This window comes from Aythya ferina, assembly GCF_964211825.1.
Source record: "Aythya ferina genome assembly, chromosome: 2".
NCBI classification, from domain to species: Eukaryota; Metazoa; Chordata; class Aves; order Anseriformes; family Anatidae; genus Aythya; species Aythya ferina.
Window position 1 is genome coordinate 9098040 of NC_140297.1, and position 72089 is coordinate 9170128.

The 72089-nt window shown below is 38.2% G+C and overlaps 1 long non-coding RNA gene across 1 annotated transcript; it reads right to left on the reverse strand.

Moving 5' to 3' along the window:
- Positions 1–37170: 37170 nt before the first annotated feature.
- On the reverse strand, positions 37171–52065 carry LOC311433080. Its single transcript, XR_014690553.1, has 3 exons — positions 51991–52065; positions 37618–38289; positions 37171–37340 (listed from the first exon to the last, which is right to left on the reverse strand). It is a non-coding gene; the product is annotated as an uncharacterized lncRNA (long non-coding RNA).
- Positions 52066–72089: the final 20024 nt, after the last annotated feature.

Sequence of the window (72089 nt, forward strand, 5' to 3'; positions counted from 1 at the left end):
CATCAAAACTGTATTTACCAAAGTTTTCTGTCATTTTGTGAATTGATCGCACATATAGTAAACAAACCTCTGTAAATATGAAACCAGATTAGCATTTTCAAGTTTTTCAAATACAGCATTCTCTTTAAAATGGTTGGGCATTTTTCTTAGACATTTAAATCCTATGCAAATAGTTACAGCAAATATATGAATCAGAAAAATGCACTTTCAACTGCAGTGACCACTCCTTTCTGTATCTCCTTTTATTTGAAAATAGGCAAACATAGTACTGAGTTATTTCTATTTGCTTTTTCTGTTGAATATTTTTAATGGTTTGTACTGATGGAGGGAAAAACTGATGTTTAGTTAAAGTTGATACAACCCACAAGTGGACAAGTCAAAACAAGCTATAGAAAGTTACTTTTGATGTGTTTTATTGAGATATCTATGGTACTTTCCAATTACTTTATGCCAAAAAAAGGTAGCTCTACTCAAAAATTATTTCTTCTGAAAACCACAAATAAAACTTGTCAGCCTTTTAAATATGCTTCAGTATATTTAAAGGGAACCTTCTTAAAGTAGAAATTGTCCACTGCTAGAAAAAATAAAAAAATAATAAAAGGCAGGTAATACAACAAAATCAGTTTAAAAATCTTTACATTAAGTACGCAATTTCATTAAGGTGGTGATATCAGGTCGCTGCTATTTTGTGTTTGTGTATACACGTGTCTTCAGTAGCTGCATTTGCAGGAGTTAAAAAGTAACAGTGTGCAGAGAGCCAAGTTATTAGCTCTGCGATTGCTAATGCTCTGAGCCAAAAGTACATCATATTTGATGATACTCGAGTGTCCTTTCTATTTTAGGAGTCTTCCTCCTAGCACAGATCCAACCTGAAATTTTTCAGGATTTTCTTTTTGCTCCCTTTTTAAATCAGACCTTAAAGCTGCTACCGAGAGGAGAAAAAAAAAAAAAAAAAAAAAAAAAAAAAAAAAAAAAAGAGAGAGAGAGAGAGAGAACCCATTCTTTTTCCGTACACAGAGATATGGTTTTCCCCACCTTAAACATACATGATTTGAGTTCAAAGGCTCAGCTTCCTGAATGATAGTAAAGGTCTGTTGTTTAGCCAAAGGATCAAGAGGATACTGGGCTCTGAGATGTCAGAAAGCGTGTCTAGACAGGGGTGGGAGGTTTCTTGGTGGAGGTGGGAGGAATGATAACCTTGATACTTAACTGTCCTGTTGTATCCCTGGCATGATAACCACAGGGGAAGAAAAATGAGATTGAAAAGCCTAATAAAAATGGCTTGTGAATTTTACAACTAGAAAGTATGCGAGCCTGGATGCCCATGCATTTCCCCTGCTGCAGCCATGCAAAGCTGCAGGCATTGCTTGCTGGAGCCTTGCCCTTTGTGGGCGCACAGCTGGGTGCACCAGGAGCCTTGACAAAGCCTTCCTCCTGGCATGCTGATGGGCAGAGTGAACATGCATGGCCCAGCTGGGCACAGCTGGGGAAGCCCATGGCAGGTGCCACCAGGGCTGAATGAGAAGCCAGAGGTGATTCCCAAGACAGAGCCAGACATTAGCAGCCCTCCAGGAATATCAGCCACAATACCGGGGGAATACACACAGATTAAAAGAAGAAATTTCTGCATGGATGGGAGCTTTCAGGGAAAGCTCTGCAATCCCTTAGTTTGCAGATTTCTCCAAATCAGAAGACCAACTCATTCTGAAAATCATGGGTCTCAAAAAGTCCTGGCCTGGGTGAACAGGAGACACCTGGCCCAGTCACCTACAAAAACTCATGATTAGGGCTGGACAAAACATTTCTGAGTATTCATAGAGGTAGCATGCAAGTATCAGTCTAAGAAAAGCTTCCCAAGTTTATTCAGGACTTGGAGTCCTGGACTGAAGGCCTAACTCTTCCTCACTGGCATTACATTCTTTGGGTAGCTTTGCTGGATCATACCTGCTCTCATTACCCATATCAGAGACTGGCTCAAGCTCCTGAGGCTAAATGGGCAGATGTTTGTACCCACGCCAAGCACCAGGAGCAGACCCTGTCTTGAATAATCTACCTGTGCTGCAGTTTTCCTGGCAAAGAAACTATCAGCTGGTGTAGAGCTGAGGTGCACACACCCATGGTCATGAGCACAGTGAAGGGTGATAAAGGTTCCCCAGATGAAGGCCAATGGATGTGGTGCCAAACAAAACTGTAATAGATGGTTTGTTTCCAAAAGAGCTTCCTGCCGAAAGAGATGTGAGACAAGGGGAAGGGAAGTGCTGGTTTGAAGGTAGAAATTAGCTTCTCTAAGCTTTGTATAATTTTGCTGTTTATGCCCAGCTATATTCTGTATTTATCTGACTCTTGGTCTCCATCAGATTGGTGCCTCCTAACAAGCCCTCTGTGTCCTTTCCCATCCACAAAATTACCCCTGTGTGCCCTCTGGAAATATGCACTTTTAAGGTTCTGTATCTATATATATGTGCAAGTGTCCTTGAGTGATGAGCCCTGCTTAAGAAAGAGCTGGAAATAGATAAGACATAAAATCCATCATAGTAGGGCACAGTGGAGAAAAAAAAGAGAAGTGTAAATTTTGCAGATTGCATTAGTTTGAACAAAACATTTACATGTTTTGATAAAACTATTGCCATAGATAATGCATCCTCTGGTAACTTATAGAGCGCAGTAAGATGTTGTCATTTTTACATTTTCATTGCTGTTTTTATTAGCTTCTTTGTGTTTTATCTTTTGATAAATATTGGTAGCTTTCCCCCCCCTTGTACAACTGAGCCTCTTGATATGTAAATCTGCTGGTTCAGAAGTTATAGAGATATTATGATAGGATTATGAGTGCTCTTTTCCCTGTAATACCATCTTTCATTAAAATATTTTTTCATTAAATTATAAAAAGCATGTTGCTGACTGTTATCATTTGTTACTTTTATTATCTGCATCTTAAGTCTTTTTTGACTCTGTTATTAAAATATGTTCACAAAGAAGGTTATGATGGGTTGTACTGTAAAAATGGCATTAGAAGGACTCAGACATCTCAGGAAAAATGAATTTATACCTCGATAAACAAACCAGTGTATGGCATTAATTCTGAAGGAGAGTGAAACACAACCTCAAAAATATTCTAATGCCTGAGACATTCTATCAATATCTGAGCAAAATGGATTTGCAAAACATTAATGGGTATAGTATTTCCTGCAATGAATTATGCCTGTTGACTTCTGTCAGTAAGAGGGACTTTGTCTAGGGTTACATGTTAGCAGGATTGGGCCTAGCCTGGCTGCTCACAGTAGAAAAGCATGCTTGCTGCAAGCCACTAGCTGTCAGAAATGAACAACCTGCCAGCATATGGGTGAGGTTTGGCTCTTCCATGGAACAAGGAATTCGGAGGACATTACTATTTTTTGACAGTGGAAGGAACCAGATCAGGTTTTAACTTGACTGCAAATTAAGAGCTCACTGGGCATAAGAAGAATACTCCTGCAAAGAGCAAATAGGCTGAGCAAGAAGAAGTGTGTGCCTGATCTTGTAGGGAGCCTATTAATGGAGTCATTAAAAAAAAAATCACATATTCTACTATTGGTGAAAATGTTGCCCATGACTCATGGGCTGTATCAGTATCAGTACAACATGTGGTTCTCTGCCCACGGCCAGCTTAGCTTGTGTGCTTGACTTGTATGCGAGTGTTGAGTTCCATTTAAAATTCTTGCTGGCTGCAACACTGGCTGTCTGTAGCTACCCTTGGGCCAGCCCTGTGGCTTCAGCAGAGCCAGGAGACAATTTTGCTCCCATCCCCGATACTGTGCAGTTGGCAAGGTAGGTAGATCCAGCTGCTAAAGCCAGCTGTTGAAAACCACCTCTGATGCCTCCAGATGCCTGCAATATTGACTCCTGTTCTGGGAGTCATGCCACACGGCTTGGCTCAGCCAGCATTTCCTCCTTGCCTGTTTTCTCCAGCCCAGAGCTGGAAATCCCCATGCGGTTCCCCTCTCCCCCAGCCGGTGCCCCCAGGGGCAGCATGTGCCCATCTACCCCAGATGATACCAGCCCCCCGGCGCCTGCTCCCAGCCTGGTCCCCGCTTTCCATGCAGCTGAGACTGCCAAACCGCGTGCGTTTGTTGTGTGTGTGGAGGGCTGATCCATCCTTCAAAAGGCAGCGTGGGTGAACCGGACTGGCCAGGAGCTGCGGCGACATGGATTTCATCAGATGCAAAGTCCTTACATCTGCTTATTTTCTATTGTCCTCTCCCATCTGCTTTGTTCACTGACTGGTCTTCTGGATGGCGAGAAGGTCAGAGGCCCTCCCTGAACGATACGTCTTTATGCAAACCCATCTGTTATTGTTAGAGCCTTGCAACCCACTTTCGATAAACCTTGCTCTTCATGCTTCAGTATGGCCACCATAAAATGTTGAGTGAGAATCTCTAAAGTTACCATTACATGTAAGATTTAATTATAAAAAGCATACATTCAGATTGTTTTATTTGCTGAATAGTTTCAAAGTGTTTGAGATGCATTCTGAGCATGATTCCTATCTTAACTCTTAAGCCTTAAGGGCTAGAGACTTTATAAATAGAGAAAACTGATATTTTGGAACAAACTCCTGATTCCAACAGGGGAAGTTTTAAGAAGCTCACCAGCAACTGTGACATGTATATCAAAACAGAAAATATTGGTGATTATGATATGTACTAGCAAAACTTCAAAGCAAATTCAATTAGAAAAAACATTCATTTTTGATGAACATTTTAAAGCCTAAAAAGAGAAGTGATAAAATAGAACATTTTTTATCCAGAAAAATATTTAAAAATATTTATTATCTTTCTAAAGCAATACTGCTTTCTTTTGATTATCAGATTTTTAAGCCCTAAGAGGAAGACAAATTAAAGCAAACATGAAATATAGGAAAGTTGAGTTAAACTTTTAAAATGCAGACAAAAAATTGTTTGATGGAAAGTTCCTTTGATGAAAAATGTTTAGGGAAGCTTTGTTCTACTTGGTAGCCAAGTAAAGCAGCCATGTATTTGTTATTCCTGTTACGCTTCACAAGTTAGACTGGGCCCTGTTGTTGTCCGTACACAGTATAAGCACACCTGTATATGCAAAATGCTATATAGGGCAGCAAAGTATTTGTGAAATGTTGCTGGTGATTGGGCATGAAATATGCAGAATGTGGATCATTATAATAATCTCCATATACTTGTGCCTGTACTCCTTTTATTAAACTTTCTTTCAAGTTTCGCTATTAATTTCCAAAGACACAGAGATAAGAACTGAGAAAATATGAGCTATCTGCCTACATTTATCTATGAAGCCACGTCTTATTTATTTTTAGTTATGGAGTTCAGGACCAGATGTGAAAGAAATATTGGCACCAAATGTATTATTTGTATGAGTTTTAAACCTTTCAAGCTGATTTCCGCCAAGTAGTCTTCCTCTGAGTCCCTTTCCTGACACAAAGCAGAGTAACATGGAAGAAGACAAAAAGCCCGTACATCTTCATCTTTGCTGAAGATTATTGTACCTACGTGCAACAAAAGCCTGTAGCATAGGCAAGAACCTCCATGCTCCCAAACTGGTTGCCTAATAGAGTTGGAGGTTATGGTAGGCCACAAACACACTTTGATGCAAGACTCACTTTCCTCCAAAGCCTCACTGTTTCTGTTGGAAAAGGAGGAGATTCAAAAATTATCTGCTTAAGAAAATATGGGTAAAAATTGTCAGCTTTTACTTATATTTACATAAAAAGAAAAGAACCAGAAAATTGAACAAAAGGGATTAAGCTGGTGATGGGAACGGGTAGAGAAGTGTAAAACTTTATCCCCCTCATCATTTGATGTACAATGGAGTGAGGAATGGGAGAGGACTGGGGACATACATGGTCCTCTGCTACATGTTCTCCAATGGGGTGGTTGCAAAGATGGGAGTAGAAATAGGGTCACTCTACAGGCTGCTGGCCACCTCTAGTGGTCGCTGGGAGTTGCAGGTAGTTCACACATTCTACAAGCAGGTTCTTGGCATGTCCAAAGGCCAAGGCCTAAGGCACCGATTGTTTTACTCTGTAAAAGCTGGGAAAGATCCAATCTGCCCTGCTCAGGGATGCTTTAGCAGTGCTTCTTCCAAGCTGCAGCAGCCACATGCTTCGGTGTCTGCCCTGAAAAGAAGAGAAACCAACATTTAAGTTACCGCACTCATAAGTTTTAATTCATTTAATTCATAAGAATGAATTCTTCAGCAAGCAGAACTGTGCCATTAACACCCTTCCCATTGCTCATAGTGGGAACACAGCAAACAGCCTACAGGATGGAAACACAGAGATGGATGGACATTGGGAGACATGTACAATAAAGAAGACCATAATTTAGGAGATTCTACCACAGTACATCAACAAGATTGACTGCATTTTAAAGCAGAAAGTGAGAAAGAAAGAGTGAGAAAAAAAAAAAAAAAAAAAAAAAAAAAAAAAAAAAAAAAAAAAAAAGAGTCCATTCCCAGTCTATGGGAAAGTAGAATGGTCTGAAAAGAATTGTCAACTTTGGTGAGAAAGAGCTGCACACAAGAAAAATGTAACTTTAAAATACACAACCACATGATGTCGGGTATGCTTAATGGATGGAAGGACTATATTAATCTGTTTGAATTGCTAATTGGGGATTTAGTTGGCTAGATTGGGGGTTAGAAGATTAAGGCTTTTATTCTGTGTTTTTGTTCTTTTCCAAAGGTAGGAATCCTCTATAGATCTCCGCTCTTGGGAATCTAATGCCCTCAAATGCACAACTCAGCAGCCAACAAGCAAGCTGATAAAGCATTCCTTGCAGATACTTAATGGGTACATTCTGTATCTCCGTCTGTATCTTTCTGTCTGCCTATCTTTTTTTTTTTCTCCACCTTAGCACGCTTGGAGGAAGGTAAGCAAACAAACAAAAACAAAACAAAACAACAACAACAACAAAATAAAAGAACTGCCTCTTCCCTTTGTGTTTGTAGTTGCTTTCCCAGAAGTCATTTCCACTTACCAAAATCACCCCCTCCATTTCTCCTGTTTCTGAACTTAAGATCCCTATTTTATCTCAAGTCTCTTTAGCTGAGTGGGGCAAAATGGAAAGAAGCCCTCAGGATTCTGCACACTTTGCATTTCAGCTGTGCAGATTGCAGCCCCAAAGAGTGCAGGATCTGCCATGGGAGCTTGTGGGCTCCCCAGTTGTTCTGTTCCCCGCTGCCCTGTCCTCATGGCAGCCAGAAAAATGTAGACTTGGAGGAAAGAAAATGGAGAAACACCTTTGGAGATGGAGAGCAGCTGCTGCCCTACATCAATATACGCAAGGCTTCTTGGAGGCAGCTTCACGCAAGGCAGCTCTGGTCTGTTGGCAACACTTCCCATGGTGCCTGATTAGCCCCATCATTTGCTATGATCTGGAGATCATTGGAGGAAATACAGTTTACATAATCCTCAAAAAGCCATTAGTTCTCACCACAGTTGTTGCGGTACAGTAACTGAAGTAACAATAAGGATGGAGAGCAAAGAAGAGCCTTCATTTTTAAGATAGCAAAAGGCAGTTGTTTATTGTGAGGTGGTTTACTTATTTATTTATTTTGTGTGTGTGTGTAAAGGGAAGCTGGTGACACTGTGTTATTTGCACAGCTTCCAGTGAAGAGCTATGACATTTCAAAATCATTGACTCGTTCTTTAAAAAGGCAAATACAGTAAAGATGTATTATGTAGTAAAATGATTACAAATGTCCTGAGTCCTAAAGCATATACAAAAACACTCTTCTGAAATCTTGTTGCAGTTATTATCTGTATTTCCCCAAAAGTCAAGTAAACATATCTTCAGGGTAATTTTTGTAGCAGGAATGCCAGAACAGGCATTTTTATCATTTAAGGAAAACATCTTTAAGTTCTATGCTTGCTGAAAAGGAGGTATCTCTTCTCAGCCAGAAGGCGAAAAACAGATTCCTGAGTGAGTTGCTTATTTACTCTTGCAGGGAGCTCTCTGCTGGGGACAAATAACTGCCAAACTCTTTTGTATCTTGCAACTTGTGTACTTCAATTCACCAGTGGTTTGCAACTGCTTCCAGACTGGGACCATTCCTATATTGGAAGAGTAGTTCTGACTCCCAAATTGCCTGTTTATACCCATTTTGCAAGTGTAAGAATGGTTATTTGTTGTGCCAGCATAGTGATGGACTGGATTTAAGATGTTAGCAGAGCTGGGTTTCATATTTTTCCTATGGGGCCCAAAATCTTTATTCTCTGTTGTGTGGGTATATTCCTACCCCTGATCAGAGCCTTAATGAAGCCAGAAAAGGGCAAGAAATGCTCAGGGATGCACCAGCTTTGATAGTAGATCAGGGACCCAGCAGGTCATGGCAACCTGCCCACTTTTAATGGAATGAATCTCATAGGAAATTTTGCGTAAAATTCATTGTCAAAACAGTGCCAAGTCAGATCCTTCAGTTATAACAAGAGAAGAACCAAAATATGGCTCTGCAGGGAGCTAAAAGCATGACAGCAGATGCTGCTGCTGTGTGGCTAGAAGTACCACAAGATGCTGTGAAGAGCTGAAAAGGGTGTTCTGAGAAATTATTGTTTAAAATGTTGTGCTTTAAAAAGCAGTGCAAGGAACTTGAGAAGTCTGGGGCCATGAGCAGCAACACATAGATGGAGATGATAAACAGATCCAGAGGTGGAAACAGCAAGAGGAATATGCCCGAGTGAGAAAAGGTTTCAAATACATTTGCTGTTCAGGCTTTTCAAATTTAGAGGCTCTAATTAGTTACAATGCAGATGACTTCTGTTTGTGGTATGCTTTATCTCCATAACATCTCCCCCTTGTTGAGATGGAGTTTGTACTTCTGGAAGACTGAAAGAGGAATTGCAACATTTGTACACATTTCTGTGCTGGGGAAAAATCAAATTGCTACTCCTGGAAGACACTTGCCTTCACTGATCCAAATTTTAAAGCGTCTTATAGAATTCACTCATCACCCTACATCTGTCCCCTTGTCAGTTGGGCTTGATCAGTATTTCTCTGTTCCTTTGTAGAGATTTAAAAGCTTCCCATTCTTCCTTTGAAATGTGGGAATAAATCGCATATTGGGTTTTGCAAAGTGAGTGAACGGCCCCTTTCAACTAGTCAGCAAAAAGTTTCAATAGAGGAATTAAGGCCGATGGAGGAGGAAATGTGATTCTGGGCTTAAAAGTTGTTTTTGGTGCAGACTTCTAGAAACCTAGTGCATACATTCATTGTGTAAGTAATAATGGAAAAGAAATGTCTTAAACAAATACCTTTTGTAGGATAAGTTTAATGCCACAATCATATTACTTGGGTTGACTGCAGAAATAGGAATGCAAATGATAAACCTTTCCCGACAACACTAATCTGAGAGGAGCTCTCTGGGAAGAATAGCATCTGAAATATTGTATACAATGAAATATTGTGTCCTTCCCTACCCCCAAGGTTGAGGTCTTCTTCCCCTCTTCAGGCAAGTGGCACTAGTCGGATTACAGTGCAATCATAACAACTAAAGATGGAAAAAGCTATTGGGCCATCTAATCTCTTCCCCTGCCAGTAGAGGATTACTCCTGAAACATGGTCTTCAATGCCTTGTCCAGTTCTGGGTGACCTGAGCAATAGGCTTCCATCATTTTTTAGGGAGATTAACTTTTAGATAAGACCTTAAAGACCTATATTCTGGCTACTCTGCGCGAAGCTGTAGAGCTTGATTCCTCAAAGTTAGGCTTAAATACAGCTGTGTACATGCATTTGTCTGTACTTATTTTGAAAATCAAATTTAAGGCCGTCACAGTGATTTTGATTAAAGTTGTTAACAATTCTTTGGCTAAAACTCCCTTATTTCCCACATCTGTATTACATGCAAGGAAACTATTTGGCCATTTGCTTTCAATCTGCATATAAGTGCATACCAGAGCTTCTTCTGCAAGTTTTTAATTTGTAAAGAACTTTAGTATCTTGAAAAATCTAATCATCCATGAATTAAGTAGCTTGTCTAAATATCATTGCCTAGTTCATCTGGTGTCATTTGTTCTTTTAGAGACCCTTAGAAACATGCAGTCTTATTTATTAATTCATTTGTTCTATTTTCTATCATTCTGTCTATGTGTTCAGATTTTTTTTTTTTTAATGTTAAGATCTGTTCTGTTATTTCATCAGGGAGTCATATGTACTTACCAAATTATAATTGTGAGGTTATGGCTATTTTTAAATATGAAGCTTAGTAAGATGTTTTGTTTTCCTGTTCCTTTGAAGCTGTTTCTCCATATTATTACTAATATACATGTTATTACTGGTGTACATATGATCTTGAATACACAAGGATCCATATAGGGCCAAAAATGTCCTAACTTCCCAACTTTCTTTTAAAGCAGGTGCCCACAGAACACCAAGTCACCACTAGAAATGTGCTTAACTTTGAGCAGAAAGAGAATAATGATACCTGTAATTCTATATGGTATGAAATAATCTCTTCTTTGCTCCTGATGACAAGGGGTCATGTCTTCCTCCTTTCCTCAAGCAGTGGATAATTAATAATAATAATAATAATAATAATAATAATAATAATAATAATAATAATTTGTTTTAATCATAAATTCTTGAACCGTCCTGTAGTTAGGCTTGTACATGTATAAGATCAGGATGCAAATTGATACTATATTGTTGAAGATTTGATGAAAGGAAAAGGTGTTAGGTACTCAGATTTAATAGGAATCTTTTTCATGATGTTAACATCTTTGCATCTGCATCTGTTGATATTTATTAGCCAAGAGAATTGACTATTTTTATTGCTATAACAGAAATGATATTTAAAGGAGTCTTCAAAGGGAGAAATGAAATAAAAATGTGATTTAGGTTGTGCATGTAGTTTCACGTCCTGCCACAGAAGAAGGTCATATGGGATTGTCTCAGAAAGATGTCAACAAGCTGTAATGGGCTTGCATGTTGAGCAGAGAGTTATGTAAGATGGAGCAAAAAAGGATGAAAACAGCAAGGTCAATAGCAAATGGATTGGACGGATGATTTTTTTTTTTTTTCTGAAAGGAAAGAAGAAACTATGCATTAGATGAAATAGATTGTGTGTGTTCTATTATCCACAGTTAAGGTGAATGCAGTTTGCCCGTACTGACTCTGACTAATTATTTCATTTATTTGCCATTGTAGCATATTCGTGAGCTTTATCTGATAATTCAATCATTTACAAATTTTCACCAAGATCATCAATATTTTTTTCATTAAACCGTTGACAAGAACTCTTCCTAATTTTCCATTGCCAGACATCCATTTATCTTGTATGGTCTCAATTGTTAAAAAGAAGCTGGGGGCGCATCTGTGCAATGCCACAGAAATTTCAGACAGCTGAAATCTCCTCTGTAACACTGAATGGAACAATTTCCAAGTGCTGAAAATCAAGAATAACAGGAAATTAGGTTCCACTGATAGGCAGGACTGACTGATTTCATTACAAGCTGCTAAGGCAGTCTAAACACTTGTGTGTAGAAGCTAGACATATAGTAGTAAATAAACAGGAGATTTCTTTGGCCCAGAGGCCAGCTGGCATGGCCAGGCATGGCTCAAGCCCATGCGGCTTAGTTTTCTCCAGCTTCAGAAGAGCTGCTGCATCCCTGCTGCTCATTGGCAGCAGGCCCTGCTCTGCACCGACCCCTGAGCTGTGCCCAGACCTTGTCAAGGAAAATGAGCTACTTGGCACTGGTCACAGCTGTGGCACGCGCCGAGCCAGCAGCTTCCCAGTGTGGGTGATTGCTGGCTGGAGCACGTGTGTCTTTCCTGGTCCAGACTTGCTTTCCAGAGCAGGCTGCAGTCCTACGTGCCCAGCCTCATGCTAAGCCACACATACAGAATCATATTGATTGCAAAACTATAAAAGAATAAATAATTCGCTCTCTCTTCTCTGAAGCTGTGACAACTTTAGAGGTATTCCTGACATAAGGTAATAGACAGTAGGAGAAAAGACTGGGGTACCAGAGAGAGCAAGCAATGTGTATAAATGATGCAAGAGATGCATTGCTTAGGATATATAAATAGAAGGAAAAAATGCAATGAAAAGCACATTAAAGCAAAAAGACCGGACCTAGTTTTTCTATTCCTAAATTGTCTCTTCCAGGAGCAAATGTTCCCAGGAATATTAATACTTTTTCTCAAATCTATTTGAAAATACTTAGCAGGTCTGATTAAGTCAGGGATAAATTTAGTTATCCCCATAGTCAGTTTGATCTCCCTTGCAATTTTTGATTGGTTAATTGTAATTGCCATTTGTATTTTATTGTATCTCTAATTGGTGCAAAGTTTCCTTTAATTTAGTGGTATCTAACTTACCTTGCAGTGTGTTTTGGTTCTAAGCAATTTCAGTCTTAAGCATACTTAATTCCCTTCTGAGATCCTCCATCACTAACAACACAAGATCAAATAACCAACTAATTAAAATTTATGTCCATCTTCTATTGAAGTCATCATTCATATCCCCCTGAGTAGGTGATTTCTGACTGTGTGATCCCACAGGAATATTTTTATGTCTACAGTAATATGTGAGTGTGGAAATGTGGAGTTTATTCTGTTTTATTCCTGTGTAAATGGAAAAGGTTTCCATTAAAGGGTTAGTTTTTTTTTTTTTTTTTCCAGTTTTCAGATATACTGTGCAAAAATCCAGCTAAATTTGCCTTACTGCGAGGAAACAGCATAAAGTCCAAGGAAACAGCATAAAGTCCTATATAACTTTTTCTCATAGAATTGTACATCATATAGAAGTTGAATCTTTCAAGAGCCACCTTTTCTCAGTTATTTCCTTGTAGGCACAAATGTTTCAACAGAAATAGGGGTGTAAACCCCTTCTGAGCATTCAGTACCCATATGAACATGTCCTTTACAGTGCTGAGTGGCTGGTCACCTCTTCTGTAGGTGAGAACTGGCCTTAGCTTGTAGTTAATGACAACCTTATCTCTGCGGCTATGCCAATGTTTGCAAATGAAGCAGGGCCAGAGCTCAGACTCAGACTAGGCCAGAGGTCTTCCACCATCTTTGCTGCTCCATTGCACGTTGGCACCCCACTAGTCATTTCCTAGACTGTTAGGGAAATGTGCCATTCCCAAGAGGCAATATGAGTGAGATAAAAACACTTTGAGTCCCCTCCACCTTACACCATCCTTCAGCAGCACCACAGAAGATTTTGTACCCTTAAATACCTGTACATATTTGTGTACCATTGCCAATGAAAACAGTTCTTACCAAAGGATTCATGCTATGAAAACACTACCTTGATGGGCAACAATGCAGCCCTCAAATTATTTAAGAAAAAAACACCCTTGAGGATACAGAAGTAGACACCACCAATGATCATTACATCTTAGTGCCCACAGCAGCAGGACCATACAGTCCAGAAGAAACCCAGAGCCAAGTGCTGTGTGACATGTATTTGACCAGATTATGACATTTGTTGTCAAGCCTATTTTATTTAATGTGAATTGCAATGTTTCCTTGGCAATATAGATACAGCATAAGTCAACTTTGAGGACTTCACTTTTTACAGGGTGGCAGGGAGGGGAATAGTTCTCTGCAGTGAATCCTTTGTGTCCTTGCTTCCTCTTTCACCCAGGTGGAGGAAGCTATCTGAGAACAGCTTGACAAATGTGCAGACCTCTGAACAGATCTCTAAATGGAAAACCACAATCCTACTGAGATGCCTCCTGTCAGTGAGAAATGCTGATTACCATGGAATAAAATTGGAATGAGATATGGACAAAAGTGAGTGTCTAAGAAAACAGTTGTGCATGCAAAAGTGGATAAGATAAAGCAAAGGGCATCATGCGACTTCCTGACAAACTAGGTCCTCAACAGTTTTTTGGAGCTAAAATTAAAAGTTTGATGATGTTTTAAGCACTATTATTTATGCCACTCTGTGGTTTATTTATTTTTATTTTGACGCTTTCAATGATTTTTGTGCTGCATTTCTACTGAGTCAGGTTCATTTCTGAGTATATCCAGTTGGTGTGAAAATATGTCAAATATTTTCAACCAAGAGAACAACCAAGTACTCAGTGTCCTAAGACCCATGGGGGAAAAAAAAAAAAAAAAAAAAAGCTACTATGGGTCTGTGGAGTTCATGCAGAAAGCATGCACTGCTGACTGGTGATGCTCACAATCAAGTTCATAATTTACATAGTTTCTTACTGCTCATCCAGTATACGTTGCTGAGGTCTGCTGGTCGCTCATCCAGTATATGCTGCTAAGTATATGCTGAAGTATACTTTGGAGAAGGATGTGTCCTGAAGTTATGTAGTAGGAGTGGGAAAGCCAAATATCACACCTCTCCTTAGTCCATGGAGAGTGCCAGTCTTCCTCCAGGGACTACAGAGGAAGTCCTGTTGCCTAACTTCTAGACACTCAAGCTAGGTGAGATGAATCTGACCCTTAACACACTACTTGCACATTGCACAAAGACTCAAAACTGTGTAGGAACAGAAGATAGCAGGGGGCTTGTCTCCACCACTGGAAAAGTTGGTCAGTTACAGAAAAGCTGCACAGGGATCTAAGCCCTCTGACCACATAGGTTTTAGGTGCAAGGATTTTCAGCCCCAGAGGCAGAGAAAAATGTGTGAAGATCTTGGTCTGTTAGCAGTTTAGAAGAAATAACTTGCATTGTTTTTTTTTAGTTAATGCTTTCCCAAGGATGCCGGTGTTATTTAGAAATTACTGTGGGATTGATGGAATTAAGGCAGGAGGATATGACTGAATGTTTCTAACAGAAGAGAGAATGAGAAACACCACACAGTAGTCCTATGGACGTATTTCTCCTCTGGCCTCCTATGCAGGACCATAATTAGAGATCTGATTTACCATTATTGCATGATTTATTTCCTTCAGTTCTTGCTTCCACTGAGTCTAATAGATTTCTCATGTTATTAGATAACCCTCTCTGTGAGCTGTTGTATAGATAATGGTTTCATGCCCCAGACCCAGAGCTTTAATTTTCACAAGTGCACTTAAAAAAACATTCAAGCAATGAGTTATTAGTCAAGTTATTAGTCTCAATTGTGCCACCATTAAATAGTTTGGTTGCTTTCTTGGCTACAAGAGCAATCATCTGAGTGTCTTACTGGTCCAATGGCTGTGGGATGAGTTTGATACCTGCATTACCCATCAGAAGAGCTAAGGCACTCGGGTGCCAGTGCTTATTTGGCCTGACATGTCCAAGGCTTGAGTTTAACACTTAAGCCAGTACTTACATCCTGTAGAGTTCAATGGAATTAAAACAGATTCTTTGTTAAGTAGACATGTAATTAATTGCTTGGCTCTTAAACACTTTAAGCAAAAGCCTGAGTGCTTTATGGCATTTTGGCTGGTGAGTGTGCGGATTTGGTTCTCTCAACCACAGTGGGTCCCCAGAAGAACCACTCCCTGCTACTGGTGTGGACTTATCCATTTTGAAATTGTATATTCAGGTCTCTGGGTTTTGGGAGTCTGATCATATCACAGTCAGAGTATACTGCGAAGTGAAGGTTATTCGACGCGTAATGGAAGTCGTTCAGCAGTGGGGCAAATCAGGCTCTTAAGCTTTTACTGCATCCCGCAATGTGAAAGTGGAGAAGTCCGAGTTTTATTTAGCTCCATAAAATATTTAACCTCAACAGTGATGGAGTTGATAAAAATCTGTATTTTGTAAAATGCTTTTGTTTCAAACTTATCCTTTTTATGACTAGTTTGTACATTCAAAAAAAAAAAAAAAAAAAAAAAAAAAAGAAGCAATATCTATTATTACCAGTGAATGATCCAATAAGTGTCTTGGGTATTTCTGCCAAACTTCTGTGCAGGTTCCTAATGAGGGAGATATTAAGTTAAAATCAATGTGGGAGTAGTTCTTGTAGACCAGGGGAAAGTGTGTCATTATTTTTGCTGGCCAAATATAGTATCATCATCCATTAACTCCCTAGCTGAAAAATATCCCATATCTCACTGGGATACTGATCAAGTCATGTTCTTGTATATAATTTCTCTTAAGACATGCCTAGCATGTATTTTCACAGGAATTTTTCTGGCAGAAGAATCTAAAAAGCACTCAAAAATTTTGTATTGCTAAACCTGTATCATCTGAATCTCCAAAAATACAAAGAGAAAAAAAAAAAAAAGCCATTACAATCAACAACAACACCAAAAAAAAATAAATAAATTGCTGTAGGCTACAGGTAGTAATTTTATCCAGGCAGACTCTTCTAAAAATCAGAAATTTAACCTAGCAAAGTTTTCTGGGAGGGCAGATCCAAAGTTGTAAGAAACAACATCTCTGAAAGTACAGAAAACAAGTAATTGTCATGAGGAAATTCAGGGCTTGGTGTTCAAGTAAGGTAAAACTATTAAAAAAAATGAAATGAAATAGTAATGCATGCATGCTTTTAAGGAGCTAATGTTCTAACTAGAGCTAAACAATTTCTGTGGGAATATTCTGTACTCTTAAAATATTGTTTGAAATTGTCTGAAACTACTGGTGAAAATGGGTTAAATGAAGTGAACAATTTAGAAAAAAAATATATCAAAAGCAGATATCAGTTATGCATTGAATAAAAATTAATTATGGGTACTGCTGATGTTCTGAAGGAAGAATTTAAATTAAGAATTGCTCAAAAAAGTGTAACAACAAACTCCTTCCTCTCTTCTAGATTAATATGATAACCTTTGTTGTTGCATTTGTTTTTCTAGTTTGGTCAGGCAGCTGAAAACACTCACCCATCTCTGTACTTGCTCAAGTCCAAGTAGAAATGCTATCGAGAAATGAATTTCATTAAGCATCTTTAAAAGAAGATATCCCATATCTAAAATTCCTGCTTACTTCAGTCATATTTGAAAGACTTGCTGGTCAAGGGTGCATGGAAGGACACCCATGCCAGTGCCACAGACTGTAGTGTGGGCAGCAGGCCAGGGGATGCAGGGCACCACGCTGCGGGCAGGAGGTCCTGGACTCCAGAGCCTCCTCTCTGACCTAGCATAAGCTGCCTGGGCAAGTGTCTTTGTTTGTCCTGGAGGGCAGAAGAGAGGATGCCTCTCCCCACATTCCCATTACTGGCCATGCCATTGAGTTTTGCAGCAGCTCCTGAGGGCTGCTGTCAGCAAGGGCTTCCCAACCCATCAGGGATCTGCATGAGGGTAGGGGCATCCCTTTACAGTAAAGGCAATCTCCCCTCTCATTAACCCTCTCATTTGGTAATGATTCACTAATGGAGAGAATTAAAGTCAGCAGTCATTGCCTTGCAGCTGTTCTCCACTCCCTCCTGCTGAAGGCAGGATTTGGGGAGTAAGTCTGGCATCAGGATGCGTTCCTTCCCTCAGGCTCTACCTCCTCCTTGCATCGCATGATGCTAGCCCCATGGACATCTGCATAGGCAAGGCATCCTAGCTGCCACTATTTCAGTGTGGTTAGGAGGAAGGCAGGCTTATCTTGAAACTTGAGTACCTCAGTTTCTCCCAGAAAACTGAGTCTACAATGAACTTTAAGTTACATGCCACCAGAATTGCTTAAATTTCTGTTAAATCTGTGTCATTATTATTTTTTTTTTTCTCCTTAACTTGTTAAATGACTTTTGGAAAAGTCCTTTCAGTCATATTACAGCATTATAAATCACCTGCTGAACAACTGGGATTCAAGGTGGTTGATTCCTCACAATTTCTGCAAGATCAAAGGTATGGCTGTCCTCCAAAACTGTGATGTTTCACATCAAAGTTCACAATGAAAACTGTCTCAATTTTCGTCTTCAGCATTTGGATTTGACTTCATGACAATAACATTTTAACCAGCATGTTCAGCCTTTACTTATGAGAGGACGTGGCTGTGCTCGTTAGCATAGCAAGTGCAAAAACAAATGGAGCAACCCTGATTTCCAATCTTCTGTTCCTAGAATTTGTGAGTGCTTAAAAAAGTGAACTTCTTTAGCAGTGCTATAAATATCCCTTTGGTAAATGCCCTGAGTATCTTTCAATCCATGCTGATCCTTGTAATCACAGCCGCATTGTTCTGGTCATGTCATTGAAAATGCTTTTGACAGAACAAATGATGATCACCTGTGCTATAGTTTGTAAAAAGCCTAAGATCCAATCTGCTATTTCATCAAGAAAAACAACATTCAGTTCATTTCTTTCTCTCTTTCATGTGCAATGCTTTTCACAGGGACACACGACTTTTTCACTGGATTTTTTTTTTTTTATTATTCTTTTTCTCCAGGAGCCTCACAAAACAAATAACTGGTGGGAAGTTCATAAAAGGATTGCTTTTACTTACTTCAGGTGCTGATGGCCTGGTGTGGCTTGCCATGTATTTTTTTTTCTTAGGGAAAAAAAATAATAAATGTTTAGGGACTGGACTCTGCTTTACTTGAAAGTAAGAGTTCTGCAGATGTACAATGGCTGATATTCCTGTACCTATTCTTTTACAGCAGAAATAGACTTTAAAGTGTCTGAAGTTGGTATATTCAGAGAATATCAGTCATAAATACTTTTATGTCTGACTCATTTAAGCTAGAGTTGTAACTTTCACATTGCCATGTGCCTTTATATTATTGAAGTTTAAAGGAATTCCTTTCGAAGCCTAATGTTTGGCTCACGATGAAAGAAAATCAAACAGCTTATTTGGAGTTACGTTAAATAATTACATGCGTAACCCTTTAAGTGCTAGATATGCAAATAAAGTGTTGTACGGTCACTTACACAGCAAAGACTTAAGGCCAAATTCCCTCAGTCTACTCCCCCTCCCCAATCCCCTTCCTGTTTCTTCTTCTAAAGCTATCTGAAAGGGAAATTACCCCCAGCAAACATAGCTTGATGAGACAAAATCCAATTATTTCCTGAAAAAAAAAAAAGAAAAAGATTCATAGCAAAGGACCGGTTCTGTAGCCAGCATTATTGCTGACATCACTGGAAATTCAGCTGAACCAAAGGCTCACAGGGTTAATCCCCATTTCTCATGGTACTTGCTGTGACCCCCAGTCACAGACTTTTCCAGGTGGGAAAAGGTACATCTGAGTCACATGCATACCTGCTCTAATAAACAGCCACAGACCCTGAAAGGCAGCTGCTGATGATGGTCTTTGATGGAAATGGGCATACCAGCAAAGGCTTCAGGAGGTGCTGAGATGCCATCATGCTGAGCCTGGGCAGGGAGACTTTAATCTCTGCTAAACATACTTGAATTCAGCAATTACTCTCAACCTATGCTACCCTTCTGTGTGTTAGCTAACCTAGCAATGCTGCTGTTCTTTCAAACTCTTGCCTAAAAGAAGGAGCTAAAAACCTGTTTAGGTTTGCTGCAAAGGATCTAGGCCTAGCTGACTCATCCAAGGTAATTTAGGAATTGCTTGGATTTATGCCCTCTTCTCCAACCCCTCTTAGTGCTAATACATGGGATTATCTATCTGTCATTTCACTCAAACCATTTAAAAAAGAAATTCACACTACAGAAGGATACATTTTCAAAATATTATGAAATCTCTTTTATGGTATCTTATTTGCATGCTAACTTTTTATTAACTTAATTGCTGTCCACAACTAAAGAGAGTCAGAAAAAAAAAATGCTTTTTTTTTTTTTTTTCCTCCATTGGTTCAAGCACTTCAAGGAGCTTTATTGTGTTACAGCATTTTTTACTTCTTCATTGCCCTGAACGAGGGCACAGTGTTTTCAAAATACGTGAAGAAATATCATAAGGCCTGGGACAAGAGACAAAATTTTCTCTAATCTCAAGAGAAGGTGGAGTTTAGAGTTTAAAATCTGAGCTACGATACCAGTCAGGTTTTGTTTATTTTTTTTCTCTGTTTATTTGATCCAAAATAATTTGTCCTTCCAAAGTCTTTTTTTTTTTTTTTTTTTTTTTTTCTTTTCCCTGGCAAAATTCTGTCTGTCTTCAGTTTGGTTTGCTGGAACTTGTGTATATGTACCACAAAAAATGTCTGCCTTAACTGAAAGCTTTACAGTGTAAGACTTGCAATGTTTAACCTTTACATACAAGACCAGGGATGGGCATGAACTAGTTCAGATCAAATGTAGAAAGAGGGTTTGGCCCTTAATAATTTTAAGAACACTTAAATGTACCATGATTATTTATTTATTTATTCATATTTTTACTACATTTGGAAAATGATTAAAAAGGTAGAGAGAAATGTATTTCTGAGCCACAAACAAAACCATAACACTGCAAGAACTAAAAAGGAGAAAAAAAAATATATATAGGTATAGATTGAGTTGCTTTTTACCACAATGTCAGTCTTTTCTTTAAGTCACACAAACATGGTCATTACTAAAGTTTGTCACTGACTTTCTAACTATTTTAGAAAACAGAATAACCCACTTTCATTTTTGACAGAGTGCTGTTGCATGCGAGGGCACTTAGAGTTTGTTTACAGCATACCAGAAGCATTCTGTTAGTGAAACATTTCAAGGCTAATGAACCAAAACTTTGCACCAAACAGACAGCGGCTGCAAACACTTTCTTGTCTGTATCTGCTGGAGTTCACGTTTCAGCTGTGCTCTCAGCTCCACCCACTCCTCACCACTGCAGGTAAAACAACAGCTTGGATTGACAAGGCAAGCTTGCAAGGTTAGCTTTCTATGAAAAGCTGCAGCAAGTAATGCCATTAACTCTTTTGAGGCAAATACGCTCATGCTTTTTGGGCAAATTGGCTACCATTGAGGGCAAGCAGTGTGATGCCTTTGCAGTTTTAATGTTCTGTTGATCAGCCTGGCTCATAAGGTATTATAAGAAAAGTATGCTTCCAAAGAGGGGTTTCATGGGTGTGGTGTGTGCTAGTAGTTTAGTGGTTCCAATTATAAGATCAAGAGTTGACTTTTGGGAACGGCTGAGGTTGGAAGGCACCTCTGGAGATGACCTGGTCCAAACCCCTGGCTCCAACAGGGCCACCCAGAGCAGGGTGCCCAGGCTCATGGCCAGGTGACTTTTGGAGCTCTCCAAGGAGGAGACCCCACAGCCTCTGGGCAGCCTGGGCTCCATCAGCTGTGCAGTGAGGAAGTGTTTCCTAGGAATATGGTTGGCTTGGCAATGCTCATCTTATTTCAAGTCCTTTCACTATGCTTTGAGGATCAGTTTCTTTCAGGAGGCACAATTTTACAGTGGCCACTACCAAACTGTTGTGACCAAAGCAATCCAAGGCTTTGATCCTGAAATTCTGTAAACAACTAAGTAAACATCCATAGCAAAGTCAATCCAGGTCTAAATGGTAGGGTTGCTACTCTGGGGATCTGTGTTCACTTCTGCGCTGACTCTGATTTTCTTTGTGGCCTCAGTAAAGCACTCTCGCAAGACCTTATCTAGCTATGCATTTGCATGGTATCTGGCAAATGCCCTTCTCTGATTTGGGGTCTCTAAGCAGCACTGAGTATGCAAGTTGTATCAATCAAGATCAATCCTCTGCATTAAATTGAAAAAAGGTCTCAGTCACCTTGCAAATGCATGGAGAAACAAAAAGGTGTAGGCAGGGGATGGGGAGGTGTGGAGAGAAGTAGTATTTTTAATATTTTCTGTTTCATGATGAAGATAAGCATGGAGCTACAGTTGTGCCTAACTCAATTAAAAGCCAGAAGTCCCCTGATGCTGTGGAAGTGCTGTGAAGACAGGATAAGGTTTGCATTGTTGCTGCTGCCCATCTCAGGTCATCAACCCTGTAGTGCTCCTCATGTAGGCTATCATCACAAATCCAGTCCGTCTTGTTTAGAAAGGAAGCTCCTTTGTATGTGAATCCAAAAACATATGTATTAACACAAACAGTTGCTTATTTTGATGAATGTAGAGTTGGTAATGTGATCTAGAGTAAATACTCAAAGAGAGTTGTTGTTGAAATACTAGTATTACGTTGCTGCCCGTGTTGTTCACATGTCAGTGGACTGTCTGTTTCAGAAGAATGGTAGAGACATACATCAGGTACTTCAAACACGCTTTTTGAATAGGGTTTTCTGTATCAATGGTCTGTCCTACAAATTGCTGTAGGACTGGAGTCAGAGTGAAGAAATGTCAGCCAGCTTTTACCACATAGAACAAAAAAGATTTGGTACAAAGAAATATGAGAAAAGAACTAATCAGGTAGAAAGACCTATGGTAGTAAAGTGGATCCCATTGACAAATAAGAGAGTCACTGTTTTTATTTGCCATAGTGCTGTTATTTTCTATATTCAAAATGTGGTAATTTTGTGAACGTTTGACTCATATAGAAACTTATCCCTTGGCCACTACCATTCATTGTTGTAATAAAGTTATTCCTGTAAAATAAACAAAAAATTATCTTCCCTGAATTAATACCATCTTTGAAAATAATAGCTGTGTATAGGCAATAGCTGCTATATTTTTAAGAACAGTCATAGTCTTTCAGGCAGCTGGAAAGGTTATTCCTGATGGTTTTGAATCTGAGATAATCATCTTCACCAGCCACAATGAACAGGTCCTGTCTGGAAGTAGAGAGACTATATCTTTAGCCTACTTTTCTCCCAGGAACGTGTTTGAGTGTGGTTTTTGGTTTGGTAGTGGAGTTCTCTGATGTGTATCAACTGAAACATAGGAGTGTTTTTTTTATCACCATCATTTGTAGATGTGGTCCAAGTTAGCATTAGGTAAACCTACTACCTGTGAAACGAAATATGAATAAATTCACCTGTTTACCTTGAACTTCTGTTACTCAGTAACTCAATTATTTTCCAGGCTTTTCACCCCTAACTGGTGAGGTAGCTTGAGTAAATAGCATATGTGGATGAAGTGTAATAATTAGTTTAATTGAAATTGATGAAGTCCCACAGTTGAGAAATGGCATAGTTTGCCATCTTGTAGCATTGTTGCCATATTGACATACTAGGAGCATCGTCAACATGCAACAAAACCTTTTTAGACAATGTCCAAAGTGATCTTCTGAGTTGCTGCTCCCAAGATATGTCCTCCAGGAACAAAAAAGTAGAGAAAGATTGGAAGTCAGTGAATCACTAGGAACTGGTGTTGCAAAATACTGTTTACTCACCACCTACCAATCCCTTGCCTCTCCCACAAAGCCTGTGGCAGGAGACACCCCTTTCATTTGCTAGAGATGACAATCACTCCTACTGCACCACTGCAGCGGAGACAAGCACAGAGTAAGTCTTCGTAATAACTTATCTTATTGGAGAAAAAAGAGTTCTTCTATTTTAGTTCTTAGGTGGAACAAGTTGTCCCTCAGTCTAGGAGAGCTTCTGGTATTTTGGCATACTGCTTTTCTTAATCCTATTGCTGTTCTAATTTTTCATTTTCCTACATTGCACCAGTTGACGATAACCCAAGAGAATATGAATGCAAATGCCAAGGGCAATACTGGAGACATGTCATCTCTTCATGTTTGACAAGACCCTCCTAACCCTTGGATATGTTTGCAAAATTATTTTTGATACAGTGAAAGCTGGTAGCTCCTGTAAGATGTGGGTAATGATCTAAAGTAAGTCATTGTACATTTCTTCACAAAAAAAATTACAGGGATATTGCATGTAGGACATATCACATAATAAGATTCATTTTAGAAAAAAATAAATGTCTGAATGTTGTGAGACTACAAAATCAGCTTAAGACTTTCTTCTATGGGAGCCCAGAAATAGAGACAGTGCAGTAAATTGCAAATTGCTGTCTGTTCTTCCACCCTTTGAAGCCAAGCACAAAGACCTCCAATTTTAAAATTGCATATTAATTTTGGGTATCCAAACTGAAACTCCCTAAAAGTAGCCAGCTAGATGGAAAGTGGGGAACCCTTGCTTTCTGAAAATCAGGCCTTTTCTAAGTGTCTCAACCTACTCCTAGAAATGCTTAGATAAATTTAAGAACAAAAGCTTTCCAAATTACTTTACTCAAGAGAAAAGGTAGATGGCATAACATAAATGCACTGCAGGTGATCACAAAACACCTCTTAAGTGCACTCTATGTTTGTACTTAATCCTGCAATCATGAGTATTTTCAATCCATATGAGAAGAGAAATAGAGTGTAGTTGGTACAGTAGAGGAATAAAATAAATGGTATAGTTGAGCATTTTACTGTGAAATCTTTTCTCATTTTGCATGACAAAGACAAACAAGATGAAGTGTGTTGAATCATTTCCAAACACTTCTTCTCAAGAGGCAAATAATGCATGAAAGCAATATTTACAATATTTTAACATAAATATTGCAAGAAACCCAGAGTGCATATTTTACATTTAAAAGAACTCTGTTTCAATTAAATTGGTGAGTCAATTAACTGAGTAAAATGTAGTTGACATTTATTTGAAATGTGAAAGACATTTTAAATATTTTAATTTTTTTATGATATTCTGCTGTGTAATAAGACTCTATAATTATCTGCCAAAGCCACTGACTTACCTTTTATTTCAAAAGATACTCTATAATAAAGTGCTACTGTCATAATAGCTATTCTACTTTTCCCTCTGAAGTTCTTTCCCACTTGGAAGAATAATAGGGACTGGATATAATTCTATAGCATCAGCTTCTATAAGGCTAAACAGGTGTTTAACTAGAAAAGAATAGCGTTTAAAAAGGATTAAAAATTGAAACAGGAAGTATTTTGTGCCAAAAATATTGTGCTTAGTGTTGCTCATGATCACAAAATTGATTTTGCAGACAAAAGTTTACTTTCATTTGGGTGGAACGGTTTCTATATCTTATTATCCTTTCAAATACCTATATAGAAATGTTAGAAAGCCCAGTTAAACAGGTGGACACACCCATTATTTTGGCAATTTTGTGAAAGTGACACCTGGACAAACATCTGGGCAGCCTAGTCTTTCAGCAGGAGTGGAAGACAATCAGAAAAGTCAAAAATGTTGTAGAGAGTTGTAATGGTCTGATTCAATAATAACTTTAGCTCAAAGTTGTGGGGAAGACTGGTTCAAAGTACTGCAGTGAAAGTGGGTGGGAATTTGATAAAGTGCGGAAATGAAGATGTTCCGTGAAGGTGTGGTTTTAGCCTGTCATTAACAGAATTTCAGTGTTGTCCCTCAGATGTTCATCCAAGTCAAGTTGTCTCACAGGCATCCTGAGGGGCCCTAATTTGGTTAGATAGGCAGACAGCTGTGTCATTGCTGCCTGCTGTCTTTCCTTTGACATCTTTTAAGATTTGAGAGGGCTTGCTCCTATAGAGAATGAGATGAAATTAATAATAATGATAATCTAATATGTTATCTGAAAATAAGGATTGTTTTTCTCTGCCCAGCTCTAGTAGTAGGTTCTTTTTCTTCAAAATATGGATAATGATGGGCATAAACCATTGTGTTTTAAACCACAGTACTCCAAAAGGTATGGGATAAAAAGTGTTTTTGCATAAGTGGATTTGTTTTCTTTAATTGGAAATTTTACATTGTTTCCTCTTTGGTAAACCTGTTAACTGAGACATTTGGTATGTGACAAAGAGCCTAAGCCTGCAACCTAACCGTAGTTTTCACATTCAATTGGACATCATCATAAAAAAACATCCATCAGAAAATGTAGCCTGAATGGGATGCTCTTTTTAGAGTGAAATGGTGTTGCAGGAAAGAAATAATATTTTGAAAAAATAGGAGCCTTTTTTCTCTGATCTGCTCTTTTGACTTTGGCTATGATGTCTGCATCTCAGTCACCATGTTGTCCCAGCAGGGCACAATGAAGTTACAGAGCTACTAATACTGAGTCTGTTGCTGCTTGTTTCCTCCCCACAGAGCAGGTACTTTCTCCTCCTCATGTTGCATAGCATGGTCCCTGCAAGCAGTCAGCCTGGTTCCAGCAAAACTCCACATGAGTAATCATAGCATCACAAAATATCCATAGCTGAAAGGGACCCACAAGGGTCATCAAGTCCAGCTCCTGGCTCCACACTGGACCACCCAAACATCAGTCCCTATGTCTGAGAGTGGTGTCCAAACACTCCTTGAACTTCTGCAGCTTGGTGCTGTCACCACTGCCCTGAGGAGCCTGTCCCAATGTCCAACCACCATCTGGGTTCAGAACCTTTCCCTAACACTCAGCCTGACCCTCCTCTGTCCCAGCACCATGTTGTTCCCTCAGGTCCTGTCACTGTCCTCAGAAACTAGAGCTCAGTGCCTGTCCCTCCGCTCCCCGTGTGATTAAGCACTAGTAATCTTGCTCTAAATTAGCAGAGAAGTACTACTATGGAATTGCTCATGGAAGAGGAGGTTTCTATAATCAGGATGACTATTTAGCTATATGTCCTGTGAAAGCTTAATGGGACGAAGGGAAAAGAATTCATTTTTTGAGCAGATGTGATACTATGACCATGCCACATGTCCCAAGAGCTTGGCTTCATCTTCCCAGCATCCCCAATGGTATGTTACATTTTTCTTTGTAGAGTGACAACTGTGCCTCAAATAATTCCATCATGTTTGTTAAATTTTTGAAGATTACAATTATTTCACACCTGTCAAGCAAATGGGCATTGCCTTCCTAAATGGACGTCTAATTGGCGTGCAGTTTCATTTGCATGCATTTTCAGTTTTCAACAGGTGGCACTAAAGAGCCAATAAATGATTCTATTCCCAGACTCCAGCATTCAAACTCCTGGGCAGGCACTTTTATGTGTGTTTATCTATTTAAATATGGTATTATAATTCCAACATAATTAGTCATCTAATTGAATTGCATGACCACATTCATCCAAGACATTTGCATGTGCAATTAATTAGGATTTATCTAAAAGCACTCTTTTTTTATTCTCTATTTCCTACAAGTCAAATTACTCATGGATGGATTAGATGCTGATTTCATTTTGAATGAGCTACAGTATAGGTACCTGTAGAAAAATAAGTCTGCAGAATTGGTAAGCAGCAGACAAGTAAATAATTATTTTTCTTTTCCTTTCTGTCTTTACAGTATCAATGTTTTAGAGCATGGCCAATGTGGGCCAGACTTGTTACAGTCCTAGAGAAACAGAAGTCTGTAGTGCCTTCTTCAGACACCTGCAGAAACAGGGTTTACAAAAGCAGAATGGCTTTGCACACACTGGTAGTTTTCAATCTGCCTCCAGCATAATTTTTACTTAATCTTACACGTTTCTGATGGTTATAATATATTTACTAATGAGCATTATTGGAAAATAAGGGAGAGAAAAAGGAACTCTTGAAGCCATCCTGTGAAAATAGCCTTTTCAAGCAAAATATTTAGAACCATCTCTAATAGAGACCCACCTTGAGATGTGTATGACAAATAGAAAATGAAACATTATGAGTGGCCCATTACCTTTGAGAAAGTGTCCAAACTGGTGAGAGATGAAAATACCTTGGAAACTGAAGGGGTATGTGTCTTTGGTTTCTTGTTTGACAAAACTCTTCTTCTTCACAATATATGTATTTGATTATTGGCTACTAATGGGATAGTAAAGCTCTTCTTTCCTTCTTTCATTAGCCAGTTGTAACCAGAGTGGAATGTACTTGGGTGCTTCCAGAAGAAAGAGCAAACCTAAAGCACATATTTGAAAACCGAGCTGAGATATGTGTGAGGAATTATAAATACAGCTGTGCAAAACCAACCAAAAAACAAACAAACAAACAAACAAAACCAGATATGTTATTTTGTAGGAGAGCACATTGCAACTAAAATATACTGTGTTTCAACCCTGGAGCTCTGAGGACAGTATGCTCCTGAAAACTGCTTAGAGAACCAAAATAATCTGTGTCAAGAAATAATTTCACAAGAAGGAGAGTGTAACACTAACATGCTAACACCACAGTGTAAAAGAGAGGAGTGGGCCAACATTCCCCATTTCTGTGTAGTCTTTGAAGTGACCATTGCTTTGTGGTACTTTATTTTAAACAAATTGTCTCTTGGACTTCCAGTATGTGTTCTTTAAGTCTGTAGCTTGTCAGAGAGCTTTTTGTCTGTGAATAGCTTCTGGTGGGGGAAGTGGGCTGGTTTAAAATTATTTCTCCTTGAGACCTTCCTCCTCAATTTTCTTCTACTTCCAGATTGTCCAAATTGTGGTTTATTTGTTTTTCTAATAATGATATCAATATTTTATTCATTTAGAAAAGCTCACCTAAACTTCCAGAGGAGTAAACAGCGATCCCCTGCAGGGTACACTGGGTGCGGATCACGTTTTCAACAAATATTTTTGATTTGAGTGTTTCTCTCACTATTGCTGTTTTAGCATCCTATTATAGCTAGGCCAGATGGATTTCCTCCTGGCAAAAGTAACCACTCTCTGAGATAGATTTTTTTTTTTTTTTTTTTTTTTTTTTTAATCTCAGAAAGTTAGTCGAAGGAGGTTTCTTTCTAGAGTTTGTAAGGTTATCAGTGAGTATCGTACATCTCAATCTTTCATTGACCAACCAATTGCTAATTCCAATGTACTTAGCTTCAGTCTTATCCTTACTTTTATGTTTAGGTGCTTTGCTGAACAGAATGCAAGCCAGCTCAGTTTTTTGTTGAATTACAGATGTAAGAATTACAGCCAGACTTGCACAAGTGTGTACAGCATGAGTGTGTGCATTTCAGCTCTCTGACAACTGATGGACAGGATTGTGTCTGTCTGAGTTATGTATTAGAAAAATTACAACTAGAGCAGAAGTAGAAGAAATAATTGAGAGAATGGAACAAAACAAATGAAGGGGTAGAAGGAAATTAGACTTTTCTTAATTACTAGATCATTTAAAATTCTACAGGTGAAGATGTTGTAATGTGGTGTCAGGCACAATTTTCTTTTGGCCCAGTGGGGACAATGCAACACTCTCCAAACACCTTGCTCTGTCTACTTTGTAAAACCATCTAAGCAATGCACTGTCCTTCCATCTCTTGAAACCGCTGTTTCCCAATTAACTTCATTGCATATATGTATTTTTTTTTTTCCCAAATAAATTGTTTTGTGTAAGAGTTGTGAGCTTCATGACCTCAGTGGAAATGCTTGTTTGTGGCTTCAGAGAGTACACTCTGCCAGTAGCCCCATTCGCCTCTGATGGTGACAGCTGCAGCAGTGCTGATGACATATTATATACTGTATGTGGCTTTAGACACTCCATCAAAACATGAAAAGTCCAGAATCACATCCATATTTTGACAATTTGCCAAAGTTTCTGCTGAAGCAGTGGGTTATAATTCAAGCATCTGAGAAATGCTTGTAAGACTCTAACAATCACAAAGTCAGGAAACTCTACGTAGAAAACTTAAATATATATATATATATATAAAATGGAAAACATTATAGAACTGAGCTTAACTTTTTGAATTAATTGACTTCTACTTTAACCTAATCAAAGGACTGAAGTTCTGAAAGTTAAGGATGTAACATTTAAATTTGCCTGAAAAAAAAAAAAAAAAAAAGAGAGAGATTTTACTTTGGCAACAATTTGTTATCTGCTATTTAAAAGGCAAGTAAAGCAATAATTCCCCCAGGAAACACTGGGAAAAGGTCAGATTCCTGGAAACAGAAAGAGACTGAAAACCAGATGAAGAGAAGGGGAAGTCAGTAGTGTCTTTACTAAAATCTAATTAGGAAATAGCATCTTTTCCTCTGCTTTGGAAAGAGCAGAAACTATCAGTGAAATATCAGCAAACAGTTTGGCATCTTCAAAGATATTAATTAAGTAAAATTTGGAAAGTGCTTTGAAGATGAAAAATGGTAGGGAGTGCTAAGTATCACTATTAGCAGGACCAATGTGTCAACTGATGTTGTCTGTCTGCATAGCATTGGGTGAACACTTGGGTAATTAAGGTCAAATGAGTAGCCATGCCTGGTCAATTTATGGGGTATAGCATGTCTTGTTGCTAGCTGAAGCAAGATGTGGTATCTGTGTGACTAACAGACCTGGAAAGTGAACGTCTACAGCAGATATATTTCATTGCTTTGAGAGTCACCAGTAGCAACAGCTCTGTCTGACTTTGTGGTTCTGACTTGTTCTCTGCATATCGGGGAAGTGAGCAGTGTTTCATACCATTTAGCAGTTTCTAAGCTTAAAATTATTAGTTTGACATCATACATGCCTTCACTAAAGGCACACAAGCCTTCTTGAACTGAAATTATATCTTGTTTGCCAGATCTAATTTTTCTTGCTTACCAATATTTTAATACTAAAACAATTATGTAATTAATTTGGCAAAGATTGGGGCAGTGAAGGATTTATTTTGCTGACAAGAGGTGTTATTCAAACCTCTATCTCCAGTCTACAAGTGCACTTCAGCCTTTGGGTTATTACTCTGAGAGCTGTAGTCACGGACTGACCCCACTCTGATAGACATTGTACTTTTGCTGTACCAAACTGGGAATTTGCAAAACTTCTCATTTTCTGAGGTTCTATGTTTGCTTTGACTTACCTTAATGAAATCCCCAGGGGAGCAGACCCAATACCAGTCTCAGCAGTGGGTGCAGGTTATGGTGCAGCATGGACAGGCCAGGACTGACAGCCCAAGACCTGGGGAGCATGAAGTTCCTATGCAGACTTCATAGTAGGAAAGCTCAAGTTTCTCAAATGTTTGGTTCTGTTGCAAAATCAAGTTTAGAGTCAGATTAAACTGTCCCATGTGACTTGAGAAAGCAGGAGGAGCACCTGTACCTGAGTTCTGGTCTGAGGTGTGAGAAAGCCAGTGATAGTAGATGCAAGGTTGCTGCTTCTGCTTGATACCATCTGGCAAAGACCCTATTCAGCTAACAAGTCCTTGCAGGTACTGCTTCCCAGCTGCTATTATTTACTTTCAGATGTATTTACTGTCAGGGCATAACAGGGCATAACAGAACATCACAAGCTGGCATGGTCTATATAACCGCCTGCTTAGCTTTTGAGCAGATGTGTTGTCTTTGGGTTGCAGGCTGGGACATCCATTTCATAGCTCAGTAGTTACTCCAGAGCATCCTTTTGTGTTTTTCTCTTTTGTATTTAAAATTTCAAAAATCTCCCCAACATATTTTGAGTAAGAGAGCACCACACAAGCAACACTGAGGTAGGTCCAAGCAGAATGGTAGCACTAGGGTAATGAGCAAAAAGCTAAGCCAAGTCAGCTCTCAAAACTTGTGTTTTTTAAGTAAATACACTGTCATATAAGTAATGTTGTAAAAGTGAATTGTGCACTCCTATGTTCTGTTAAAATTTAGAAGTGTTGGATACCATAGAGGTCAAAAGAAACTTGGATGAGGCAGGCCTGGTTGTGTTACTTATGGCAGCTCTGCCAACAAATAGCTTGATAACAATATCCCTGGTGGCCAATAATGCAAGCTAAACTGCCTTGAAATCTAACTAGAAGAATAACAGCTTTCTATTTAGTGCATCTAGCTGACTGTATCAAAAGCAATTCTTAAGCAGAGCAAATACAGAGCACAAGACCATAATGCTGCATGTCCTGTCATGGAGTCGTAGGCTAAGACTTACATAGAAAACCTAGGCATTGTGAAAGAGGCAGCAAGAAAGACTGTTAGGAGTCTTGTCACCAAGTTTCTTGTCCCTTTGTTTTTCCTTAGAAAGGTGCATGGCAAGATGGCTTCCTGCAACAACACACGAGCAGAAGTTAGAGGCATACATCCATGAAAACACTCAAAAAGCTATCAGTGAGCACTGAAATGTTGGTATTCAGTCAACAACTGTATTTTGGATCTCAGGATGCTTATGCAAGCAGTCTGCCTTCAGAGAAGCTACCTGCAGCCTGAGTCTCTGACAGGAACAGTTCTGTTATGCATGCTCTGAGAAGAGACATGCTCTTGGATGTATGGTGGAGCACAACTTTTCTCTTCAATGCACAAATCTGCCCATAGCTCATGGTATACCTCTTTTATATATATATTGGATGTTGTAGCGTGTACAGATGAAAGCCAAGACCTGCTCCAGATTACTTTAAGAATCTTGATGACTCTTTACTTTTTTAAGTTATGAGTGTTGGGCTTCTGTACTTTACACCATAGCTAAAATAATCAGCAGCAAGGGTGAAGAAGAGAAACCTATGGAGAATAAATAAGAATAATTAAACCAAATGACAGAGCCACCCGCTATTAATATCTGCTACTGTCTGTGTCCCAATCTCTCAGGGAGCTGTACCCAGCTATCCAGAGGATCAGTAGCTCATTTAGCATTTGTCATACCCCAAGGATGAGTCAGTCTATGACTTAACTAATCTGGCACAGTGCTTTTTCTGTAATGCCAAGTTTGATCAGACTATTTCAGTGGTTCAGCATTATAGAAAAGAGGCACTAAAGACTAAAAGTGATGTTGACTCAGCCATTTGGCTCCTGCCAGTGAACATTAGTGATTTTTGAACTGCTTAGATTCCACTTCTAATGAAAATCCATTTAGACAAAGTAATTTACATGCACTGCTCATTTCCATATGAGGTTTGAAGCCTTTGCCATGTTGCTACAAAGAGATGTAGTTCAGAATGCAGTCATTTCTCTCTGCCAGTATACCGTACATGAATGATTTTGCCTCACATAATTGCTTGATATCAATACTCAGTAGATATATTTTGACACACAACAGAAGATAATGGGATTTCCTAGGGAGAGAGGAGAAACAGAATATTCTAGTAGAAAGAAGAAGGTTCTTGCATTGGATTGATTAAAAATTTTACCAATTATATCAAGAAAGTTTCATCTCCACAGCTAAATCAATGCCCAGTGCTACAGCTGGCAGAAAGAAACAGGTGATTAGCTCTAAGACAGTAAGGAAATACTCCAGCTGTGTTAGTTAGAGGTAAGACACACATGGTTGCATATGGTAAGAATGTCAACCTGCATAAGCAGTAACAGTAAAACAAGCACTTCAGCACTTACGTGCAGACTTCGCAGGCCACGGGAGAGAAAGAAAGAAAACTTAGGCATCCAGAATTGGTTGTAAGGTAATTTGGGCTGCAGGTATTCATGCTGTCATTGTAGTGCCTAAATTTTTCCAGAGCTTTCTTTACAGCTGAAAGAGAAAGGAAAGCACTTCCAGAAGGTGATTCAGAGAAGCTGATTTCAGTTCCTGCCTTTGAGCTGTCCTGCAGAGAGAAGCTTCTTTTTCCCGGTACCTAAACAGCATGCCTGGGTAAATTAACTTTCTGAGCAAAGCACCTAAGTTTGTTCCCTGAGGGGTGTAAATTCCAAATTCTAGTTTTGAAGATCTGCTTAACTCTCTATGGGTATTTACAGTTTCTAAAGCAGTAGAAAATCCAACTTCTGTCCAAGCAGAGAATGAGTTCAGCTTAGACAAGACTGAGCTAGATACTTTGTCATACTCACACCTGCTCATGATCCAGAAACCAAGAGTGGGATATAGCTCTGGAGGAAGATGCTTTTAGGCATCCAGAGCACAGATGTGTCCCTGTGAGCTATACATGAGTGTTTATTACAGTCAGAATAGGTAGAATCAGCACAGTCCATGTAGCCCTGAGAGCTGATCAGCTCCTAATAAATTAGTCACAGACATTTGGCCAGCTGAACAGTTTCCTAGACTCCTCAGAGCTCACATGGAGACCACAACGTTGAGGTACCATCTCCCACATCTGAATCCCATCCCAGGTACCACATCATTTACATCCTCTGAGAGCATTGGCCTTTCCAGAGGATGTTTAGCAAATACCAGGATATCAGGCATTTATCAGCAATTGAAGGGTTCAAATCCTCACTATCCCCAAAAGCACTCTGGCTTAACATCAGCCAGCTGGTCTTAATGGGACACTCTTCCTCTCCTTTTTAACCTTTTACCAGTGAAAGGAGAACAAAATTCAAGAACGTGTGTGGCAGGAGGGAGAGATCTGAAAAAAACAAATATGGCAGTACTAATGGAGCCTTTGGGAAGTTAAACGGAGAGAGACCTTGGTTTTGATTCTTGGCCCAGAGCTTTTCCTACATATTGTATTAGCTGCCAGATGAACTAAAGAACTTCTCTTATCTTGGGGATAAGAAACTGAATTCCTGAGAAGTTACAAAAGACTTATCTGAGATCCTACTTTTTAAGGCAGTAGCAAGTTAATAGGACCCTCAGACAGTTTTTCACACTCACTGACCTCAAGTAGGGTAAAGTTACTGATGTTCTCCTAGATGTATATTCAAAAAGGTCTTGCTAAACTATTTACTTTAGACTAAACAAGCCTATGGCAGAGTGGTCAGATGGTAGCTGGGCTAGGGGCCATGTTGCAGATGCATTGCCTTTCCTTTCTAGCTTTCCTGTATTGCTGAGGTCTTTTGCACAGCAGGCACTCAGCTCTTATGGTGATGGGTAACATTATAAAGCTGTAACCTAGATAGATGGATGTTGGAAGAGCAACTTTCACCACCTCTTAGTTGCCTTTTCTTTAAGTAATTAGAGCCCTATATTTATCCTGGCACTGCTTGCAAAGTCTACATTTACGAAATGAAATTGTCTATGAGTCTGTACACTTTCAGCAAGCCATTTAAAACTGAAGCTCTGAGACAGCTAAGTGCCTGATTTTGGATTGTGCTGAGAAGAGCTAGGTGAGGTGTTGGGGGTTTTATTTTTGGGAAGGTAAGTGGTTTGTCAAATGATTTATTTGTCATAGCTTCTGTTCATTTGCGAGATTCGAAAATTGTATATAATAAATACCCTTGTCTTCTGAAGAAAAGAAAGTGAAAATGGTCTTACTTTTCCTCTATTTACAAGGTGAATGGGATTTGTATTGTCATTGTGGTGCAATGTCAGTAGTAAGGTCTCACTTATGCCCATAAGAGTTTTTCATGACAGCATTGCCATAAGGTTTGTGTCTTACTGCCAAGCAAGGGGAAGAGATGATCTTATGGTCTTTGTCTCAATGACAAGATGGGGTTTTACCAAAAACAGTATAGTAAAGGAGAGGCTGAGATCCACTGTACTGCATCCATACTCCTTTTGAAGAGATGTGCTTCTCAAATGAGACTGTGGCCACCCAATGATGCCACTGAAAACGGCCTGTGAATACTGATGTTAATTTCTTCTGTTTTTATCAATTTGGTCATTTTGGACATAATTCATTATGTAAAAGCAATAGAAATCAAAGGAATGTAGGGACAGAAGGGAATGTATTGAATACTTCTGGACAGTGAAGTATCAAAACACAGGTAAAAAGAAGAATGAGATATGGCCTTCAGAACGTTGTAATCTGTTATATTTATTTTACAAATCTCAGAGCTTTTCTTCAAAGATACACATTTCCGAAAAGTTAAATTTAAAATAGAGTCAGGTCAGAAATGATCTAATGTTGAATTTCTAAGCAAGAGAGATGGCAAAGGCTGTCTTTTTCATGTGAAAATTAAAGTAGAGTTAAAGCAGATTTATCACTCACAGTAAGATTCAGCTCACATATTAGGATTCCTAAACATTGGTATATGTGGTTTTATTTACATGAGTGACCTAAGCTTCCACTGTGCTCAGTGGAGATCTAATGTAAGGTCTACTTAATGCAGTCTAAAGAGTTATTCAACTCATCCTGAGATAGATACCTAACTGGTCCTCCATACCTCTGATGAGGACTTGGAACTGTAGTAATGGGAACAAGTTAATAATAATTACTCTCAAACTGCTTCATTTTGCATATGGCAAACTAAAATGTTCCAGAACATTAAGTTACATGAATTCATATATCAACTCTTGGTCCCAGTTCAAGGTAGAAAAGCACCCCTGAAACAGAATTCCTTCCAGCACATCAACATCAAAATGTCCAGCTGCTAAGCTTCTCTCAGCTGCATTTGTTCCTCTTGACAAACTCGTTCAATGAATTGAAGGATACTAGCCCATACAATCTTAAAGTATCTTCTGTTGGTTTACCGAGGGGAAGAGTTGGAAGGTTTTTTTGTGGCTTTTTTTTTTTTTTTTTTGAGGTACCAGATAGATCCGTGGCTGAGGAAATATACATTAAATTTGTCTGTCCTTGTATTAAGTCACCTTGAATGTCAGCCTAGGCTACAATATTCCATTAATTGGTGGAGTACATTGTACAAGCATCTGGCCACTAAATGGGAGAAAACACATTAAAGATGAAGATTCGTTAAGCTACTTTGCGTAGTTCCTAAGGAGAATTAAATTCTACAGACTATATTCCATTTCATATAATTACCAATCATTTGAACTCTCAAGTGCCCAGTCCCTCCTTTGACTGCTTCAGTCTAAATTTAGATTTAAAAAAAAAAAAAAAAAAAGGAAACAACCAAAAAAAAATCCTTCCTTAATTTGTCCAAAATGTTTGGTCTCAACTTTAATTGCTTTTAAATCCTGTCAATTAGAGTTTATAATGGAGAAAACCTGTTAATAGTGAAATGAATCCTCTTGCGTTCTCAAAGTGTGCAGTAAGCCTTCTCACCCAATTGTAATAAAATTTGTTGTGGCATAGTTTTTGGGATCAATACAGCAGACCACTGTCAATCAAAGAATTTTCTACTTACTTAAAAGTTAACAGACTTTTAGTGTCTTTGTGTTGGACTGAGGACAGTCTGAGTTACCACAGAAGATTAAATCCTTAATTTTACATTACTTTAGCCATCTCTATAGAACAAAGTGGGCTTTACCTGTTGAATATGAGGCTTATGTGAGCTGAAGTGCTCTTGAGACATTAAGAGGCAGTCTTGAACAGTCTCTGAGATTTAAGCTGAGGGGAATTCTAAAGGGATTACTGCAGCATTTTACATAAAATGAGAAATAAAAACAGACTTGAGCAATGCATGATCATAAACGCATTCCTGCTGTGATCAAGAGTCCTGTTCCCATTGCTGTTCTAAGACTAAAGCAGGAAGAACTGTCAAAGGGCAACCATACTTGTAAGGATTTGTACAAGTCCAATTTATAATGAAATTAAGGGGCTGAGTAGTTTTGAAAGATTTGTTGAGGAAAAAAAAAAAAAAAAAAAAAAAAAGGAGAGAGAGAGATACTTTTCATAGTCTCTCCAGCCCAGAGATGGGAAATACAAGCGTTATTGGAATACTGTTTTGTAGAGGAGGCATGCTACTTTCCAAGAACAGACACAGCTAAAAACTAGTACACAAAAAAAGTAATTTTAGCAAAAATTCACAAAGATGTTAACTAATGGTTTCCCTTTTCTGAAGATAATAGTGGCAAGAGAACTATGAAGAAATATCTCACAAATAAAATACAGACTTATGTCTACCTTTGCATACATCACATAGTATATGAGAAAATAAGCATGTTCTTGCCATTTGTGATTCACCTTTACACTACAGCTTTCTTACACTGCAAGAATGGTGTAACAAAAAGCTCTGTACAAAATGGGAGATGAATCTGTGTACTGTCTTTATTGAGAGAGAGAAGCCTGTGTGCATTTGTGTGTGTGTGTGTAAAACATATCCAACACAGTGTATTTCCTGTTTTAATAAAGAAGAATTATGAGATGGCACCAGGCAAGTGTCAGCAAATACTGACATTAGATTCTTGTCACATATTTCCTACAAAAAAAAATAAAATAAAATAAAAGATGATTAAAAAAAAAAAAAGTTCTTTGTGCTTGCAGTTTCTCAGGAGGTGAAAGCAAGGCTTTTGTTCTCTGTACTGAAGGTGCCTTGGCAGTTTTCACAGCTAAATATCATTCTGGCCCTCAGGGATGGTAGAAAACAAATGCTGCCAGTCTAGGTCAGGGATGAGATTTCCCAATACAGTGAACGATGGGTATAAATCTTCACAAAACCCAAAACCATGATGATAATGATATTATCACATACTTACCTTTGAACATGAAGAAGGATCTTGAGAAGCAATCCCTCAGCCAAAGAAAGTAACAGCTTGCCTGGATTTTCCATTACTTTCCTCAAAAATGACACATCGGTAGGCTGAAATTACTGCAGGTCCCAGTGCAACCATAGTCAGGTGTTATCTCAGCAACACACGATAGCACTTGTCCCCTTCCCAACCAGGGATCAGATAGACCAGAAGGCCCACCTCAGCACTAGCCTACTGTCCTTAGGCAGAGCACAACACAGCCCACCTGGGCCTCCCTATCTCTCCTAAGACTACTGTTGAGCAAGGTGTTGGGTGTACTGGAAGGTGGGCAAAGCTAAGGTCAACTCTTTCTTTGTCTCTTCAACTACTCTGCATGCCATAATATCTATGCAGAGCTGTGTTTCTCCACTGGATAGTTCTTTGTGATGTCCATATTTCAGTTCAAGTGTCAAAAAGTGCCTCGAACCCATTTTTTTTTTCTCCTGGACAAGTCTTGTGGTTGGCCTTCAGTCCTTGATGGTGATCCTGTGTTTGTTCAGTGTTTCAAGTCCCAAGGAAATCAACTAAACTTCCTTCTATCAGTCAGCACTGCAGATCTAGCTCCTCCTTTGGGCTGCAGCATCAAGATGTAGCATTACTGATTGTTTCACTGCTGGTAAGCAGTAAAGCATCAACTATCTGCTAGGAAAAAGAAAAGAAAAGAAAAGAAAAGAAAAGAAAAGAAAAGAAAAGAAAAGAAAAGAAAAGAAAAGAAAAGAAAAGAAAAGAAAAGAAAAGAAAAGAAAAGAAAAGAAAAGAAAAGAAAAGAGAGAAAAGAAAGTATAATTATCATATTGTCCATTTGATTATGCCAGAATGATGAGCAAAACTTTGCTGTTACATATTAGATACCCCATTAAAAACACACAAAATAGATGAAATTTGTGAGGAGAGAAATCTATGAAGTTCAGTTTCCATAACTGGTCTGAATGAAAGCTAAATTTGTCCATCATTGGACACTGTGATTACAAAAGCTTAGCAAAAGCTTGGGGTAATCACATTCAGAGATTTCCAACTCTATTTATATATCTAAATGATAGAAATACCTCTGTTGATATCTTTTCTGTTCAATTATAAGAAGAATGAAAGGAAACAAGGATCACAATAAAGAAGTATTTGATAATTATCATACAATAAAATATGGAATATGAATGGAGATCAAGCACACATTGTGAACCACAGTCATTATTATCATAAACTTTTATGTGGAGTTTTGCACTTTTTTATGGTCTCATCATATAAAATACAGATTAGTCTGAATTGAAGTAATTCTAAAACCAGGCAGGCCACCTTTCAATGTATTATTTTTTTCTAACCATGTTGTATATTACACTGAGGTACAACTATTGTGTTACTCAGAAATAACTGCAATCACCATTTATAGCTATGTTCTGCTGTTTTCCCTGTAGTAAGAAAAATGCTTAGTGTTTTGGACAACCACAAATGGGTTAGACTGTTCAGGTCTAAACATTGGCCACTTTATCAATAGGCTTTGCTGGATTTTTGTTTTGTTTTGTTGTTGTTGTTGATTTTAATAACTGAGAAGATGGAATTTAAAAGTAGTAATAGCTTATTATTTGTATTGGAAATAATTAAGTACCCACTCTACTGCTTATTGTTCATAAACTCCCAGGCAGATCTGGAACCAAGAGTTTAGTCTAATAGCTGGTTTATAACAGCTATCATTATGTTTAGGGTTACTTCATTCCTTTGTTAGTCCTCATGAATTCAGAGTAATAAGTAAATATTAGATTTAAAATACTAATATTGTGTGTATGTGATTATCCCAAACTGTGCCTAAAATAGGAAAGACAAGTAAAAGATTTTATATGGTGTATATCACTCCTGTTTTATCAAGAGGAAATATATAGAACATATATTTATATTCTAGTTCATCAGAAAACATAGATATTTAATAAATATTCAGTGTACGTGAAGTCAATAGGACATGAACATGTGCTTGAATATGGCCTTGCACACAAATATTTGGTTGCATGAAGGTGGAACAATTCACACGTTTGAATATGTTTCTGAACTGAGGTAAACTGATTCACTCAAAGTCACCAGGGAAGATGGGCTGAATTGAGGATTTATTCTAAACCTCTTGAGTCCTACTCCAGTGTCCCATCACAAGATTATCCTATCTCAGTTAAAAAAAATAAGTCACAACTGAATTATCCATGTCATTTTGAACAAATGCCAGCAAAACCCCAACACTACAGCATATGATTATGTTTTTACCGTATGGCACAGATTAAACAGAAAAATAATGGAGTGAGGTCTGATATAAAAAAATATATTTATTTTTTTCATGTACTGACCGTGGTTTTTGTATCTCTCTGAACAATGCATTAACATTGCTTATCCAATGGCCAGAGCTGTGCAAGGAGAAATGGTAGGTATCTTTGTCCAGTACCTGATAGACTGGAACTGATTTTCTGTGGAGAATAAGTTTTAACATCTTATCATATTTAATGCACTATTTCAACACAAAACCAAAACAAAACAAGAAAACTGATCTTTTGATAGTACAAAATATTTCTGAATTTCCCATTTGACAGGATAGTGAATAATAACAGTGATCTAGGACAAAATATTGCCTTAATAGTATAAGTAATTGATTGGTCTAGGGGTCAGCAGGGTTAACTGATTTCTTTTTTAAACCACTACTAATAGCTGCCCCAAAATTGGCAGTTTAGATGTAGTCCAAAGTAGTAACTGATTGATGAGCAGACTGTAGGTGAAAACACAGAACTGCATAACATTTCTTGTACAGCTTTGTCACTTGCTATGAAGATCTGGACGCTGCTCTGAACTCCAGATTTTCTTTAAACATCAAAGCTATATCACTTGCAAAAGTGGAGAGTCTCCAAAAGAACAAAATAGGTCAAAACAAGAATCCAAGACTGAACTTCCTCAGACAATGAAAACATACAGATTCAGGTCAGTCTTTCTAATCCAACTGCCATGTGCTATCATCTTTTATACACTGAAATGTGTATTTCACGGAACAAGTTCTTCATGGTCTATGATATATCTGATTATTTTTTAATAGATGATGTGTTCAAAAACAGGTTGGTTCATCCTCTGCTTTGCTCTGCTCTGCTCTATTCTCCTCTCTCCTTGTGTCTTCTGTCACCAACATAGCATTTGAGCAATTCCTTCTGTGTTTTAAGAAACATGAATACCTTCTGAAATTCTTTCTTTCTTCCTGCTCTGCTGGACAACACAGTAAACTGTTTATATTTAGGGAAGAGGTTGTATGTTCCTCCCCTATACATTTGTTTGTTTTATATGCTCAATTAGTAAAGTCAATGAAAGCCTTTGCTTGAGGTGGAAAGTTCTAACGTTTGTAATGATCTTAACACATGAAGTAGTTTGTTCCAAAGTATTGAAAACCTATGTGTCTTTCACAGATGAGCATGTCCCACACCTTGTGAAGCTCCATTGTGCTCAAGGACTCCAGCTGGTGTCCATGGTTTTTAAGATGTCTTTGCTCTCAGGTGGGAGGACAGAGTGACTTCTACAACAAAGCCATCTATTGCAATTTATAGTATGGCCACGTTGAAAGATAACTGGAGGGCTACAGCTAAGAGCCACTCTCCAGAGTGAGACCTGCAGGAAACACCATCACTTCCCTGTGTCACACTGAGAGTATGTGCCCTGTACCATGGCCTTCCATCTTCTGCAGGATAAGTTTTGTCCTGCTTCATGATTGGCCACAACGATAAACAAAAACAGAATAGGAGAAATTTCAAATTCATCTGACTTTTGCTGTCCTTGCACTCATGACAAGCGTCTGCAATGTTGGACATGGATATGACCAGAACAGTGATTTCATCGCAGGCTCAGGCTGTAGGGTTTAGATCCCAAATTAGAAGAGTCTAAGTGTTTAACTCTGCCATGAGTGAACTGTCCCCTATTACTGAGCTCAGAAAAGAATATCATAGTAGACAAACAGTACAAATACAACGTTCTCCTAGATTTTCACCAGATACCCTTCTTTTCTCTGCCTTTATCAGGATTCTTCTCTTTGGTCAAAACAAGGGAAAAGAATTGAAGAATGACTTCTCAGAAAGGGTATGGAATCATTATCTTAACTTTGATCAATTGCTAGCAAAAACTTATTTCCTATTTTTCAGTCATGGCACCTTTCTGAAAGTACATGCATTTTCCCCTAAGAAAATACAAACATATAAACATTTGAGATCTGCAAATATTTAAAAAGAACTAGGATATTCCACAGTAGTGATGAAAACATACCTGAAAACTTCTGAGAGCATTAAGCACCCAATGAATTTAGCCAGTGATTCTGACATTCTGCTGTAAAGTCATCCCATTGTGAGCTGAAGATTAGATAGCCCAGTCTGGGTTGTGTTTATTTTGTTATGTTGAAAAAGATATCTCAGTTGATTAAAATATTTTTTATAGATTAAAGACATTTTTGTCATTTTTAATGACTTACTACTAGTACTTTATAAAAAGTATTTGAGATTATGTTGACATATGCTTTAAAACAAGAAAAGCTTAAGTGGTATTTAATGGATAACTTATTACAAAGAAGGAATTCTGTAGACTTACTTTACCTTTAATTCACATTGTTTGGATGGAGCACTTTTTCACACGATAAAGCACTATGTGTACAGATAGAAAGAGGTGATTCGTGTGGCCAGAGAGCAAATCAAAGTCACATTACTGCAAACAGGAGAGGGCTCCAGTGCTATTGTACATTCAAGAGAGCTCAGAAATGTTGAACTGCACCATTATCATCATATTCCATGGAAACCACACTTGGTCACCGAGGAGCTGGATGGAGCCACACAGACATCAGCGATGTCACTGTTGTCTTCATTCCATCACAGTTGAAATGTATGGGCCAAAACTGGAATCTCAATCTCATTGAATGAGGTACCTATCTGGCTTTAGCTGTTTCTAGTCTAAATTAATAGGTGAAAAAGAGGTTCTTGGTGGGTCCCTCCTATCAGAACTGTTTCTGTGCACTAAAAAACACTGTCGACAAAAAGTTGGGGAAAAAAGTCCATAATCCAGGTCATTCTCAACATGAGTTAGGATCTCTTTTGCTTTTCATCTGGCCCCTGCATTCTTGTATATCAGGCTACATGATGGCCTCAAAATGTTCTACATGGTGCAGCTAAAGCTATATTTTGTGAAGTGATAGTTGTGAGTGCTAACTCCTCAGGCATCCATAGACTATCTCCTAAGCTCATGGGCAACGACACTAATTTTGCTATGGAAATTCTCAAGAAGTGATTGTATTCGTACTTTCTGTATTGTGAGGGCCAGAGCTGTTTATGAATCTTCATTTTTCATTTCTTTTTGTAGGAATATATTTTGATGGCTGGAGTGCCATCACAATATGAATATCTGCTTGTATAAGGCCATTCAGCAATCAGTTCTCAGACTTCATGGATATCTGTTACACCACTATACTGACACTCTTTTTAACACAAGTCTCTGGAGCTGTCGATTCCCCACTTTCAAACCTGCGAAAATAAATTTGCTTAACTGATAGCAATGCAAAAATTGGCAGTGCTGACAGCTCTATTTCTTTGGGCTGGGTAAGATTGAGTCTACGCACATTAGGCATGTTTGAATGTTCTGCTGGGTCTCCAGAACTTAGAAAATAACTGGCTGCTTAAATTTTTAAACTGAGTAACTTCCATACAAGCCTGAGGGCCTGACTGTAGAAACCCAAGCATTCTGCAGTCTTCATGTAGCCAACAAATACATGTAAGGTTGTTGTTAGGAAGGAAGAACTTCTGAGTCATTTCCTTGGTCTAAGGCAGCTAGACTCAGACGCAGTTCAATTTTAGGTACCAGAATGAGCTCTCATGTTTTCACATTGACCACTGAGGTCAACATTACACAGGAAAGTCATAGTGGAGTGAGGCCTGAACTACAGCTTTAAACACCAAGAACACTTATATACCCAATTCAACATATTTTTCTAACATTTCATTCCTGGGTCTGTCTCCAAAATAAAAGGGTGTTGTTTGCGAGATTTAGTTTAGATGAAGCCTCGCTGGGAGAAGTTTCAGCTGGTATGCCATTTGGCATTTGAGCCTCACAACTGAATTTGTTACACTGAAATGCAGTAACTTTAAGTCAAAGGTTTTTCATAGGAACAATGTCCAATTAAGTTTAAAAGCAAATAAACAAGCAAAAAGGAAACCAATAAAGCTCTCGTTTTTCAGTACACTCTGAAAACTCTCAATTCTGACAGAGAAAGTAGTAGACCTACTTTTAACTCTTGTGCTTATGCACATTTTTATTACGACTTTACAGCTATTCCCAAATCATGGAGGTAATAGAAATATGCCTAAAAGGAGCTGCCTATGAGTTTTCACTGTCACTGAAAACTGGGCAATCACAGATTCACAAATCCTAGTATCAGTCAAAAGCAAAACTGCTTTATAAGTCTTTGTCACCTTTTTCTCTTGACTTTTTTTTTTCTATTTTGTCAGATGGTTGCCCCACAAAGCTGATGGTCTTAAGATATAGGCTTCTCTTTTGGTTCATTTTAAATACCAGAAACTGGAACACTGTACAGAGAACAATTAATTCAACCATAGCTGGCCAAAGGCATGTCCAAAATGGTAAATCTAAGATCGGTAAGTTTTTCTGGATTCTGTTGCCAAGTCACAAATTACCTAACAAAATGTTAAATTGTACCTGAACCTCACTCTGTCCTTATCTCAGCCTTAGCCACAGAATATACAGGAGATCCAAGCAAGCTGCAGTTCTTTCCCAGTGTGATCTTGGGATGGTGGCAACATATATAATTTGTGGGATATGATGATCCATAACTCAGTGTACATACAGCCATGGATAACCAAAGCTTTACATATTTCTGAGATTTTTCCATGTCTTCTCTCCACTGAGCAATTCCCCTCTCTGTTTCCACACTCATGGCAGCACTGCCTAGGTAGCCCAACAAGGGAGGTCAGAAAGGTTTTTGGTCTCTGACATACCACTGTATGGACTGTGATGAAGGTGTGTCTGACATGTCTGTTGACCAGCTTTTTCAACAGTTCACACCACCTACATTGATCCTGTTATCTCAGGAGGCCTGTTTTCCTTTAAAAATCAACACTGGGTCCCATCAGTTTGCATTATTTCATTATTCACCACAAAGAAGGCTTCTGGCAAGGTGCTTCAGCAATGAGATAATGGTTGGGAAACGTAAGTAATCATTTAAAAACTTATGGGACTTTAATCAGCATGCCATTTAGGCAGGATTTTTATGTTGCCTGGTAGGAGAGCGTGCATAATGGGGCCTCTTTGGAGGCATTTTTCACAACAGATTACTCAGCATATAGCAAGGGATATAGTCAGTATTAAGGTGTCTGAGCCAAAAGAACTGGGCAGGAATGGGCAAGCTCTACCAATTCATGCAGATAAACTCAGTAAGAATGGCTTTGTTTGCGGGCACCTTGCAGGCATCGCTCTTATGTCACGACAGCTTTGCTCGCACGGGAGCACCAGCCCAGAGAGCCAGTCTGCTGAGAATTACCCAGTGCAGACATCAGCCAAACACAGCCCTGAAGGGGCGCAGGATTTAACAGAAGTGGGGAGGTAAGAAAGGAGTTGCATCGTGCTCCCATGTATTAGTAAAAGCTAGACACAAACTATGCCATGTTCTAAATAATGCGGCTTACCTCTGGGAAAAAAAAAAAAAAAAAAAAAAAAAAAAAAAAAAGCTATCCTTCCCATCTGATGGATAAATAAATAATTGTTGACTTGCTTAGACCTTACTACTGGTTTAGCAAAAGTTAATTTAGATTCATCTCCTCAAAATAGCTGGGAAAAAAAAAAAAAAAAAAAAAAAAAGGCACCACTAACAAAGGCTCAAATAACTGTTTAACCCATCTTCAAATAAGAGATTTGAATGTAAATAATTAAATTGCATTAAAAAAGCACATCTAGCACATATTTCCATAGAATGAGCAGAACACCTTGTCAGAATGAGATGAAGAGCTCTGAAGAGATTATGTGGACCTGGATTTACCCCTCCAAAGGTCTGTTTTGGAGCATAGCATCCTTTGAGTCCTTTTTTTTTTTTTTTTTTTTTTTTTTGACAAGAGAAACAAAACCTTAGCAGAGATTTTAGTGCCTGAATAATATTATATGCATGCCACAGTGCAGTTAAATTTTAAAAGAGATTTCAGGTTCTGAGTTGTGGACAATCTATTGACAATTTTGCCTTTTACTTTTTCCCTTGAGAAGTTTATTTTTTCCTTGCTTACAAAACATCAGTCTTTCCCTGGTCTCCGTTTACTCAGTTGTTCTTTGCACATCCACAGAAAGGTCTGAATCTGCATGTTGGCTTCTCTCTGAAGAATTTCCTGAATGGAGCTTGCTGTCAACACAGATTTCAGGACAAAGAAGGGAGATTTTTAAAAATGTAAACTGGAGCAGGGTGCCTAACTCTTTTGAACTGTTAGTGGGAGCAAGGCACATTACTGCCCTTTGTGCTTTTAAAAATCATCCTTGGAGTTATTTATCAGATTAAGGTTTTAGCACAAATAGTTTGACTCTTGCCACAGTCTGTCCATTCAAATCACCAGGAAAGATGAATAGCTTGAGTTTTGCACTTGAATTATGCTTAAAAAATGCTCATGGTTTAAAAAAAGAATAATACTTATGGAGTCTGTGTTTAAATCTACATCCAGTGCTATGCAAATATTTGCATGCTGTAACTTAACGCAACATAAATCAGGGTTCTTGTCAATGAATTGTTTGATTAATCAGTGGCTTAATTTGTGCATCACAGCAAGAGAGAGAAAAACAACCCAAAACAGCTGTGTGATTGATTTTTTCCCTCCAGACCAGCCCAAAGTATTGTATAAATAACTAGCTTCTATTGTGGTTAACTTCCACAAAAGATAAAGAAGGAGGCCAGAAGCTTGCATTTTTACAGTCCTTACTTGAACACTGGTAGATGTGGGGCTGTGAAAATCCCAGTACAAGCCTGGAATGGCCCAGGGATGTTGGATGTTGGGACACTGATTTACACAAGTTTAATCACGTTTGGTGATTTGGCCCTGAGTATCTACAAAATATGAATTTTCAACAGTTTTGATATGCTCTCCAGCTTTTGAGCTTTCTGGCAGGGTAAGCTGTATTTTACAAGTAGGTCAGCCATTCAGAACATAAAGGTTGTGCAAATGACTGTTTTTGTTCAAATTAAAGACCCATGCAGTTGAAGGTGATGTCCCTCTGACCAGTAGCACATGCTCTAACTACAAGACAAACATACAGTGCATAAAGTAATGGATGCTAACCAGTAAATGAACATATAATCTCTGTTGAGGCCCCTAATGCTCCCTGACTTCCAGCATATTCCATGCATGATTCACCATGGATTCACCAAAGCTGTGTCCCTGCCCTGTTCCATCCTGCAGACGCCAGCCCCTACTTACCTACAACACTATTTAAGGGTATTTCAATTTGGGCTATGACTACTCTACTTGCAAAACAGCTTGGAAGTGTCTGACTGGAAAGTGATCTTGTGCTCCTCAGCACTGAAGGTAGAAGATGGGCAGAAGATGTAGATGCTCTTCAAGGGTAACACAGATGAGGTAAACAGGATCATCTCTTTCACACTTGTGCTGGCTTTTTCCTCTATGCCACATACAGATGATTATTTACTCTCCATATTTGTCATTATATGTATTCAATGTGGCAGATAAAATAATAGTATTATAGTTATCAAAGCTGTACGTGACCTCTTCTACAGAGTCAGTTTAGTGAAAGAACAAACCTGTTGTAGTGATTCTTCAGCCACATCAAGAATCAGGGGGACATGTGTCACCACGTGTGTAATGGGAATTTGAGTGTAAATAATGTCCTCCTCGTGATACACTGAGTGAACTGAAAGGTCTTGGAAATTTGTCTGGTGATAAAGAAATTGAGAAACAGAGGTTGGGCTTGTGCTATGGAGGAATGGGGTTGTGTGAAATCACTGAATGAGGCTTGGTAGATCCCGTGTTTTTCTTTGTCCTGGACTTTCTTTACAACAGGAAGAAACACATCTCATCTGTGGTGTGAGGTGGGTACAGGAGAGCAAAGGAACACTCCTCCTAGTCAGGAATACATTCAGAACTGCTCACCAGGTTTTGCTGGGGGTTGCAGAAATAGGGCCTATGGCAGGAGACCCATCGGGATACACACCAAGAAGAGTCTGGAACTGATACTGTGGTTGTCTCTTTGATCACAGCACATGCTCACGCAATGAGAGAAGTTGAGCCCCTTCAGATAGAAATAATATTTACCATATTTAAAAAATATACCGTTCAGAAATACCCTTAGCATCTCAGAGGTTGATTTCATCTTTTTCAGATCTTTCCTCCCTACTGTCTCTTTCCTTTGCTTCCTTCTGCTTTGCCAGTACTGTTTTCCATTGAAAGACCTCTAGTGTTTGGACAGTTTCACATTAAGGCTGATGAACCCCAGAGACCTGTGGTGTGAAGGAGGCATATATAAAATGCTATGTAGCAGGTTGACAGCAAAGGTTTTCAGTTACTTAAAAAGCCCTTCAGAACTGAAGTGTTGACTGTCCTTTGCCAGACATGGTTCAGTTTAAAATAGTGGCTACACAGTAGGAGCTCTGGTAGAAATATCACTGCATTAAAAATGAGGCAGACAAGACAAAAAAAAAAAAAAAAAAAAAAAAAAAAAAAAAAAAAAAAGTGGAAAAACACAAACTTCATGTAAAGAACAGATGCAAATTCTTTTTGCTAGAGATTCACTATGACAAATAAAAGGCAACACTGTCATAGAGGTCCCACATGATGTGTGTGATATAATGCAAGTTTTAATGTTTGATAAGTACTTAAATGACAGGTCAATCAGAAATGAGGCAAGAGGCATGAGGCAATATCTATACAAGCACTCCTATAATTCTCCTGGAAATGTCATGAATGGAGTTTTAATGGGAGATGGGTATCCAAATCCCTAAGATAGTGATGAAAATTTCATCCCTGTGTAATGCTGGGTATGCTGCACATGGATAAGCAGCAAGTGCATTTCCCTACAACAGAATCTGAGATATCCTTTGAGAAGCAGAAACCTTAGTTCTAGCTTTATTGCCTCCCTAATGAGTTTATCAAAGCTGTATGTTTAAATTTAAAGTTTGCATTAAATGTAGAAGAGAATGTTACAATAAAATGTTCATATAATTTGGCAAAGCAAACCATGGGTTTTGAGATATAACCCAAGAAATACCAAGGACAAGGGCAAGAAAAAAAATTTAACACGTTTCCGTACTGTAGAAAATATGTATAAATATGCAGGTAGCAAGCTTTGTGTGAATGCTCAGAGAGCCACTAATTTCCAGGTAGATGTTGCCCTTGACGACAGTGATGGGGTCCCAAGGGAAGAAGCAATGTTCCTAGACATACTGGAGAACTGTTTCCTTACAAGGTTTGTTTAGCAATCAACAAGAACAGACACTGTTTTCACTGTGTCCTAGGAAGTGAGCCAGGTATAATAAATAAGTAAGGAGTTGGTAAACATCCAGGGTCTCCTGTTCACAGTATCTTCAGAAAAACTCCTGGGGATATGTGCAAAAGTCAGCAGCACAGAAATGTTGGCAATGTGGGAACAAAGAATGAGGTAAAGAAAGTTGACTGATATTGCCAGAAGAAACATCTTGTAAAAGTGGAAGACATAAAAGAGAAAGTTAGAAGTGATTTCATTTCAACATATAAAAGAGATGTTACATCTTACATGCAACATGGAGCAATTTCTAAACAAATTTGTAAAGAAAAATATCAATTTTATGCATGCAAGTTTTGGCTTGTTTACAAGCATTAGGTAAATATGGCTACATACTCAAAAATCAAACATAGGCTTGGGGCAAATGTATGCTTTTTTTTTGTCTCCTTTTTCATATGACTAATGACAAGGTCAGCAGTTGAATTTGCACTAATATGTATGTATCATAAAAGAACAGTGTATTCCTTTACCTTTGTTGTGAGACAATCATGATTATTAGCTAAGTAAAGCAACTAGTGATATTCTTATTATCTTGATATACCTGACATCTTTTTCTGATTCCTTTGAAATTCCTGGGCTCTTTGCTATGTCACGACTATGGGATGATTGTGCGCTATGAAGAAATATTTCCATATTTTATTTTTGATATTCGGATTTGTCTCTTCCAACCTATTTAATGTTCTTTTGCTCCTGACTGGGAGGAAATATGTAGGCTGCATTCATTTAGTCTCTTCCAGTTTACTAGTGAACAGCTGTATCATGTTATTCTTTACCTGTTTTCCCTCTAAATTAATTTCGCATCATGTGCATGTCAAACAGAAGCGTTCCTTGCTCCTACTCATCTTGTTTGTCTTTCTTTGAACTTTTTTTTTTCTTTTTTTCCTGCTGTGAATCAGTACTGAGACAAAGAGTTTTATCTCATCTAACTTTAAATATGTAGAAGTTAGACCTAATCTAATCTGATTTAATCATGGCATATTCCCTGACTATTCCATGGAGAAAAGCAAGCACCAAGAGAGGGCAATTTTTCAGACCTGTTTCAGAAAGATTAGACATCTTTCTTTGCTTCATATGTATCGAATACTCAGTACTGACTGATGTCTTGCTGTAGAATTCTAGAGGCAAATGTTAGTGCTGTAGATGTCAAAAGGCAAAGGTGGATGTAAGGTCTCCTGATGAAGAAGCCAACTTGGGCACTCTGTATGGTCTAGTGAGACCTAGCGACCAGTGTCAGTGGAAGTTTTGGTGCAACTCCTCCTCCTAAAGCAAAATAGACAAGATGAACCATGCCCAGCCTTTAAACATGCAGAGATGTCTGTTTAGGATCATCCACAACAACTGTTGAACCCATTGACACTGGTGAGGAGCTCTGATACAACAGTAATGGATCACTCTGAGAAATTATAACATGAGAGAGAGCAGCGAGAGTGTTTATCTGGCAGAACAGAGCTATCACATTTTTGATGGAGTTTGACAGAAATTATGGAGGCTTCATTTTTTCACGCACACACAGAAAAAAAAAAAAAAAAAAAAAAAAAGAAATGTGGAAATCATTTGATTTTCTGACAGATTTTTTTATTATTTATTTCTCAGAAACTTTTGGTGGTGGTGGTACACTGAGATCGCTTTGAAAAGAACACTTTCAACCAGTTTCACTTTCTTGTCTCATATTGTTGTGCCATTCTATATTCTTTCTTTACACTTTGTTTGCCCTGTTTTTGCCCCCATTGTGTACTGAAAAGATAATTTTTGCTGAAGAATTTAGTATGCCAACAGATCTGTATCCTGAGCCATTGTTATTCATTCAATATCCCTTAGAGTGGGACTATTGCTGCCACACTGCCTGCTAAAGATCCATGCATGGCCTGGAGCAGATTCATGGGATATTTGGCACCCTCAGAATAAAAACACAGCACTTTTACCATCTTTAATTGGAGGTAAGCTATACTTTGTAGAAGCATGTATTGTACAAAGAATGGGGAATACCATGAGTACCAGTAATACCTTGCATAACAGCAAGAAGTTAAAAGGGAACTTGTTTTTAAGGGCTCCCATAGTAATAGGCTCTGCATCACATGAGCAATCCCCTCAGCCATCTGAAAATAAACCGCGTTTAATTGACTGGATAAGCAGATCACATACGTTAAAGCTAGGAATGCCCCTTCAACTGTAACTTTGAACTGTAGCTTGCACACCCTTTGGCAATGCATTTACACAGAAATGTGTACATCCCTTGGCTATAACAGTAATTTTGGCTGCAACAGTAACATGTACACCCTTTGGCAAAGCTCTTGCATGGAGGAGGAGAAAATTTTTTTTAAAAGTGGAGTGTTTCTCAGTTAAACCCTGGCTGTACAACACACTCACTTCACTATTGAGAGAGTGTCTTTGATCAAATATCTTTGATCCCACTACAGTGAAAAAGTACTTTGCACTATGCACACCATCAGCAAAGAAAAAACAGGTGGACTAAGCTTCTTTTGGGCTGCAAATCAAATTCTGCTCTCAGCTATGCCAATGGTGACCTGTAACAAGTCCACTGAATTTATAGGAGTTACTAAATTCTTCCACATCATCAGCTAAGATCACATTTGGACCATTTGACCACATATAGGCATAGGCACAAATTTCACTCTAAAATGGAGCATTTACTTCACTGACCTACAGAATTTTTTTGCTTGACTCTTCCTTCATCTAAGCAATTTAAAATAATACCAGGAAGCCTTCCATGCAGCACGTAAGCAAACACTGAAGTAAAATCCTCAGCAGCACAGAAACTTCTGTGCTTGCTGTTATGAGCATAAATAATTCACCACATACCTTTTGGAAGAAGAGCCATTAAACCTGTGACAAGCCAGCCTAAAATCTGTTGGAAATTTGTCTGTGTGTGTGTATATACGTACATGGGTGTAAACAATCTTTCATTAAAAAATGTGTACCTTGTAGCAGTGAGCCAGCCAATGAAATGAGCCAAAGGGCAGACTCTAACTTGGCTCAGCATTCATGAATGAAGATGAGCCAAGGAGGAGCAAAGGACATTGCAAACAATCTGGCACAGGTTCCTGGCAGTCAGTGATCACTTTGGCTATTTTTCTTTCAAGGTGTGTATGGGCACATCCAGTGACTCACCTGTATTTACATACAAAGAGCCAAGATGGACCCATACCTTGGCCCTGAGCTGCACTAAATCCTGTATTTATAGCCTGCCCTTTTCCAGTAAATAGAAAGCAAGCAGAAGAACTGCCTGTTAAATTGTCAGCTTGTAAAAGTGAAGATATTTTCAGCTGATTGAAATCCAGGCCATTGGACCTGAATGATACGGAGTAACTCTGCTTCTTTGGGTGGGGAGAGAGCCACTTGCCAACTTGCTGCCCAGGTGTCTCTTCAACATCCTTGCTCCATAAAATCCACTGTGCCTTCCCTCTTCTCTCGTTGTCACTGTTACATCAGTCAGGGATGGATACTCCTGCCGATGGTCATTCAGTGAGAATGAACTATCAATCCACTGAAGACACTGGAATTTCAATATATTTGTTATACACTGTTCTTCATGCTCAGTTCCCCATTAGGACTTTCCTGTCATCCCCTTTTTCAGACACCTATCAACATAAACCTATAAACCTTCAACTGATATTGTAAAAAATTTTACTTGCTGCCTAAATTCACCATGTCACCTGAAATAATGATGTGCTCAAGGAGATAAGGGGTGAGTCGGTATTTTTAACTCCTGCCTTTTTTGAAACTTCTGTGGCTGTCATTTTCTTTTGTCATTACTGAAGGAGAGCAGAGCTGGCTGAATGTGATGACAAGCTGAATCTTAAAAGCCTAAGTAAAGGTATAGATTTGCTAAAAGCCTTATGCAGCATGCAGGTTTAAAGTTTTTTTGTTGTTGTTGTCGTTTTTGTTGGTTTTTTTTTTTTTTTTTTTTTTTTTTTTTTTTTTTGAGTGATAATAATTAGACTGTACTGCAGACCCTGAGGATACCTTTGAGTTTTCATTGTGGTATCCTGGAAGTTCTTCAGTTCCACATGTTGCCTTCAAATGAGTGTATCTGAATGACCCACACAATCTAAATCTACAGGATTTTTTCAGTCATCTTGGGAAAAATAGGTGAAATACCAAAGAGATTCAGGGAGCAAAACAAGGTCAGCAAGAAAGGAAGTCTACTCTTTCCACAAAAATGAAAGAGAATTGAGAGGAACAAAAAATCTGCCAGCCTCCTGATTGTTCCTGTGTTCTGTGTACCATGCCCTCTAAAAACCCCAAAATGGAACTCAGTGCTTTTATTCATGAAATTTGAATGAATTGTGTGCTTTTAGCCTACCAAAAGTAATCTTTTGTGATAATACAATCTGCGCCTCTGTCAGTCCTCCACTTAATCAAAACCTCAAATCCATTGTCTAGTTTTCATGCAAAGAACCACCAGGCTGGACAGACACTATAAAGCTAGTTGCTTTAGATAGCAGATCATGTACTGGAAAAAGGTGTATTAAGCTCAGAAATGCATCTGCTAGAAGACTGATGTTCCTTCTCGTGTTATTTTTTGTATCTCTGTCACAAGCCATCTGACCACCTTACTTGCAGTCTTTATGCAATGGACAGCAGACAATTTCCTGCACAAAAGTGTAGAGACAATGCATTTAAAGAACAAAACAAAATGAAACAAACAAACAAAACAACCCACTACCACAAACAAAACAACAAACAAAAACCCACCAAGGAATCATCACCAGAAGCATCTTATACTACAGACAGCTTTAAAGCACTGACTGACTAATGGTGCTTGCAAAGAGTTTGAATGAGGATAATAAGGTAGTTCTGCAACACATGTTTACAGGTGCTTTCTCTGTAGCTTGAAAAGCAACTTGAGATGAAACACAAAGATGACTGCTTAAAAAAGAAACAAATTGGCTTATTAACTTTGCTTTCCTGGCAGTGTGAGCAGATTCAATGTGTTACCAAAAAAAAAAAAAAAAAATCTTCTGTTGTTGTTGTTCTTCTTCATCTAAAGAAAGAGTACTGAAAACTGAGATACATGGAGATGGCTACATCTACATTGGGAAATGTTGGGAATATTAATTTTTATTTTATTTTAAGCAGACATTTCTTAAAAATAAAAAATGTTTTCATTTATCATGGAAATTTAATTATTCAAAGTTGTTAGTCTATTCTCCTTCAGTTTTTCTGTAGTTTTGGCCATAAAAGCCAGTCTTTGAGGAATTCATTTTCTAACAGAAAAGTCAAAACTTTTCAAACTTACCACTTTAGTGGAAAATTATTTAACAATAAATAAATACATTTTTCCTCCACTGGCAGAGATGAACAGTACATCAGAGATGTGCTGTATACCACATAGTCAGTCCCTCATGACTCTCTGTATGGTCATGGAATGAAATAGGCATTTTTAGAATTATCAGCTCTATTTACTGTGCCTATTTAAAGCTGACCACACCCTGCGAAAACCTATTTCTATCCCCTGAGTGTAAAAGGCGTGTTGCTGATTAGTTCAAAGGTATGTGCCTATGCTGTAGACATCAACATTTGAGCAGAAGACTTCTACTCTTTATGCTTCCTGGAAAAAAATAAAAAATTTGAATGAAAAATTTAGCTGAAAAACTGCTTTTGATTCCAAAGCAGCTTTGACACAGATTTTTAATAAACATTAAAAAAATATTCTCTTTGCAGCTGAAGAATGCATCTTTGAACATCTAAACATGATATTGAGCCTCCTTTACATAAAACATTTACCTTTACAATTGAGTGAGAAGTTTACCTCCATCTGGGCATCAAACTGAACCTGGTTTTCATCAGCTCTCAGCCTTGCTAGACATTAACTCCACCATGAATTCTTGATTAACATGGAACTGCACAGGGCCTTTAAAATATATGTGCTTTCTACTTAATTAATTCACTTTTTCTGACAAAGGGCTTGGAAAATTACATCTGAGAGAAGACAGATGCAAGAAACCCTGTGTCACATCTTACATGAACTTTACAGGGATGTGTCTTTTATTTGTTTACTTAAATACACTGCTTACAGAAAACAATAATGAATGTACATACTCTCTACACATCTGAGCATAGAAATGTCTTTTGGAGGCAAACAGTGAAAAATTCAAACCAATAGAGAACACCAAGACAAAGCTCCTTATGTCTTTCTATAACTCTTTTACATCTCCCATTCCTGTTTCTATTGAAACAAGTACTTTTTATATCCCTCAGTGAAGATGAGTCAGTATTTTCTCTTAAACTCTACAGTTTTACATCCAAACTCAGTAATTACTGTCAGTAGAAACCTACCGTAACACCTAAGAATCAGGCACTTAGTTTAAGGACTTATCTGAAACTAATTGAAGAGTTTAGTTCAAAAGTAGCTTCATTTGCCAGTGACTCCTTAAAGCTTGATCTCATTTTTTTGCCAGCTTAATGACTTCTTAGAAGTTGATGTCATTTCTTTTGCCAGGTTGATGACAGTAGTGTGGCTATATAGTGGATTGTTGAACATTGCAATGCCAAAATTCCATCTTTAGTCAGGGCTTCAGTCCTCACCTGTGGAAGAACACAATGGGCAGATATGTAGACAAAAAGTTCAGACAAGTTTTGAAAGAAATGGTGAAGAAATATTAGTTCTTTCTATGAATGAAATTGCTCTAGAAATTGTATGATACTTTCAGGCTCATTAAAAGATAAGATATATTTGCTCCTCATTCTTGAAATGAATGTTATGTGTAAAAAAAATATCCCTGAATACTCACAAATGAAAGAGAGAAATCACCTCCGAACTTAATAGCATTCAACAGATGTCATTTCAGTTCAATGTAATATAAAAAGTGTGTTGTTTTTTTTTTTTCACACATTATCATAATATTTAAATAGGTGTTTCTGCTGCAATAAATCTATCTTAATCATCAAATCAAAGTTCCCTTTGCGTATACAAGAGATCTTGAAAACTGCCTGAAAGTTTGCCAGATCTTTTTAAAAATATGTAATCTTTGCAGAGGTTATTCTCAGAGCATATTAGTGAGTTGAAAACCCAAATATACTTTCAAAATCTTAGTGCAACAGACAGACAAATAGGCATCCAAGGATCTCTCATAGACCTGAGATTGCTCTGTGTAAGTTACAGGTAGGTGTTATATTCCTTCGTATGCCGTCTGTCAAGTGATAGACATTGGCACAGCTTGTTTCTTTATTCAGCTTTTCCCTTCTCAAGAAGCTAGTTTCAAGCTATTTATAGGTATTTACAGGAGACAAACAAGCTGCCATGGGTTTATACTTTGAAAGTGGGTTTATACATTGAAAGGTTGCAGGTCTTTCAATGATTGAAATGAGCATGAGAATATTTCAGGGTTTTCAGTCCTTGCAAACTGGGTTCTTAATATTGCTTTAAAACATAACTGTATGCAGAAGAATATAGTTGCTTCTGTCTGGTATGTTATGGCTCAATATTTACCATTCACTCCTTATGAAACCATAGAATTTCCAACCTGGTACAAAATTTCTCCTGCCTGAAAAGTCAGATTTAAACATGCTCTCTGAAATGCTCAGGTTCTCTTATCTACCTGCAGTGGGTTGGATTTGTACAGATTTTTATGGCCAAGATAAACTGTAGGACTGTAAGTCACTATCAGATGATAACAGGCTAGATCCCAGCACTCTGAATGCAAGCAATAGAGGGCACAGTTAATTGAAGGTAGCACTCTATGCTATAAGGCTGTCCTTATGTGTTGTGGTTTCTTATGTGTTTCTGCCCTTCCTCATAAAAAGGATCTGCCAAATTGTTGATTGGTGCTTGACAAGAGTCAAACATTTGGCTTTCACTGATACTGCAAGGTGGCATCTCAGAACCAACATGGGGTAAGTATGGCAGTAGGACCAACCCACCTGGTTCCAAGAACATAACACCATCTGAAAATGTAAACATACATTTATGGATGCTTTTTTCAGCTTGAGCATTGAAAATCACTACAAAAGTAACAATCATACAAATTTTGATAAGGAAATGTACTCATCAGAAGTATCACCAGTACATTCTTACGGATAACATGATTTAGATTTAAGTCCTTTGAAGATGTTAAAATAAAGAAGGTACTTCTTTTACTTGACACCGGATATTGCAGGGTTTGATAGCTATGTCTGAAGGCTTAAGGCATTTTGTAATGAAAGAGTTATGATTTCAAAAATCCCCCAAATTATAAACAGAGTATCCTGGCTCCTGCTTTACCTTTGAAGGGGATAAAATTGCCTTGCTTACAGAAGCCACTAGGAGTAGCTCCTTTGCAAAACTTTGTCTGCACTCATATTTATCTGTGTCTACATGGTCTCTTATTCACATTTGTCTGTGTTTATATGGTCTTTTTTTGCATTGTGCCCTTACCTGGGATACCACATCCTCTAGCAACAGCAGCATGCTAAACCATAGGTTCTGTTCCCTCCGAGTCTGTCCAACTTCTACAGGAGGGCCGCTGGCCCTCCAGTCATTTCTGTTCATCCTCAGAGTCCAGGTTTGTATTGTTTGTATAGTCTGCTATTTCAGTATTCCCAACTTAAAACAGGAAAAACAGTCTCTCTTCGTCAAGAACAAAGGCATATAGTAGCAGAACTGGGTCCTTCCTTTCCTTCCCTGCCTCATCAGGTCAATATAGAAGATAAGAAATGAAGCTCTTCCAGTGTTTAGTTTACCTTCAGACTCTTCCTTCTGTTCTCTCCTGAATTTTCTTTTACTATGTTTCCTTTTCTAGTGATTAATTTATGATACAAAGGGAAAAAATATTTTACATGTCCATGGATGACTTCTATCCTTACCCATGAAGCAGTTTTAGTGGACTTGGAAAGTCACTTGAGTTGAGAAGTTGGGAACATTCTGACTTCTCAGAAAAGCTACAAGGCTGAATGCCTCAAGGAAAATATGAATAGCATGAGCCGTGGAGCCTGCATTTAGGTCTGAATTTCCATACTGTATGTGAGGTTTTGGGCCGCATGTTTCAGTCTATCTCTGAAAACAATCACTAACATTTGACACCCTTGTCTACATCTAGGCTACTTTCCTGAATCCCTCTTTTTAATGAAGTGGCACCAAAATAGCTGAATGACAGCTATCAGACAGAGTGATGAGGTACCAGTCAAGGCACTTTGAATTTTAACATTCTTATTAGTTTAGTTTCCCATTATTTACTCATAAGATGACTGTCCCGCTTTGACTGTCTCTTTGGTCATGCAATTAGAATAATTAGTTCAGTTCTGAGTACCTAAAACTGACAGAAGGAAGAGAGGAGCTGGAGAGCATTTCAGGGAAAAGAACAAAAATGATTAAGCACTAGAATGATTGATTTATGATGAAAGATTAAAAGAACTGAGTATGTATAGCTAAAGGGAGACACGCTGAGTACCTATGAGAAGGTGGAGGGTGTAAGCACCAGGGAGGAGAGGAAGAACTTGTAGGCTCTATGAAGGAACGTACAAGAATACAGCAAAGGAGATGCTGGTGTCTATCAGTAAAAATTCAAGAGCAAGTCTCTGAGGGAATGATGTTCTGGTGAGATTTCAAACCATTGGCACAGTACATTTCAGGACAGTGACACTTGCTGAGCTTTTGGGAGAATGTTTCTAACCTTTGGTCTTGAGTTTTTTGAAAGCTTGACCAAAAAGACTCTCCAGGTATGAAGAAAGGAAAAAGAAGACATCTTTCCCATGATTCAAAAGAAATGGTAAATTTGTTACTGTGAAGAAGTTGTTATTGGAAAGTGCCATAGGTTAATCCCATCTCTATTATTGTTCCAGAACTTTTCATAATTGCCTTCTTATAAAATCTCTCGGTTGGGAACTACTGAGAAAAAACAGGGTGGAGAAGTCTCAAGTTTACATTCTCTGAAAATATTTTTTGGCTAGGAGAAATATGTAGCTTTCTTCTGGAAAGTATTTCTTTCCATTTACCATCCTGTAAGTACTTGAAATTGAAAATACAGTCTGTCAAAAAGATATTTTTGTTTTTCAATATATAATACATGCATCTGAGATAGGATGAAGAGCTGGTACTTTTGATGAACTACTCAATGGCTAAGCTCTGGAGCTGCTCACCTGCTGAGTTCTTTTCCTTTTTTACAACAAAAAATCCAGGAAATGAGTCTGTAAACAGACGTCAGTGTTGCATACTTTCATATGCCAAAGGCAATGGACTCAAAATTAAGGTTAAAAATGGACTTACCTTTGCACATGAGAGAATAGTCAAAAACATTATATACATTATAAAATATGATAACATATTGTCTCTGAACTAATATTTCTTCTATATCTTTAGGTACACAGGAATAGAAACTTGTGGTTGTTCTTACTGTTTCCCAGATTAAGGGCAAATAGAGCCAAGGAATGTCCTTTGTACAATAGTTACCTAGTAAAACTCAACTTCAACCACAAACTATGGGTGACGTATATAACTCAGTAATGAGTGAAACATTTCTGGGAAAGCTATTTACCTAAGTTGCATAGAGAGAAGAGAACTTATCATGTAAAAACATCTTGCTTTGATATGCTAGAACATGAGGACAATGAAATTAATTCAAATATACAAATATAGGAGGAGGCAAGGTGGGGCTAAGAAGTGATACAGAAGTTAATCTCTGGTTTTACATACACAAAAAAATAACAGCACAATGGAAAAATAGATTTAGTGCCATGCATGGAAGGGGTCAAAGCTTTGCTTGTCTATTTCTCAACCTTAATGTTCTTTTAAGGTCATTTTTATATTTCATAATAACAGAGGAGATAAGGAGTACATACAAAGACAGGTGCAGGCACTGCACTCCTCTCTCTGTACTCTGAGCTCACTGGACACAAGCCAGCACCAAACTGGGAGCCATGTAATTGTGCAGGCAGCAGGGCATTGAATCAGGATTGTCACCTCCTGGCCAAGGAGGCACACACAAGTTACTACGGGCCATATTGCGTCTTACCTCTGCTTTCTCTGAAGTGACCCTTCAAAGGTGTTGAGGGGATACCACTAGGCTTGAGTGTACAGTGTCCTGTGAAGAACTTTGTATCTCCAGCCATTTTCCCCTTTTGAAAAAGGAGAATGTTGTCCCTGTTGCTCAAGCATTTTGCAAGGTTTTCAAAACTGGTATTTGTGAAGCTGTCAGAAGCTGGGCTGGAGGAAAACTTTCTTAGAACCGAATGGTATCTTCAGCTAAATGTTGCAATGTATGTTCTCTATGCAGTCTGAGTAATAGCATTGCAACCACATTTCCTTTTCCTTAGAATAAAAGTTGGCAGGGAAATACTGAGAAGTTTACTTTAAAAAATGCTCATGATATTCCTCACGCTAATTTTCTTTGTAGAAGCTGAAATTCTATTCTCTAAGAAATTATTTCAGAATGACATCATGTGTTGGCAGAAAAACCTATCGGCCTCCTTTTCCACTCTTCACTGGCACTAGAACTGTCACATCTGTTGGTGTTTTGGTCGAAACATTTGAAATCCCAGTTATTTGCACAATATAGATGTGTGTTAACTATGATTTTGGTTTGTGTCTAACAAACAAGTGTACAATTTGGGGTCTGCCATCAGTATTGTAGGATTATGTCAGAGAAAGAAATGGCAAAAGCAAATGGTTCTTCTTTGTAATGAGAGCATAGTCATGGAGAGATAAGTAAAAAGACTTGACAGGTGCAAAAGCCAGTAGTGTTGAGACATAGATGTATTTAACTATGCAGCAGTATCTACCTGACAAGGAATACAATCTTTTCCCAACATTTAAAGACTTTCTTTATGTGTCAAGAAAACAATACTGGAAAATGCATGATAGGACATATAAGATATGGACAGCTGCCAGGCCTCTGAACAGCTGTGTGGTGTATAAGAATTACTGCAGCTGTATTTAAACTAGAAATTAAATCTTTTTTTTTTTTTTTTTTTTTTTTTTTTTTTTTTTTTAATGTGTTCAGCAGGCTTTTTACTTATCCAAAAGGAAACATTAGCAATTATGAAATGTTTATTTCCCCACAAGACATGCTGTTTTTGTTTCTGCTGTCTGTGAGCTCTGATGTTCAAGAGACATCCCTGTTCATCCTTAAAACTGTGTAAGTAGAGCAGGGGGGATATTTTCTACACATGCTTTGGTTAGTGGGAGCAAGGTGTTCAGCATGAGCTTTACACCTTTTTAGGAGCAATTTGAAAAGGAATAAAGAATCAGGTCTCTTCTAGTGTTTTGGAAACACTGGTAAGTAATACATATGATACCAGTATGTGTTCAGGACCCTTATGAGACCAAAAACTTCAAGGCAGCTTCACACACCATGACTGATCCTATAAGCTTGGTGGGTGTGCAGGAAGTGGAGTGCTTCTTCCCGCCACCAACTTTGGACATGCTTCCATCATGCTTGTGAAAATACTCTGCTCAGGTGAAGTGAAGTGATCACAGTAGAGTTGGGTTTGTAGTTTTTCTTGATTTCCAACCTCACTTATTCCTTTTTGACTTTTGTAAAATAAAATAAAATAAAATAAAATAAAATAAAATAAAATAAAGTAGGAAATGCTACATCTTGAACTTTCTCTCCCCTTTCCTGTCATTCTGCACAGGCAGAACAGAAAATTGGGGAATATGGTTGTGAATTGTTTCTACAGAAAATAGAAAAGCCCCATAAGTTGCCAGTAATGTTAAAATCCCCAAGGCCCAACTTGCTGCGCATTTGGCTCTTCAGTAAAGCCAACTGATGAACAGGATATTAGACATCTTCCACCATATGGACATAGAGTTGCTGGTTTACATACAAGCTGTCAGCTTTATTATTGCTAGAGCTAAACAAGATAGTAGTAGGTACGTGTGGTTTTGGATTGAAAGTTCTTGGGTTCTCCCTACAAAGCCACATCTACGGCATGTGGTTTGGCTGGCAACCATGGATTCTGATTTGTATGCAACCCTGTGGATACTTTTAATTTAATGTTTGTATGAAAGGATAACTCTGTGGCCACTTTTAATTAAAGGAGACTTCCGGTGAAGTTAGTCAACAATTTTTGTGACTGGACTGAGAGTACAGAGCCATGTTAAAGAATGTTTGGACAATCACTCTGAAAATAAATGGGATGACATTTGGATAACATTTGTGAAAATGAGTGAAATTTCATGGGTTTTGCATGTAAGAACCAAATCCAGAAATTTTCCTTTGACATTATTTATCAAGATTTCTTGTTCTGTTTTTCATTGCTCTCCTAGTTATTAGAGTTAAATTCACTGGTGGGTAGAAGGGAGCTAGAGACATTACAATGCTAGGCTTGCTGTTTACTGCCATATTTTCAAATCTCCCCTTCAATCCACCTAAAATTTTAGTGCCATAACATCCATGGTGAGGAGATCCCAAGATCATTGCATGCTGCATAAGGAAACATTTTCTATTGCTTGCTTTGAGCTTGGCTTTCATTAGCTTCCAATATAGATGCCATACTATGGTGCTGGTTCATTTTCCTGCCTGAAATCCTAAATACTTCTTTCTGTGGAGGCTGGTCAACATGACAACTAAACCTGATTCTCCACCAATGACGACATCTATACCTCCCAAATGGGACATGGTACAATGATATACTTCATTATGACCTAGAAGACAGCCATCTATTCTACATAGGAGTAAATGGTCTCAAAAGGAGGAAGATAGATGGAATATCTGTCTTTGGGTTCTCAGTTAATCATCTGAAATTGCTTACAGTTGAAAGAAACAAAAAAAAAAAAAAAAAACAAAAAACTTTCACTTTGGTCAACTATATGTCAATGTCAGTAGAAAAAAGGGAATAATTGCTCTGGAGTGGCACTTGTTTTTTAGACTAAAATTATTTAAATTTTAAATAATATGTTTGAATAATCCCCATGAACCAAGAATTGAAGATTTGAATATTTGAAGTCTAGGATATTTCATGAATAGAAAACTTATAAAAGATTAAATTTCAATAAATAAAAACATTTTCTTTTGATAATTTCAAAGTGCTTTGTTAAGGCTCTAACCACTTCTTTTTTTCCTGCTGCAATTAGCTGATCTTAAGGACATGCAAGCAAGTTGCCACAAGTGTTAGGCTACTTAGTAATAACTGTGCACCTTTGTACCCACCAGTATATGTAAGATCATTTACTTCCAAGAGGGGGAATTCAGAAGAGGGATAGGCAACCTCAAATTACCGCACATTTATAACCATGTAAAAGTCTCCCCACAGGCAGTTACCACAGATGAGCTAAATTACTGCAAATTCAGACTCTAGCTGACATCATATTAACCACACTGTGTGCCTATCTTTGCATTTTAAAACAAAACATAATTTCTACCCAGAAGACATCCAGTTTTCATATTGTATTGTTAAACTGAATTGTTTGGACAGCTGGAAACAAACAAAGCATCAATCTGAGGGGAAATTTAAGAAATTTATTGATTCTACTTTTCTGGAGAAATTTTCAGTTTTGATTACTCTTTAATTTCCTACTTGAAGATTATGTTGTTGTTGTTTGCTTGTTGCAGGCAATTCTTTATCACCTCAGAGTGAAATTATTTTTCTCTTTTGAAATCAATAAGAAAAATGTCCCCTGATATTTGTCAGGAATTCCTACCAGATCCTGAATATGTAGAAACCATTATTTTTTTCCTCTTTTGTTCTTATAAAAATTAATGCTATGGATTTTTAACAGTTATTTTTGTTTGTTTTGTTTTGTTTTTATGTAGCTCTTAGGTGTCTGGAATTTAGAGTCCTTCACTGCCAGGAATCATACCCCTAAAAATCAACATAAAAACATGAATCTGAAAAAAGAGATTCTGATTATTTAAAAATTTATTTAAAAATTCTGATTATTTAAAAAAAAAAAAAAAAAAAAAAAAAAAAAAAAAAAAAACAAGACTTGGACCCCCTAAGGGATCTAGCATACAGCACTCTTTAAATCAATGAAATTTAAAACTGGGCAAAACTCCAAGGTTTCTTGTATCATTACTGAATGAGAAGCTGTTAGATCAGCCACATTCAATTTTCAGTGCTCATCACCCTTCCAGAGTGAGCAAAAGAAAAAAGTAAAGTAGATACCAAATCTCACAACTCAAGAAACTTTTTGGTTCAATTAGGGCAGCATGTTGTGTGCCATTTTTGTTCGGTAGGCCATATCATCTGCATCTTGTAATTTCTTCCTAGCCATGACCACCACTTTTGATTGCAAATCCATCCCTTGCTTGAAAAGTTCCTTTGAGACAGCTTCCAATGGTGGAAGCCTTGACTACTCCACTGCACAACTAAGGCAGTTCACAGCTTGAACTGCTGTGAAATGAGTCATGCATTTTCACAGTACACCTCTAAATCAGGTTTTGCGTAGCTCACCTGGAACATGCTAGTCTTTTCCAGCAGATGACTTATCAGTTTTATTCAAAATACTGGACAACAGACTGGTCAGGTACTGTCTGGAAGTTGTTGCCTACATGTTGACTTGATGAAAAGTATGTCTGAACCTCATTCTTCACCAGGTTTCTTCCCTGTACATCTTGATGGTTGTGAATTGATTACTTTTATCCTCCTAGTTACATTCATCTTTGGTCTGGTGTGTTTGAGAATTCTTCAGTTCTAACATCTACATCCAGTGTTTATTGTGTAAGCCATCTCCGAAGTCTTTTTTTCTACTGCAGACTTTTCTACTCCCAGGACAGACGTGTATTTTTAATATGGCAGACACAAATCAGAGTCTTCCAGGCTGGGCAGAGCTTCCAGAGGTCTCTGATCCAAGCCTCTGTACAGAGCAGAGTGAGAACAGCATTTAGACCTCCACAAAGCTGTCTAAGTTCAGAAAAATGTAGCAAAAGTTCTAAAATTGAGGGAACTTTGGGGATTTACTCACATCTCCATAAAGTCATTGCCTGGCTAATGGCATTTTAAAAATAATACAGACTCATGAATCATAGATAATCTACCTGTGTACTTGCAAATCCATTTGTTACTTTGATTCACTTTAATAACACCCATTTTTTGCTCCAGTTTTTGTATTTTACTATTCACCTGCTGTCTCCCTCACACACAGAAAAAGAAAGAAATGAATTAAGTAGAATCAGTCTGTGCAATCAGAACTGAAGCCTCCCGAGCTGAAAAATGACTCACATTTATCTGCTGGCATCTCTCCTCACAAATCTCCTGCAGCAACATCCCTCAAAGTCTCTACTAATTGAGCCATTTTCTGAATGCTAGCAGTGAATGGAAGTTAGTGAGACAGAGACCAACCAGCATATGAAATATGTCATTAATGGGAATGGCAGTTTTCCTAGAAGATTTTTGACAGAGTTGTATTGAAAGTGCAATTGAAGAAGTGTAATTTACTGCAAGCTAGCATTAAGCGCTGACCTTCATGCTACTCAGTAGTAAGCCAAGAAGCAGAGATGTTAAAATGCAATGGAAGGCTTAAATAGAAGTGTCTGTAATTAAAAATATCTACTGGATTTGGGAAACACCTGGGTACGGTTTTAATGAAAACATTGTTGTGCCACTGATATTAAGATGTAAATCCCTTAGAAAGAAATCAACAAGCATACAAGTATGGTCTAAATCTCTAGACAGATAAAAAGGCAAGCTCCTACTCTTCTTTTAATTTCTGAAAAAAACAAACAAACAAACAAACAAACAAAACATTTATTCCATAGATTCATTTTGAACAGTATGTTAGCACGAGACAGCAGGTGCTCATCAAAAACTCTTAGTGTCAACAAAAGCATCCATGACATGTTAAAAACTTATGAAGAATCAATGCCTGTACAACAAGGCTGTTTCTCACTGGTGGGCAAAGAAACTGTCCCTGACCAGGCAGCTAAAAGGCCTCCAGGAATGCCAAATGGCAGTCAGTATCATTCCTGCTGGAAGAAAAATTGCTATACTGTTGGGAGCCTGAAGATCAAATTGTACTGAAAAAGAATATAAAAATGACTCCTCTGGGTTAAGCAAAATGTGTTTTGCCCAGAGCTGTGCTTGCATCAGTAGCTGCCTACAGAAAACAAATCAGAAGATCAGTGTCTTTTCCTGAGCTGTACCCTCCCAGCTCCACTCATCTCCCGGTTGGAGAACTCTTAAGCCAGAGGCTGTATCCATTTCTTTGTATTTGATGGACTTGTTCAGGTTTTTTGTTGTTGTTGTTGTTGTTGTTTTTCCAATTTATGTATTTTACATCCAGAAAATCCTGCAACAGAGTGTTCCATGATGTAACAATTTGCTAAGTGTTATATTCCTTTTGAATCCTCTGAATACCTATTGCTGTATGTCCATTAATTCCTGTTTTACTAACAAAGATGCACAATATCTCTCATTTACTTTTCCCGTGCAAGATTTAGAAAGCTGTGAAATCCTCTATTTTTGTTTTTTCTCTTTGTGTAGGCAAAAAAGCTCCTACTCAAGTTTACTGGCATGAGTTTTCTGGACAAATATGCCTATGCACATTCTGACAGGAACATTTTTTTCCTCAATTAGACTGATACAACTTAGAAGAAAGTAATAATGTTGTGGAGGTACAATCAGAGGAGAATGGGGCCAGCAACTTTCTGTGCTTATTTGATCCATATCTCTGATCACACTGCAGTTTATCCCACAGTAGCTGCAAGGGAAATTTTCCACGTCACTTGTAATAGTGAAGGAAAAAGTCTTGACTCGTTTTAAAACATGCTCCACCTTTCTCTTCATGACTATAAAGCCTCCTCAGATGTTACCCACTGCTTTTTGCTCATGGCTGGAGCCATCCTTTTCCCAAGCAAAATCTTGTACAGGTGGATCACCATGTGATGATGCTGTGCCATGGTACTGTCTACACATCTTCCTACCAACTTCAGGCTTTTTCCCCGGGTTCTTCCTCTCTTGAGAATCACAAAAAAGGGCCCCACAACTGCCTTGCTTGCTTGCGAGCACCACAGGTGCACAGGCTGCATTGGTGCTTCCATTACTCAGGACCTGGGCCGGATCTGGACTGCAGTTGAGTGATAGGCATGCATTTGCATGGCAGTGGCAAACTATCGATGCCTCTGCTTTCTCTTCAAGGAAAACCTTTCCAAATTCATCAAATTCATGCATGTACCACATGAACAGAGATTTTCTACTTGGCGATTGGTTTCCAGTAGAAAGCATTTATTGTTGGTGCTCTGCAAAGAAGTAGGACTTTGTTTCCCCATGTACCACATAGAACGCTTGGTATTACAGTTTGAATTTTTGCTTGTGAGAGTGACATTCTCTGCTAACATATTACATAATGGAGTGGTCCATGTTCTGCCCTCATTTTTATTGCACTTAGCTAAAAATGTTATCAGCTGTACTTATTGTTGGATACTTTCTCTAGAGATTACACACAAGACCAGCCAGAGTTTTGCTATCCAGAGTGCACATATAAGATCATTTTAAAGGGCTTGGAGCCTTTAAAGGGGGATAAATGAATTAAAGACTGCATTATTAGCCCACATTCAGTAGACTATACTTGTCAAAATTGGTTGAATATCCAAATTAAGTTGAAGCTAATCCCTGCACAATACCATAAAAACCTGTTCCCAACAAGCCTGCATAATAAATTCTTTGTGCCAGGAAATATGAATTAAATTGTTTTAAAGCAATAATGTTTAGGTAAGTAAAAAAAAAAAAAAAAAGAAGAAAAAAAAAAGTTTCCTACTGAGAGATATTTTATGAACAAAATTAAATATTATAAAACCATATTATTAAATTCTGTCAAAAGGGTATTAATCTTGTTACTCTGGCATTGGTACTTTGGTTCTCCATAATTATGGATTAAGCCTTAAAACAAAAATATAATGTGGAAGGTGTTTTCAAAGTTCCTGAAAAGGAAAATAAAACTTGGAAATATAAACCTTTAGACTTGCAGTATGTCATTCTATTATTATTATGAACTTATTAAGTGCTGACTTTATGATCAACATCATACAAATCTCAGTATGAATACAGTCCCTGCTTGCAGTATGCAATCTGTGGAATCAATCCCAAAGAAGACATGTTTAGCAATTTAAATGGTACAACACATGAAGTTACAGAAAAATCCTCCATTCATTTGCATAACTTGTATGTGTCTGCTTTATTGCTCTTGCTTCCACTGTAGAAAGAAAATAACCTTTTTCAAGAGGAGACAGTTTCTTAAGATGACCACATTGGTCTTAGAATACACTAAGTTTAGACACATGAAAACTGGGAGTCGTCTCATGTTTTGGACCAGTTAGGTAGACAGGTTTAAGCTAACCATGTTCTCTAGTCAATGAAGAAATGGATAGCTTGTTCTACCCTTAGAAATCTTCCCAGGACAGAAGAACAGATTTTGGAAGTGCCTCTCTCATTAACTAATGATCCTAGTGTTACTGTGGAAGTGATCTAGATCTCCAAATTTTCGTCTAAATTCCCAAGCATATTAAGTACCAATGAACTCAATAGAAACTAGGTTCTAAACCCCATTTGAAGATCTGTGTCTTTGATACAGAGACATACAGGAAAGATTGATATATCAGGCTGGATACCTTGATCCATCAGGCCTGTGTCATGCTTCATCCCAGGAGCAGCCATAGTTCACTTCCATGAGAATCCTCTTTGTACAGGGAAGGATCCAGGGCAGGTTAAAACCTTTGAGGAGGCTACATTGCCTTTTTTTTTTTTTTTCATAGAATCATTTAGGTTGGAAAAGACTTCTAAAATCATCTGGTCCAACTTTAAACCTAGTACTGCCAACTCCACCTTTAAGCCATGTCCCTAAGTTCTACTTCCACATGTTTTTAGAATACCTTCAGGGATGGTGACTCAACTACTTCCCTGAACAGCCTGTTCCAATAATTCACAACCCTTTCAGTGAATATTTTTTTCCTAATATCCAACCTGAACCTCTCCTGGTACCTTAAGACCATTTCCTCTTGTCTTGTCTTATCACTTAGTGCTTGGGAGAAGTGACTGATCCCCACCTCATTATAGCCTCCTCTAAGGTAACTGTAGAGTGTGATAAGGTCTCCCCTGAACCTCCTTTTCTCCAGGCTAAGCAACCCCAACTCCCTCAGCCACTCCTCACAAAGAGACATGCAACAATGTCTTTGATGTTCCCCAGTTTACTGCACATCCAAGAACTGCTGTAACACGATAGAGAATAAATTCTATGATTTCCATCAACTCTAATTTTTTGAGAGGTAAAGAGTTAAAAAAAAAATACATCAAGAGATGTTTGAGATAGAATTTATGGTTTTAAAATCTTTACAGAGGATTTTTTTCACCAAGGTAAATTGTCCCTCGTGATCTTTTTTAATCCCCCCACTATACCTAGTACGGGTATTCTGTAGATTTACTACATTCTTTAATTGGATTATCTCTGAATGAATGCAATAGGTAGATGTTCCTGTACTAGTACATGTACATCATAACTCTTTTACTCTTCTCTGTAAGTGTTTGTTAATGGATCATAACCCTGGAATTCAGTCAGCAATTTTTGCTGTAATCCAGGTCATTTATTCAGATTATTTGTTAGTAATATGGCATGCTTGGGATCATTACACTTTTTACCCTCAGAAGCATGTGCAGGCAACAGTTAAGCATGGGGCAATGCTCAATCACATTTTACTGTCTGATACTTATGTTGTTAATCCACTAATTTAAGCAAAATAAACTCAGTAAATGTGTAATGAAATGGATTTTTCTGTTATTTTTTTCTTCCAGCTTTATAGAAGACTAACCTGCTTATAGAGTCTGTCACCTCCAAGTAATAGCTTTGTAATCAGTTGAGAATGACAGGTTTCTGATGGCAGCTAATTAGTCTAGGTAGAATGAGTTGGTTCAGTCTATTTCATAGTGAGTATATGTCCACAATACACTTTTTACACATAGGATTGACTGGAGCACGTGCTTTTAACCTCTGTAAATGTGGCAAGAATTACCTTTTCACCCCACCTGATCCCTCTTGAATTCCCCTGATCCTACATGGGTGGACATTTTGCACAGCAGCTAAATATTACATCTAGTGTTTCTATAGCTAGAGAAATACAGAGAATTGTGTTCACTGAAATGTAGACACTAACAATTACACAAATTCTGCAGTGATTCACAAAGCTTAAAAATGTACCTTCAGATTACATCGGTAATATATGAAAATATTAAAGATTTTGGGAATTTCTGGATGATATCACAGAGATGTAGAATTTTGCACAAATACTTGTGTGCTTCAATTATTTTCCTTTTTGCCAATATCAAGTTCCTGTTACCATTTCCCTCTAAAATTATTCTCTAGAAGCACACAAAGTTTGGGTCAACCTATATTGCAATTTAATCAAAATAAATCATTTTCTTTAAAATCTTTTCTGTACTTTTTCATTATGACATCACTTTAGAACTGTGAAGATGCTTCAGAGACCATAAAATTTGGGGATTTAAAAGCTCAACACAAAAATTTAACAACCTATTCCTTTTTCTTAGTGACCTTGGACAAGTTTAGTGTACGATGTTCACTGTAATATGAAGAGCTGTCAAACTAAGGCCTGAGGTCAACTGCAACCTTGCCATTCAAGGGTTTTAATGTACTATTTATTACTCTTTCTTGCTGTTTACTTCTAGTGCCAGGCACCTCTCTGCCCAAACTGATCATTTAGATTACAGCATAATGAACCATTTGTGTTCACACTTGATGGGTTGAATTTCAGAGAAGGCAAGTGGATAGGGATGATCTGAGTATTAGTGAATCAGTGAAGAGCTTCACTGACCTTTGATGTAACTACCAAAATCTTTGACACTATCTAGAAGATTTTGTTTTGTTTTGTTTTTATCTTGGTAGAAGTACAGAAAAAAGAAAAAAGAAAAAAAAGAAAAAAAAAAAAAAAAAAAAGACCTGTCTCTAAAGCAGAAGGTTTGTTTGTTTGTTTGTTTGTTTGTTTTTCATAAAGCTTGTGTCTGATGTTGCATATGCAGAGAAGATTAAATGGAATAGAATAGTTCAGTTGGAAAGGATCTTCAAAGACCATCTAGTCCAACTGCTTGACCTCTTCAGGGCTAACCAAAAGTCAAAGCATATTAGTGAGGGCATTGTCCAAATGCCTCTTGAACACTGACAGGTACGGGGCATCAACCACCTCTCTAGGAAGCCTGTTTCAGTGTCTGAACACTCCCACAGTACAGAAATGTTTCCTGATGCGCAGTCTGAACCTCCCCTGGCACAACATTGTGCCATTGCCATTCATCAGATGCCAGGAGAAGAGACCAGCACCTCCTTCCCTATTTTCCCTGCTCATGAAGCTGCAGAGAGCAATGAGGCCACTTCTCAGCCTCCTCTTCTCCAGACTGCATGACCCAAGTGCCCTCAGCCTTTCCTCACATGATATGCCTTCCAGGCATTTTAGCAGCTTTTTTGCCCTCCTCAGGATGCTTTCAAGTACCTTAACATTTTCTTATATTGTGGAAACCAAAACTACGCACAATACTCCAGGTGAGGCCATACCAATACTAAATACAGTGGGAGAATCTCTTCTTTCAACCACCTGGTGATCCTGTGTTTAATGCATCCCAAAATGAACTTTGCTCTTTCAGCTGCCAGGGCACGCTGCTGGCTCATGTTGATCCTGCTGTCACCATCACCCCCAAGTCACTTTCTGTTGAGCTGCTCCCCAGCCACTTGTCTCCCAGTCTTTGGTTTGTTTTTTCTCTGTTGCAAGTGCAGCACCCAGCCTTTTCCTTTGCTGAGTTTCATGCTGTTGCTGATAGCCCAATGCTCCAATCTATCTAGATTCATCTTCAAGGCTTCTCATCCCTCCAGACAATCATCAGCAACTCCCAGTTTGGTGTCATCAACAATCTTCCTAAGGATTCATTCTACCCCTTCACCCACATAACTGATAAGATGATGAACAGGACTAGCCCTAGAATTGAGCCCTGGGGAATACCATTAGTGACCATCCTCCAGCCAGATGTAGCCCCATTCACTACAACCCCTT